At 33.2% G+C, this 71,122-nt stretch overlaps 8 protein-coding genes and 1 long non-coding RNA gene across 17 annotated transcripts in view; 6 read left to right on the top strand and 3 right to left on the bottom strand.

The window, feature by feature from the left end:
- Nucleotides 1-1,885, top strand: part of LOC112290787 (uncharacterized) — a 2,439-nt gene extending 554 nt beyond the window's left edge. Inside the window, exons 1-5 of the mRNA XM_024537465.3 lie at nucleotides 1-167; nucleotides 468-516; nucleotides 874-956; nucleotides 1,229-1,294; nucleotides 1,401-1,885. The exon at nucleotides 1-167 is cut by the window's left edge and continues 554 nt beyond it. Of these exons, the coding sequence (XP_024393233.1) occupies nucleotides 1-167; nucleotides 468-516; nucleotides 874-956; nucleotides 1,229-1,294; nucleotides 1,401-1,455 (420 nt within the window). The 3' untranslated portion in view covers nucleotides 1,456-1,885. The remainder of the gene's footprint in view (nucleotides 168-467; nucleotides 517-873; nucleotides 957-1,228; nucleotides 1,295-1,400) is intronic.
- Nucleotides 1,811-5,675, bottom strand: LOC112290785 (uncharacterized). The gene is made up of 8 exons (XM_024537464.3): nucleotides 5,072-5,675; nucleotides 4,409-4,536; nucleotides 4,007-4,111; nucleotides 3,482-3,574; nucleotides 3,283-3,357; nucleotides 3,025-3,087; nucleotides 2,621-2,730; nucleotides 1,811-2,481 (listed from the first exon to the last, which is right to left on the bottom strand). Exons 1-8 carry the CDS (start codon nucleotides 5,466-5,468, stop codon nucleotides 2,454-2,456), a joined length of 999 nt encoding a protein of 332 aa, XP_024393232.1. The 5' UTR covers nucleotides 5,469-5,675; the 3' UTR covers nucleotides 1,811-2,453.
- A 1,435-nt stretch (nucleotides 5,676-7,110) lies between these two features.
- On the bottom strand, nucleotides 7,111-12,880 carry LOC112290109 (histone-lysine N-methyltransferase ATXR2). 3 transcript variants are annotated; one of them, XR_016506160.1, is made up of 17 exons: nucleotides 12,577-12,880; nucleotides 12,384-12,462; nucleotides 11,645-11,730; nucleotides 11,346-11,445; nucleotides 10,800-11,076; nucleotides 10,547-10,659; nucleotides 10,167-10,198; nucleotides 9,905-10,017; nucleotides 9,667-9,754; nucleotides 9,388-9,436; nucleotides 9,120-9,174; nucleotides 8,741-8,810; nucleotides 8,410-8,479; nucleotides 8,118-8,194; nucleotides 7,913-7,969; nucleotides 7,629-7,795; nucleotides 7,111-7,288 (listed from the first exon to the last, which is right to left on the bottom strand). XR_016506160.1 is itself a non-coding variant. In XM_024536062.3 (16 exons), the coding sequence occupies exons 1-16, from the start codon at nucleotides 12,655-12,657 to the stop codon at nucleotides 7,688-7,690; spliced, it is 1,455 nt and encodes a 484-aa protein (XP_024391830.1). In that variant the 5' UTR covers nucleotides 12,658-12,880; the 3' UTR covers nucleotides 7,111-7,687. The 3 variants fall into 3 exon arrangements, 2 of the variants coding, with proteins under 2 accessions (XP_024391830.1, XP_024391831.1); XM_024536062.3 differs by having other exon boundaries at nucleotides 7,111-7,795; XM_024536063.3 differs by having other exon boundaries at nucleotides 7,111-7,795; nucleotides 10,800-11,073.
- Nucleotides 12,881-41,608: 28,728 nt separating this feature from the next.
- LOC112290622 (E3 ubiquitin-protein ligase RING1-like) lies at nucleotides 41,609-44,630 on the top strand. Its single transcript, XM_024537095.3, has one exon. The coding sequence runs from the start codon at nucleotides 42,405-42,407 to the stop codon at nucleotides 43,752-43,754; it is 1,350 nt and encodes a 449-aa protein (XP_024392863.1). The 5' UTR covers nucleotides 41,609-42,404; the 3' UTR covers nucleotides 43,755-44,630.
- An 8,109-nt stretch (nucleotides 44,631-52,739) lies between these two features.
- LOC112290224 (uncharacterized) lies at nucleotides 52,740-57,695 on the top strand. Of its 5 annotated transcripts, XR_012218758.2 has the most exons (5): nucleotides 52,853-52,945; nucleotides 53,438-53,590; nucleotides 53,844-54,052; nucleotides 54,223-55,116; nucleotides 56,170-57,695. XR_012218758.2 is itself a non-coding variant. In XM_024536304.3 (4 exons), the coding sequence occupies exons 2-4, from the start codon at nucleotides 53,495-53,497 to the stop codon at nucleotides 54,482-54,484; spliced, it is 567 nt and encodes a 188-aa protein (XP_024392072.1). In that variant the 5' UTR covers nucleotides 52,740-52,859; nucleotides 53,438-53,494; the 3' UTR covers nucleotides 54,485-54,709. The 5 variants fall into 5 exon arrangements, 4 of the variants coding, with proteins under 4 accessions (XP_024392072.1, XP_024392073.1, XP_024392074.1 ...); XM_024536304.3 differs by lacking the exon at nucleotides 56,170-57,695 and having other exon boundaries at nucleotides 52,740-52,859; nucleotides 54,223-54,709; XM_024536305.3 differs by lacking the exon at nucleotides 56,170-57,695 and having other exon boundaries at nucleotides 52,796-52,888; nucleotides 54,223-54,709.
- Nucleotides 54,512-56,800, bottom strand: LOC141046071 (uncharacterized). The gene has a single exon (XM_073538008.1). The coding sequence runs from the start codon at nucleotides 56,798-56,800 to the stop codon at nucleotides 56,177-56,179; it is 624 nt and encodes a 207-aa protein (XP_073394109.1). The 3' UTR covers nucleotides 54,512-56,176.
- Nucleotides 57,696-58,005: 310 nt separating the features above from the next.
- On the top strand, nucleotides 58,006-61,232 carry LOC149987981 (uncharacterized). 2 transcript variants are annotated; one of them, XR_016506159.1, is made up of 3 exons: nucleotides 58,006-59,225; nucleotides 59,614-59,725; nucleotides 60,260-61,232. It is a non-coding gene; the product is annotated as an uncharacterized LOC149987981 (long non-coding RNA). The 2 variants fall into 2 exon arrangements; XR_016506158.1 differs by lacking the exon at nucleotides 60,260-61,232 and having other exon boundaries at nucleotides 59,614-60,223.
- A 1,076-nt stretch (nucleotides 61,233-62,308) lies between these two features.
- LOC112290238 (uncharacterized) lies at nucleotides 62,309-64,277 on the top strand. 2 transcript variants are annotated; one of them, XR_016506157.1, is made up of 3 exons: nucleotides 62,309-62,550; nucleotides 63,162-63,298; nucleotides 63,460-64,277. XR_016506157.1 is itself a non-coding variant. In XM_090255468.1 (2 exons), the coding sequence occupies exons 1-2, from the start codon at nucleotides 62,419-62,421 to the stop codon at nucleotides 63,219-63,221; spliced, it is 192 nt and encodes a 63-aa protein (XP_090111594.1). In that variant the 5' UTR covers nucleotides 62,309-62,418; the 3' UTR covers nucleotides 63,222-63,433. The 2 variants fall into 2 exon arrangements, 1 of the variants encoding a protein (XP_090111594.1); XM_090255468.1 differs by lacking the exon at nucleotides 63,460-64,277 and having other exon boundaries at nucleotides 63,162-63,433.
- A 3,062-nt stretch (nucleotides 64,278-67,339) lies between these two features.
- LOC141046090 (uncharacterized) lies at nucleotides 67,340-70,374 on the top strand (the record flags this gene model as incomplete). Its single annotated transcript, XM_073538150.2, has 2 exons — nucleotides 67,340-67,600; nucleotides 67,871-70,374. Coding segments are annotated over 2 exons (1,374 nt in total), but the record flags the coding sequence as incomplete, so codon positions are not given.
- Between the last annotated feature and the right edge of the window lie 748 nt (nucleotides 70,375-71,122).

Raw genomic sequence — 71,122 nt, 5'->3', positions numbered from 1 at the left:
TCGGGATGCATTAAGATCATGAGCAACAGCATTATTAGGGCGAGCAATGGAGGTATCCAGATCTTGCCAGGGAAGGGTAAGAATGGGGGGTTGCAGATCTGCATGGCAAATGGAAGACCCAAGTGGCAATTGGGGGTGTCCAGCGATGGTCGCTATTGTAGCAACAGGTGCAGCCACCACGCCTTTCTTTTTACATAACGAGTTTGCCAGTAACAACGGGACTGGAACGATACTCGTAACATCTTCATGATGATATTTGAATTGCATGATATGTTTCATGATGCTCGCTGTTTGAGATATTCTTGCAGAAGCTCTCGGATAGCTTCACAATAAACTGCAGTCAATATGTCAATTGATTCATGTCCAAGCAAACCCGCTCTGTAATCTTTTGTTCGACTTGCACAGCTTGACTTCAAAACCTGATGTGGTTTGTTTTACTGATTTTTTTTCTTGTGATTGTGAATCAGAGGCGGAGAAGCGATCATCTCAAGCGATGATGGTGGAGATGAAATCCAGGTAACATTAATATCACTGTGCTGTCTTTAACTTCTTGTAGTCGTGATTATATGAAAAGTGTTTTTGGTGTTAATAACTAATTACATCTGTACATCGCATATTTTTACTTGTCCACAAGGGTTTTGCTTTAAAGAGCATCTACATTTGCAATGCACAAATACCTACATATTTATTTTTGGAACATGATTTGCGGTGATGGGCTGATTTTGGCTCATTCGATCCAAATCGTAGAATGAGAAACAGTCCCTATTCTTTCTACATTTCACATGAAGAATATCGTTTTGTTTTTATATGACTTGGTTCTCAACAATAACTGAGCTCTGACTAAGAGGTACTCGTTGTTTTTCCGCAATGCAGCTGAGTTCTGTGAAGGGAAAAAGCGGCAGCCCTTCAATTCAGTGCAGCCCATGTGGCTCTGGCAACTTTGAAGTCAAATGCGTGTAAATCACGTTCCTATTTCAGTATTTGTTTTTTTGTGTGATTGACACGATAGTATTTTTAAGATGAAGTTTTCTCCATTTTAATTGAACAGCGTTCATATCTAAGATTACGATCTGAAAATCGCATCTTGTCGGGTTTTATGCGTATCATCGTTTTCTAGCATGCTCTGCCTGTCGATAGAATGTGGCGTCGCGGGTATAGTGCACATTGATACATTTTGGAGAAGCATTTTGTGGGCTCGCTGAACTTATTTGTGTTTGGGCATTGCTAGGGCCCCGGCAAGAAAACTGGATATGAATCATTGCAAGCCAACAATCGCACATACAATCCACAGAAGGTGAGTGGCATTGACCTAATTTTTTTTTTTATCCTGGCCACAATCTGCTTTAAGAAACATGAGGCATTGCGACAGAACTAATGCAAACATCGACTGTTGCACACAGAATGGTTGAGTTGGAATCTGAAAGGCGGAAGGCCGTGTGTCCATATGAAGAGTAATAAATTGAAAAACTGTGTATGCCTCATACACGCTAGGAGGCAGCATGAAGCATGAACGAGGACTACACAACACGACAAGCGCTTCATATACTGCACTAGAAAGTAATCTCAAGAATGACACAATAATAGCAAGTCCTTGTACGTATATTTAAGTTGTACACCTCCAAATTTCACACCTCTAAATCATGTTTAGAAAACTTCCTTAATTCTGAACTCAGTTCTTAAAAGAACTAAAATGTTCACTCAACTCCCTTCCGAAAATCATCCCTGTTACTCGAGTAGCAATGGCCTATCTCTTACTCAATGGAAACCCCAGAACATCCGATGCAATGATAATTTTGATTTGAAAGGCCCATTCAAGAAGAAAAATCAAGAACTTTACTTAACTTTTCGACTGTGAATAAAAACACCTCACTCTTTTTCATTCCAACACACCTCAGCCTATGTAGATCACGGTACATATTGAGGATACAATGACCAGTATTTCTTGGATCGATACGGTAGTTGAGAACGCAGCGACCAACGATGATGTGTTGGGATGGATGCACACCCCACGGATGCTAACCTGTACCTTCAGGAGACTTGCTACGAACTTGTCACGTAAGCCACCAAGATCACAAAGACTCAACATTCGTATTCTGGGAAAAGTTTGGTAGCTCCCTCTTTCAACTCAGTCTAACACACCCTACATAGCTGCTTTTGTATGCCTGAAGTTCAGCAGGCACCTACCATTTCACCTGCAGTCCATTTGTCCAGCCAGAACTAGCAAGAGTGATTTGAAGCAGGACTCAAACCTAGGATGGTACTAAGCGCTTTTCATCTTGTCTTAAAGCGGAACTCTTGCATCAAACAAGTACCAGTAGATTCGAACGATTGTCCTTGGGAACCGGAAAAAAATGAATTCTTGTGATGGTGTGACATCTAATTCCATTTGATGGTACAAAGATCTGCTTTACTTCTACAAAAAACGTGATAGATCCAATCTACGTCGCAGAAGCTCAAGCTCGTGATAGTACTCCTTTAGAGCTGCAGGAACAAAGTTTCCAAAGTTAGATAATTTACGAGCTGAAAGAAACCAACTTCATCAGAGAAAATATCTGGACACTCTTAGATACGGGAACGGGGGGTTTAAAATACATAAAAAGAAAAAAAAATTAAGAATCACCTTGGTATGGTTCCCAAACGGCGAGCATCATATTCAGTTGCTTGACGCAGAGCTCTTGCAAAAGCCTTAAATGTGGCTTCTATAATGTGATGCGAGTTCTTCCCTGCAAGCTGCATCACAGAGTGATTCTTACACTATGTCAATACGCATCAAAATGTGAACTATAGCCATGACTGAAGAAGAACACCCAGGCTACTACAAAGGCTCAACGAAAGCGACAGAAAGCAATATTCTTCAAATTCATGAATGGACTCGTAGAATCAGTGAAGATGAAACCAATCGTCAAAACTAAAACTTACAAACACCAGGAGTTCATCCCATCTAGACAAGTTCGTCCCAAAGGCACTATTTCTGAAGAGTCGTAGTATATTTGATTCATAAGGCCAAGGGGGATCAATTCATACCTGTCGAATGTGGAGCGTCATTCCTGAAGTGTTCGCCATGGATTGGAAAAAGTGCTCAACCAACTGCGTAAAAATTCAAAACAAAAGTCCTTGGCAAAATTATTATAAGTAGGACAACGATTACTGACGTTCAATTTCCTCCCGTTGTTTCATTTTACAAATACTCTGACCATTCATTGATGTAAACTTCCAAATGCACCATATACAACTTCTTTGTCAAAAGTAACACTGACTTCGAGTGTAGGAAGAATCAGCTACCTGTGTGTCGTAGTTCCCTACTCGATCTGTGGGTATCTCAAGATCATAACCCAAATATGGCCGTCCCGACAAATCCTGGCATCAGGCGTATTACCGTCAGATTATTTCTACAATCAAGAAAAAAACCAGATGAGCAAAGTTTAGACCTGGTTGGAGAAGCGAAATCCCTGCAAACGATAAAAGTGGAGTAGGGACTAACCAACACTACGTGAACGAGAGCCTCATCCAGTGGAGCTGAAAAATCTCCGAAGCGCCTTATGCCCTTGCGGTCACCTAGAGCTTTTAGAAGCGCCTGAATTCACTCAAAATTCAAAAATCGATATCAATGTGATTTTGAAAGAAAAGGGAAAGAAAGAACAAGAAAAAGAAAAAGAAAAGGTCAAATGAGGTCATAATTTAAACCGTTTTTTACCTCCAAAACTACAATCCAAAATAAAAAACTTATTACGCTTTGTCCAAGATCTCTAATTACGACCACAGATAATATTATAATACAACAGAAGTATTATTCAAGGCAATAATAAATAAACTAATAAAACAAACTTTTAATTTTTTTGAAAGTCCAAAATGCGATGCAATCAAGGAGCCTCTGTAACTTCAGGTAGCTACATACAGCGGTCTAACATGTCTCACTGCCAGCCATGTTTACCAATTTCGACGAAGACCTCAGCATATTCCCTCTTCATCAATGAACAAGGGAGGAGAAAGAGGAAAGAACACATACAGTGCCCATAGCAAGGCCGACATCCTCATTCGTATGATGATCGTCAATGTGAGTGTCTCCTTTGGCCTTTACCCGCACGTCAAAGAGGCCATGCGACGCCAATTGCTGTTGTTGAGAGACAAATTCAAGCCATTACGAAGCTTTCAAACTCTAATGAAGTGACGAGGACAAAAAGTCCAATGAACCCAGAAAAGAAAATGTGACGACCAACTAAATATACTGAAGGTAGGACAAATGAAAGAGGAAGTCACTGCATTAAATGAGTGAAACTGACATGCATTGTCCATGACACCAAGATGTTACTACAACAGTAGATTCTTTCAGGATGAAATTTCAAACAAAAGAACTCAAAGCTCCAGTTCTGCACTACTGGCAAAAGCAATGGAAAAATTTGATACTTACATCAAGCATGTGATCCAGAAAGGGAATGCCAGTGTCGCAATCACATATTCCGGTTCCATCCAAATTGATGGTAACTTCAACACTCGTCTCTTTGGTTTCTCTCGAAACAGATCCTACACGTGCACTCTCTGCAAGCACAACCCGATGTAGTATATGAAAATGAACCTTTACAACAACTATCGTCTCTCGTTACTGAGTTTCTAGATTATGCTTTTCATCGCTCTAATTTCTACAGAAATTTCTCAGATTGATATCAATTCTGTTTCCTGGTAATTTCCCTCCCAAAAATGACTCGATACGAGAATTTCCAAAAATAGAGATGAGTTCCTGTTAGAACTCCAAAAATAAATCCCATACAGCGGATTTAACTTCACGGACCGGCTACTCCCAATCCTACTGAATTTAAACTACACCCCTTCAAAATGAAACACCATAGACACAGCGAAGTAACAGATTGAATTGACTAAAGTGCCACAGATGCCTTCCCAAATTTGAAAGATACATTGAAGAAAAAACAAAAAACAAAAAAAAAGGAGAACAATTCTACATCTTATCAAAGCACCTTAGAATCTCTACGCGGAATTCACCATTGCATTATCAAGCCATGCCTCCACAACAACTAGAGGGTCACAACGGAGAAATGAGATTTCAACCATCACGCACCTCCTTCGACAACATCAGCCGCAACGCCATTGGTAGTCGCGGTGGAACCCCGGACCACAACCCTACGCACTCCATGCCGCGAAGTAGTTAACCTCCGCTCACCCAATCGCGAAGCAAATGGCCCTGACACTTCCCTAAGTGACGAATATAGAGGGCAGCACGCGCCGACCTCGCCATCTCCTTCCTCGGCATCACCTTCCCTCTCCAGAATAGTTCTTGTTCTTCCGACAGCAGATGCCACCGCCAAACGGCTACGCCGCAGCTCTGTCTCCCCCGCAACGACGAGTTTGGCAGCTTGCAACGCCAACAAGCCTCGCAGAGCCCTGTTGCCCTGCGTGCTGGATCCTGCGCATGGCGGCGTCGCTTTGACGAACGACGACGCTCCCATTGCCGCCATCTCCGAACACCACCGCCCTGCCCTAACCTATACACCACGGAATAGCTCAAAATCTCGCGGAACTCCACAATTCTGTGCAACCGTGAAAAGAAGACGAAATTCGAAGCAGAGTATCGCAACAAATCGACAGAAGAACTCCGGAATCGTGACGCTGGGAATGAAACCGAGCTACTATTGTGGACAAGTCTACAACAACAACACCAATCTCACTCCGCAATTGAGCTCCAGAGCAAGCCAGCGCCTCACTCCACACTCTCCTCCAGACGATATCCGGTCAGGAATGTATACCCTGATCATCAAGATTTATACTCGTGTTTGACGCCTGACCTGGTCACACCCTGGTGAGTGACCTGGAGGGACATACCCGGGTGTGTCTCTGAGATCCGGTTTGGACCGGGAATCACGGTTTGCAAGAGGGTCATGGAGTAGGACCGTATCTAAATTATTCTCTGTGCAGCAGAATGGAATTTAAGGTGTAAAGATTATGAGGAGAATTAGAGTATTTTAAAAGGAACTAAATCTAAAAAGTGTTTTTATCTTTAAACATGCATTATTTTGAAATGTTTATTTTTAATATAGTATACTTGTACACTTATCATTGTTGATATACTAGAATGATTCATCATGACAAGTTTTGAAGTACAATATGTTCAAAATTCCTATTTTTGTGACACATTCTAGTTTTGAGTGTACCATTTCAAATCTAAAAAATATTTTTTTTAATTCAAATGTTCAGGATAAAATATACACACACACACACATATCTATATCTATATATATATATAGAAAGATTGTCATAGATTTTTTTAAAAAAACAGCCAAAGTCTTTATAGACTCAAAAAAAAAAATTTAATAAATATTTTAAGGTAGTTATGAGAGAAGCTGAAAGTAAGATTTAAAGTAAAGTATTTATTTATTTATTTGTTAACAATACATGTAATCACTATAGTTGATACTTTTTATGAATAAAAAAAATATATAACATAGTTATAACATATTTTAAGCAATAATAACAAATCTTATATTGGATTAGATGTATATATATATATATATATATATATATATATGTTGTAATTGTACCAATGTATGAAGTAATTAGACTTGGTTTATTATCTTTTTCAGTAAATACTTTTACCTGAAATTCATTATTAATCATAAAAACAAACCATACCAAAAATGCTAAAAAACAAATTTTCCTATGATTTTAAAGTTTTTTGATTACTAATGGTTAATAGATCAATTTTTAACAAATCTAATTCAATTTTATGTAGCACTAAACCATGAAAGTTATTCAATAAAGGCATGTGTTTTTAACTTCTTGATTTCACAATTAGAGCATATCCAATTCAAAAATCATGTTTGCCATTAAAACCAAAAAATCAGCAAAAAACAAACAAACAAACAAACATGTAAAATGTTTAATTATCTTATCAACTGATGATAAAGTATCTTAAGTATTGATATTATGTTTGAATATATTGTTTAAATAAGTACAAATGGAACAAACAAAAAATTTGACGATTATCTGCAAATTTTAAACAAAGATTTTAAAAAACTCAATGTAAATTGTGATCTTTAATTTCATATAATATCATGAGCGAATTGTGATAATAATGTTAACATACATGTGATAAGCTTGGACTCAAAAAACTAATTCTCAGATTATATTGAAAGTGATGAAATGTTACACAACTCTGTTACTTCTGATTGATATTCTAAAGCAGTTGTAGAACAATTATGAGCGCTGATGGAATCCTCTGAGCATGTGTCACCACTTGGAGAGTGCACAAGATTACTGTGTAGATCATCTCTTTGCACATCTGCGGAGACTCATCAGTGTCCAATACCATTAAAAACAAGCACATCTAAACACTGGTCATAAATTGCAAATCTCTACACAACGTTTTAAAGTGCCCTTCAACAAATTTGGTCTTTTGGTTTGTGGGACATGATGATGCACAAATTAAAAAAACTTCAACAATAATAACAATGCTAGACTTAGTTATATAGCTTGTGTTTCTGAAGAAAACTACGATTGTCAAGAGCGTTGGTAATTGGGCTATCTCAGTGGACACAGTCCGTCTAGACAATTGAAGGTAGTGACAGACATTCTGAAGTTGATGCAGACGATAACCTCATATGTACGAGAGTATTGCGTACCCATGGTCGAAGTAAAAATTGACCACGATTTTGCCTGTGGTCTGAGATTGCACAAGTTTTCAGCTCTCTTCCAAGCATCGAGAACACCTGCATAAAAAAGCGTAGTCTGCCAGTGCAGCTCTCCTCTCTTCCAAAGAGGCATCTTCATCAATGTATGAGATTGTCACCTGAAAATCAAAGATGCCCACAACCCACATCATAAGCTCCGTGTAGATTATTTATATCTGCTACAAGTAAATGAAAGCAGAATATGTGATGGCATTATATTAAGACTGTTGCCATACCTCTTCGCCCTTCTTGATGGGTCTGAGCGCAAGTAGCACCGCATGGCCATCTCGGTCCTGTTTTCATTACAAAAAATAAGTTGGTAATGAAACAAATCTCTATTAAGCAAGGACGTTTATCACATTAACCGATTGTAAGGATAAATCGTGAATAGAAAAATATGATGGATAAAGGAAAGCAGAGCTAGTAGCATTAGCTCCCCACCTCATCCCGCTTGAACGCTCTGGCATTGGGTCGGCAAGAGTGATTCATGCAACTTTGTAATGTGTAAAATGCTGACCCTGCACAGTAGAGAAAATAATAGCCAATTTTCATGAAAACATGTCATGGATGCTCGACTCACTTAAGTCTTCCGAAATGAGACGAGAAACAGAGAACAGCATAAGTATTATCGAAATAAATCGGACTAGTCATATTGTTTAAGATGACCACTTGCTAACCTTTCAATGAAATTCACAACAATGGTCAATAAGATAAAGAAGTGCACGTGACGCACCTTCACAGTAAGCGGCGTAGTCATCGCCTAGAGCTTCTAAGAATGGCTTCGTATATGCTTCAGCCTCTGCCTGTTGATCACCAATAAGCATACTAATCAGCAAACATTGCTCAAGTCATGTTCCCAAATCGTCAAAATTATTCCAAACCAGCACATCACAAAGAGTGCCTCAAACATCTCTGCCAGGAGAATGACACTATGAAATGCAATCTGACAACGTTATACGAACACTTTGAAACTACACTTGAGAGACCGCCGCTAATATCTGAACTTGTGATACGAACGAAAAATCCAATGACAAAAGGAAAGAAGGGTGAAAAGAGAACACGACCTTTGCAGCCGGAGGAAGATCGTCAATGTAAAGAAAATAGTCTTCAACAGGTGACGCTACAACAAGATCCCTGAAACAAAACACAAAAAAAAGAAGAAAAGGAAACTTTCAGTTGAAGAATAGTGCTCGACCCTTTCTTCCACATCCTTCACTTGTTAATCACGATAGAATGAAGAGCAATCTGAAGTTAGGAATTGTTCATTGACCCTCGACCTCATCGTGATGGCTCACTACAGGCACCGCACACAAAATTTTACGATGCATAAAAGTGAGGAAGTTGAAGCTACTACGATATCACAATCAATGCATGAACAGAAAGCCCTTGTGTGTGAACCTAAGAGAAGAAAGTTCGGATATCCAGAAGTAGAGAGTGACTCACAGATTGTTCAATTCGAACATGCCAATAATGCGCCCATACACATCCAAAGAAAATACTATTCACGTGCACAAGTTAGGGAAAAGCATTACGACAGAGTTTGGTTCAAATCCTAAAAAGGTTCTAAGCAGCTGGCAAACCTACTTCAAGAAGAATTAAAACGGATGCTTTCTTTTAACGTACAAAATTGCGACTAGAACAGCAAGCATTGCATTTATAAGAAATCTAATATATTTTCAGTTCCCGATTAACAACCCGAGAAAGAGGATACAAGGGTCATATTTATCCTCATAAATTGCCTTCTTCAGTAAAGTTAACGACTGCACCCGCAACATCATCATTCAGTCCACACATGCTTCCATTTTGTATATTCTACTTTGTTCGTGTATTGAGTACTCTCTGATAAAAATCACTAGGAACAACAGAAGCAAGGAAAAATATAACACTTCATAGACATATCTTCGTATGCTATAAAAAACACTCAAAACACTTTGTCGAGCTAGAATAGCGTCAGTCCATGAGACAAGCGTCGAACTAGCTGTGAAGATACCTGTGCAGCAATATCTTTCATTTGATCCCGAAATTGTCGCTCATCAGCAGGATCCACATCAGGTGGCAAGGCTACTGTTTCCCACCATCTGCACAATGATAAATGCTAAAAGTTTAAACCTCTAGAACCGTCATATGCTACAGCAAGGGCAACTCAAGATTTCGCCTTTGGCAAACCCACAACCTTAAGTCAACAGCAAAACTATCATGTTTGCGATTTGAATCGTAACCACGCTTACAAGAGTTTGAAGCCCATCGCAAAGGGTTCCCAGGCCTTTAGCAAAGCTGACTCATGCTTGCATTTGATTGAACCCTCAAGTTTCCGGGCTCTCAACACGGTTGCAGCAATGACCTGGTCACTCAAACAGTTCCAAGGTAAAATTTTCACACAACGTCGGTTTTCTAAAGAGTAATAGACATAGTATTGAACAACACTCGAAGTTGCACATTGCTGACATGAGGAGAAAGAAATATTGCCGACGAAAAGGTATTGAAAAGTACCTGAGCAGCAATGTGAAATATGTCGTTTGTTTCTGTTGTCCATTACGGCACAAGTGATTACAGTTATGAGACAAAACAATATGACGCAAATTCGTATTGAGACTTGCTCTACAAAAGGAAAAGCAACAAAACCTAGACCAAGAATCGGGATACCGTTACGTATCAGAATGTAATCCTGGACTTGAGAGGACAATTCATAAACCTCGTAATCCACAATACCAGAAACTTCGTCTACAGCAGGCATCCACTTTCAACTGACTTCGTCGGAACCAAAGACGTCACTACACTACATGGACAATATGGTAGAAGACTTCTAGTAAGCCTTCTACGAGCGGTGTTTATAATTAATCTAAAGCCAAAACGTAAATTATAAAATATACCATTTGTGAACTCCTTGAAGCTGACCAAAGCATCAATATTTTTGCAACGTGAAGAAGGGCCGGTGCATAGCAGACTGTGGTGATTTGTCCAAGCCGCCTCTGCACACTTATCACTGGCGTACAACCAGCAGATATTAATCATTCGGATGAAGGAAACAACTGAGGGCGAGGTCACACGATTCGAATACTTCGTCAGATCCCTCTTAACACCATAAATCCCCTTCTACAAATCATTTGAAACAAGACAACAAACCTGCAGTAAACATCATCAGAGCAACCACCCTTGCAAGGCACAACATCTGGCAATGGGAATCGATCACTGTAGGGAAGCTCAAGCGCTCCGCTCTCAAGAGCAGATCTTGCATCCGATGGAAGTGCTTTCTTCTTTTTCTTCGATTCTCCACTGCATCCACAATCATCATCAATGTCGTTTGTGTCTTCTGGTTCCATTTCATCTTGATCTTCATCGTTCATGGAAGTTGTCGATTCTCCATCAGCATCCATATCATCATGATTGGCATTATCATCTGCTGCGATATAATAGAATCATCAGAATCATTGTTGAATGTCCTTTTAATTGTAAATTGATCCTAAATGATGCACCCCGCTTAGTTATGGATAATTCACAAAAACCAATAACATTTTAAGCAATGCCTGCTGTGATAAACGCAGTTTCTTCTTTCTGAATTCAAGCTCATGTGTTTGCATGAGAGTTCCGTAAATGCAGAATACACCTGGGAGTGCGGTGACATGGTATAAAATGATAAGGCTAAAATAAAAATCGGGTATTGGGCAAAACCTTCTGACAAACTTCCATCGTCTAGGAGAAGACGCCGTGCTAACTGCAGCTCAATGGAGCCGACATACCGAAAGCAATTACTGCACACTATAGCATCTCTCTGCTCCCACTGAAATCTTAGTACAAGTTTTTTGAGTGCAGCTTTAAGATCTATCTTCGATAAAGACACTTAAATAATTACGCACCCAGAATTGCAATGACTTCAAGCACATATTTTTTCTTGAGAACAAGAAGTACATTGCTCGAGTTTCAGTTAAATTTGATAGGATTTTAAAGTTAGTGGACAGAAATTAACTAACCTTGTTGCGGGAGTGTTGAGCACCTACGAGCGGTGGTTCTCGCAAAACCAGCTCCTCAGCCTCAAAATCTTCATTCGCAAAGACACCTGCACCCGAGTTTACAAACAACCCAACCCAAACATTTGCACTTGGGATTATTCGCACTCCTTCGACAGCTTAGCTTACTTGTAGTAATCGTTAGTAAATTTAATTCCACGTGGTGTATGCAAGCCTTGAGCCCAGAGCAACAAAGTGACTTGTTTCAGACCCGCACTAGGAATACTAATTATACCCTCAATGACGATCTAAATCTCAATCTACTGCATCACTAGTCACTACCCTCCAAAATCAAGCCGCAGAAACTATCATACTCGACAAGATTTCCCGTAGGAACAATGACCTCCACCGATTTCAGCTTTAAAAAACCATAAAATCTTCCCCTGATTCACAATGGAAAATATACCAGTCATAAACCCTAAACCCTATGATTCGTCGGCACTCTTTCTTTACCCTGCAACAGCTAGCATTTGTTTGACATTTAACTTACCGATTAAAAATAAGATAATTAAGGAAAAAAAATTGAAAAGCCAACCATATAGACATTCGCAACAACCTCATTTCTCAACATAAAACTGCAACGCCAAGTTCGAAATTATTTTCCAAAAGCGCCGTCTAATACTCCACACTCTGCAACTCAGAGCAGCAGCAAGCCTTCAACCTAGGAAGTAGAAACACACACACACACACGCAAGATTCACACCTTTCCCCGTATCCCCATCCATGCGGCGCACTTGCAGGCCGGCTCCAGCGCCTTGTTTCGAGAGCTCAGCGTAGTAATTCTGCACACCCAGGTGCCATATTTTCCGAGTTTCAGCATGCTCGCCACCACACCCCTAGAAATCCAAACAATCCCATGCACCCGCACTCGTGCCTAGAAAAATAGGTTTGTCCACCTGCATGGATTGTGGCGAAGGCGGAGCCAGCAGCTTCTGTAGAATGCCATCGACGCCATCTCCATCCACCTCCATGGCCATGTCGGCACCTCTGCAGTTTGATCCACTGCACCACAAATACAGCTGCCGACTGATTCAGCAGCTGGGTTCCTTGGGATTCTCGGCGAAGCTCTGCACCAACTCTCAATTGAATGCTCAAAACTCCCTCGACACCAATACACGACAACAAACATGCTTGGTTTCGTGCTTCTTGTTGCCTAAAACTGGCAGTTATATGCATCAAGCATCCGATCTGATCCATCCATCTTATTGTGTTTCTTCACCCAACAAGTTTTTGCTTCTTTATTTATGTCGTTTTAGTCGGTTTTAACATCTTGGATTACCTTTGAAGGTCTACACGTCATTTTAATTCTTTGGTTTTTTTGTTTCCTCTTTCTGAAACAATATGGTGCCCTTGTCCTAGTTTGCATCAATGCTTGTGGGAATTTCAGAGTTGGGATTCAAATTTTCAACCTCACTGGTGTATGTTGCACTATACCATTCGGTTCCGTTTGTTATCATTTTGACAGAGTGTGGTTTTTTTGGAATTGAATGTTTCACAAGTTGATCAACAAAATGATGTTTAGCAATTGTATGAGACCAATTCTTGTGGACTATTTGGAACTTTTCTTCAGAGGATCATATTATCAAAACATGATTCAACACATATTCTAAATATATCTATTCAACTCAAAACTTGCCTTCTGATTTTTTTAGTACAGTTTCCAAATAATAAACTAGAACTTTAAAAAAAAAATTAATTGATTTTATTTTAAATATTTATAATTTTAATATAAAGTATTTAATAATAGAAACTGAATAGAATTTTTAAAAATTGACCGCTCTTAAATAGAATTTTAACTAAATAGAATTTTAAAAATTAACCTTTCTTAAAAACATATTGACAAAAAAATAAAAAAATAAAAAAATACATATAACAAGGAAATCATTTATGTTACTTCAAGATTATTGGCAAATTCAACTCTTGTTTACTATAACAATTTAAATAGCTAAGTTAATAGAATTTTAAAATAAATTATATTTATAGTGGTATTTTTGTCTTCATTATCTTTAGGATAAGAATCTTGATTATATTTAGAGAAGGTATTTTTAAGAATAAGGATAAGGATAGAATAGATTGCATGTGGTAGATTCTCATCTTAGAACCCTCTTGGTGATATTTTTAAGGTATCAAGGTAACTTCAAGATGTGAAGAGAGAGACATAAAATATGGTCATTATATCTTTTCTCTTGGTTAATAAAGATGGCAAATTTTGGGACTCAAATGGGAGTCTATTGTAATTGATTGGAGTCTTTTATTAGAGCAAGCTTTTAGGACAATAATGAAGACAAATGCATCAACATGTACACAAAGTTTGAGGGCAAAAACTAGGTCAAGGAGAAACAAAGTGCTAAAGCAAAGAGAGTCTCCTAAGTTTGTAAGTCAATGGCAACAATTTTGAGGGGTCATAATTTGGTGTCTATGAGAGCTATAGTTATGAGACTTAAAGTATAGTTGTTTTATTAAGTCAAGAATTCAATCACCAAGTTTTAAGGTATTATGTCATATGTTTTACAAGATATATACAAAAGATTAATTGGACATAGGATTGTGAGGAAAAAGTAGTAACCAAAAAATTAGATTAAGAGATTTTTCTTGCTATAAATGAAATTAAGTCAAAAATCACATTGGAAATTAGAATATAAGGAAGAAATGAAATATTTGATCTATTACAAAAGATTTCAAAACATTCCTTTAATTTTACATTGAACTATTGTCATAGACATATATATTTACATATATAAGAAGTATTAGGTAGAAGATAAATGTTGGTAGATTTGATATTATCTTGTGGCAAAGCTTCTTAGAAGCTTTATAGATGCATATTTTACTTTATATATATTTGTAGTTGATTGATAGGTTAGAAACTTGGCCAATAAGTTAACTACATGTCGCACATGTTACTAGCTTAAGTTACAATCTAATGATGTAGAACACATATAAGAAACTTACTTCGTAAGTTAAGACATATGTCTTGCAAATTGGACACACATTGGAGGTCCTATAGAACGTCGCAAGATAACTCATGATTAGATAGTATATATAGAAAAAAGAATGAAACCTTCTTCACTCTTGTCAACACTTTCTAATCTTTAGTTTTGTTTCAAGACTATCTAGTATTCTTGTCTTTGGCAATAGCCATTCTAGTTTAAAATTATACCAACTTTGAGTGATTTTCTAGTTATTTTGAGTGACATAAGAATGTACTGATCTTTTAGTCGTTTGAGATTCATATCTTTGGTAGTTTCACAAGAGTGCTAATTCATTATTCATGTTTTTTTTTTTTTATTATTTTATTTTAGAAACGAATAAATTATTCCACTTCTATTGTTGAATTTTGAAGATTAATGACTATCTACCTTTAAACTAATAGTTTAATTTTTCAACACTAATTTTTTTCTTGAAGAGAGCAAACTACCTTTTTCTATGGAAATTTTTATTTGATATTAGAGGTTGGAGATTACTTTCATTTAATTTGATTTGTGAGATTTTTTGAATTATAGATGCTGTTCTTAGTAGAAGTGAGAATAAATTTGTAACTATTGTAGATCTCTACAAGCTTGTTAATATTTTTAGGATTGATATCTCATGTATTTCATAAACCATAGAAGTATTATTCCTTCATTTATAGAAGAAGTCAAGAATGAGGTTTAGACTCTACGCCTAGAAGTTGTACAATTGTAAGAAGCAAGTAGATCAAGTTTACAATTGAATGTAAAAAGTCTTGTTTCTATAAGTATGGAAGAGCAAATAATAAGTATAGCAAATTTTTTTGACAAAACAAGATCAAACTTTTGAGGATTTTTATAACAATTAAAGCTCTATTTAAGGTTGCATTCATCTCACTATCTTTATGGATTTATTGTCAAGGATAAAAACATGATAAAGACAAATAAATAAGTGAGACTTCTTTTAAAGAAAGATGACAAAATAGAAATAACTTGATATATATATATATTACGAAAGAAACTTGAATGCCTATTGCCAAAAGACAAGAAAACTAGAGATCCTTGAAACTAGACTGGAAGCAAGAAAGGAATTGACAAGAGTGAAGAAGGCTTCACTCTTGTCTCTATATATACTATTTAACTAGGGGCTAACTCGCGACGTTTTATAAGACCTCTAATATGTGTTGACTTTATAGGACACATGCCTTGACTTACAAGGCAAGTTTTTCTACGTGTGGGCTACATAGTTAGCTTAGTCTTCAAGCTAACAACATGTATGGCATGTGGCCAACTTCTTGACTCCGTTTCTAATCCAAAAAGTCAATTAAAGACACCTATAAAGTCAAAACAGCATCTATGAAGCTTCTAGGAAGCTATTATATCAAATACTATAGAATTAACTTATTTTTATCTACTTTTACTTACTTCTATCTATTTATATATGTAATTACTGGCTTACATGAGTATGTTCGTGACATTACCTTCCCTTCTAGGGATGAGTTCCATGAGGAGCGGTCATCATATGTTGAAAAAATCTATAATACGACGAATTATATTCGCCACATACTCTGATCTTTGTTCTCTTCAAAGATGATTGATAGGGCCTCTCAATTATTGGTAGTATCTCATACCAGGGCGGAAAGACCATCCACTCATTTGATCATTGTTGAGGTCTTCATAACTTCCTTCGAATAAAATATTTGGAACACCGTGAGAAGTTGTTCCTATCACCAAACATAGGGAGTCTCTTCCAAGGTCATGATATCAAACGCGTTGTATTTTGCCATCTATTCGAAGAAGAATATGTCGTTTTTGAAGATCTTCATCTTGATTGCATCGTCTTGAAGGTTGAGACACCTATAATATCTCGTCCGGTAGGTCAGCAAACAAAGGCTCTTGAGTCAAATCTGCTGGTTGTTGGTTCTCCATCTCTTTAGCATTACAACTACAAAGAAGCTACAAACAAGGATTGAAAGTAGAATGATATTTTGTCTAGATCTTGTTTTTTTTTATAAAGAAGGTTTTCATCTTAATTTTGATAGATGTCGTCGATGAAAAGCCTCCATCGCCTTTGCTGCATTTATAAGATTCTTTACTGACTCCCATATACGTTCATTAATATCATATCCGTGCCAATAGACAAGATATTCTAATTTATTTCGGCACTACCTTGAATCTAAAACTTCTTCTACTTCAAACTCTTCATTATTATCCACTTCTATAAGAGGAGGTGGAGCTTGTCTTCTTCTTCATATGTCGACTATCTTGTATGGTTCAAGAAGAGACACGTGAAATATTGGATGGATTTTCATTGACTCCGGTAGATGTAAACGATATGCAACTGGATTGATTTGTACAAAAATAAAAAATGGTTCAAGCCTTTGATAGTCCAACTTATCACAAGGACGAGTGATCTTGATGTTGCAACAAAGTAACCATATCTTATCACCTATGTAGAATGGTGGTTATTCCTTTTGATAGACATCTGCATTAAGCTTTTGTTCTTCTTGAGCTTCTTTTAATTGCACCTTTATTGTTGCATGTAGCACTGATAAATGAATTGCTAAATCTTTTGTCGTAAGATTATCAACTTTTGAAAAGTCAAAAGTATCAAGTCGTGGATGATAACCATAATTGGCAAAAAAAGGTGTTTGTTTTATAGAAGAATGTACCATGTTATTGTAAGCAAACTCTGCCAATGGCAAAAGAGTTGTCCAATCATCTTATTGATAGTTAATGGTACATCTTAAATATTACTCCAAAATTTGATTAACATGCTCTATTTGTCTATTAGTTTGAGGATGGAATATCAAAGATAGTTTTATATCAACTTTTAGAATCTTGAAAAGAGTTTGCCAAAATCTTGATACAAATTGAGTTCCCGTATCTGATATAATATCCTTGGGTAATCCATGATAGCGATAGATATTGTCAAGAAAGAGCTTGGCTATTTCTTCACTTGTGATAGATTTTGTACATGGTACAAAATGTGCCATCTTGGTAAAATGATCTACTATCATGAATATAAAGTCATAAGAACCTGAAATTGGAAGATCCATGATGAAATCCATAGAAATAGAAGTCCATGGTTGTTTTGGAATGGATAATGGCTGAAGAAGTCTGTAAGGTCGATGATGAGGAGTTTTTGATCTTGAGCAAACATCACAAGATTGTACAAAATCTTTAACTACTTTCCACATTTGGGGCCACCAAAAGTCCTTAGATATTAGTTCCAAAGTTTTATTATATCAAAAATGTCCTACTACTAGAAAGTCATGATGAGCTTGAAGAACATATAATCGAGCTTTACCTTTTTGGAACATATAGGTGTCTCTCAAAATATAATAGATTCTTCTTGAATTCAAACTTGGAAGTATCATGAGACTTTGAAGGATTTCTTTTAATATCACGAATAAGACGATCAGAAGACATACTTGACTGAACTTGTTTAATGAAAGTTGAATCAATAATTAGTGTTGATTTTATTGCTCGAAGATGAAGATGCTATAGCTTCAAGAGAATTATCCGTTATTGACCAAAAGTAGCATTTCCTTCCTTTGGTGCAAGATAAGATCATCTAGAGAGTGCATTTGACAAACCTTGCTGTTTTTCTGGTCGATAAGTGATCTTGGATTCGAATCTTCACAAAGACATACTCCAACGAACTTGGCGACAATTCAAAACAAGTGTTGACATAAAATATTCAAGGTTCTTGTGATCCATATATATTGTGATTGAAGTAGAAGTACCTTCTAGATAATGGCACCATTCTTGAAACGAATCTATGATTGCAAGAAGTTCTTTGTCGTGGATTTTGTAGTTGATCTCGGCTACTAAAAATTTTCTGGAATGAAAAGCTATTGGATGAAGTTTATCATTTGTTCCCATTTGTGACAATACGGCACCCAAAGCAAAATCTGATGCGTTTATTTCCATAAAAAATGACTTTGAAAAATCGACGTGATACAAGATTGGTGTAGAAACAAAGGCTGACTTCAAAGCTTCAAATCCTACTTCTGCTTCTTGATTCCATTGAAGTTTGTCTTTGCAAGTCAAATGTGTAAGTGGAGCTGCAACTTGAGGGAAGTCTTTGATGAAGATCCAATAGTAGTTGGCAAATGCCAAAAAGCATTGGACATCTCTTACCATTTTTGGGATCTTCCAATCCATAATAGTTTAAACTTTCTAAAGATCCATCATAAGTCTATTATTTGAAATAATGTATCCTAAGAAGTCAACTTGAGTAGTGTGAAATATACAATTTTCTATCTTAGCATAGAGTCCTGCATCTGTTAGTTTTTGTAATACTTGGCAAATATAAAGTTCATGTTCTTCTAGATTCTTAGAATAGATTAAGATGTCATCTAGGTAACAGACAACAAAATCATCTAAAAACTCCTAAAAGACATCATTCATTAAATGTTGGAATGTTGTTGGTATATTTGTAAGTCCAAAAGGCGTGACGTTGTATTCGAAATGTCTATACCTTATTCAAAACGAAGTCTTCCATTTATCTCCTTCTTTGATGCGTACCAAATTGTATACTCCTCATAGATCTATTTTTGTATAGATCTTACTTTGATTCAATTAATCAAGAAGTCTAGATATCAAAGGTAGCGGATACCTATTTTTGATAGTAATTTTGTTGAGGCCTAAATAATCAACACACATCCGCAATGATCCATCTTTTTTTCTTTACGAATAAAATTGGAGCTCCCGTTGGAGATTTGGAATGGCCTATGAAGTTCTTGGCCAAATTCTCTTCAATATACTCCTTGAGTTCAGTCAACTCATTTTGAGATAAATTGTAGATTGGTCCAAATAGCGGTTATGTTCCTTCTTGAAGGTCAATCAAACAGTCATAGGAACGTTGTTTTGAAAGAGTATCCGCATTCTTTTTCTCAAATACATTTTAAAAATCTTGATATTGGCTTGGAATGCTACTTGAAGTCTTTCCACCAATAGAAACATGTATGGCATAAATGACACACAGTGATCCTTCTTTTGCATCATACAAGAAAGTACTTGCACTTACAAATATAGGTTTAATTATACTAGACTTATGACTTTCTACTTGATTAACTACACTCTTAGTTATACTTTCAGAAAAGTCAAGACTACGAGAAGTCCAATCTATTTTAGGATTATATTTTTCTATCCATGATAAATTTAAAATGATTTGATTAGAAAGAGATTTAATGATATTAAATATTATAAAGCCACTATGATCATTAATTGCTATTTCTATAGGAAGGATTTCATGAATAATATCTCCTAAAGACAATGCACGACCATCTATGACTTCTACATGAATAGGTTTAGTTTTCTTTACTAAAAATATGCTATGTCTTTTAGCAAATTTTTCATCTAAGAATCATGCTCAGGCTTTTGAATCTAATAAAGTAGAGGCTTTGAGATGTTTAGGTCCTAAAATAACATTTATCGTAAAATATGGAGAGGGTTGTGAGGAGAAGATAGGACCTTCATTAGGCATTGTACAAGGTTCCAGCCACACAGTCCCTATTGTAGATGGATAAGTTTGTTTTTGACATGCTATCTTCTTTGATCGCAGTACTCCTCATTTTATGGTTGCGTTGCTTCTTTGGACAATAATGAGTATTGTGCTTAGATTATCTACAATATAAGCACAATCTTTCTTAACGACGATAAGTCTTTTTTTGTTCAGTAAGAGGTTTGAAATGTACTGCATCAATTTACATATCCTCTACTTCTGAATGTATGTGTTGAAGAGGTGTTGGTGTTGCCATTGAATTATAGTAACGTTGAGGTCCACTTATACGGTTCTCAGATCGAAATTCAAAAAGGCGATTGTCGCACTTCATAGCAAAGTTAATTTCTTGACTCAATGTTTGAGGATCAGGTAAGTTGAGTATTAATTTTTTTACTTCATATTGTAATCCGTAGAGAAATTTGCTAATAAGTGCAGTATCATCACACTTGATATCAGTTGCAAGTCGTCAAAATTATGAAGTATACAACATTATTGATCGATTGCTTTGTCATAAAATACGGATCATATTTGTTGCAACACGAGTTCTCCATACATGGATCGAAACTCCACCAAAAAAGCCTCTAGATTATCTAATATTAGATCTCGTCGTTCAAGAAAAGATGAAAACCACGATAATATTGAATCTGAAAGAAGCGTACTAATGAATTTAACTTGCAATCCTGGAATTGGATAGCTTTGGAATTGAAGTTCAATCACAAGTTGTACTTGATTGATGAATCCTCAAAACTTGGATCTGGTGCCAACAAACTTCTCGGGTAGGATAATTCTTGGTTTTCTAACATTGAAAGGGCGTTCTACTATAAGAAAAGGGACTTGATTTGGTGCAGATGTTGAAGCAACTCCAATCATTTCTATATCTTCACTTCCTGTCAATATTATTGCTCCTTGTGGTGGTAAATTGAGTTGATACATCATAAGCATTAACTCCTTCAATTGCTCTTGTATTTGTGCCATTGCACTCTTCATTTCAGCAAGTTCTACCATGATAACACTTAGAAAAGAGAAGATGTCTAATATCACTGAAGACAAATAGAAAAGAAGACTTGAGAACAAAGAAAATACTAAGGACAATATCATTTTAAAAGAGGATAATCCGTAACTTCTAATATGCTTATGTCTTATCAAGAAAAAAGGGTAATCCACTTTTAATCAAGATTAGACAAAACTCTGATATTATAAGTCTACTCTTGTTAATCTATCAAAGACAAGAACATGATAAAGACAAATAAACAAGTGAGGCTTCTTTCAAAGAAAGATGACAAAATAGAAATAACTTGATATGTATATTAAAAAAAAAAAAAACTAGAATAGCTATTGCTAAAAGATAAGAAAACTAGAGATCCTTGAAACTAGACTAGAAGCAAGAAAGAAGTTGACAAGAGTGAAGAAAGCTTCACTCTTGTCTCTATATATACTATCTAACTAGAGGCTATGTGGTGATGTTCTATAGGACCTCCAATATGTATTGATTTTGTAGGATACATGCCTTAACTTAAAAGGCAAGTTTTTCTACGTATGAGCCACATAGTTAACTTGGTCTTCAAGCTAACAACATGTGTGGCACGTGGCCAACTTGTTAACCTCGTTTCTAATCCAAAAAGTCAATTAAAGACACCTATAAAGTCAAAACAACATCTATGAAGCTTCTAGGATGCTTTCATACCAAATACTATAAAATTAACTTATTTTTATTTACTTTTACTTACTTCTATCTATTTATATATGTAATTATTGGCTTACATGAGTATGTCCATGACATTTACTCAATTTAGATTTATAGGTACACTTCTATTTGAAAGTAGTCTTTCTTTATTTACATCTTTCATAAAAAAGGATTCATGATACCTTTATAATCTAAATTCATACTTACAAGTTTTTATGGCCACATTTAGAAATAGTGATTAAGAAAAGATAATAGAGACTAAATTCTTATCTTTACTACAACAATCATGTTCAACTACAATATATATTGTTGAATTTTAAAACCTTCTTTGTGATGTGGATTGAAACAACAATGCTTTTATTAATCAATTTTGATATGGATTAAAAGACAATGTTAAAGATTTATTGTTGATAATGTTGAGAGTAAATTCATTGAAACAATTTATTCCTCAAGCTATTATGTGTAACAATCGACTCTTAGAAAGATGCCAAGAACAAAGATTTGATTGGAGAGATATAAGTCAAATCATGACGATAACTTCTAAGTTTGTAGAAGCTTCTTTATCAAGACTAGAACCTATGTAAATTAATATGATACATTTCAAATTTCTTATTGAGGAAGAAAAGACTCAACATTATCAAAAAAGATTATACTTATAATGTAGAAAATCTAAGCACATTGCTCAACATTGTCCAAAGAAGCAACATAATTATAAAATGAAGAGCATAGTTGCCAAAAAAGACAATGTGTTGAAAAATGAGTTTCTTTACCTATAATAAGGACCATGTTGGTAGAATCTTAGATATCACCTAATAAAGGACTTAACTCCTCTTAAAATCCTTTACTTTATTTTACGATAGAAGTTTTTTTAGGACCAAAAAATCACAAAGTCTTTGCATTGTTAGATTCAAAAGTATCAAATTATTTTAAAGACAAAAACTTTGTTAGAAAGTAAGAAATATCTTTCATTAAGAAAAATAAATCTATGCATGTAAAAATCATAGATGGTTGTTTATTGTCCTTTGGAGACATTACCTACGAAATACTTATTTTATATGTGGCAATTAAAGATCATAATAGCTTAATAATATTTAATATCATTTAATCTGCCTCTAATTCAGTTATTTTAGGATTATTGTGGTTAGAGAAGTTTAATTCTCAAATAGACTAGATTTCTTGTAATTTTGATTTTTTTCATAGTTTAATTTAGGATTCTTCTAGTCAAGTAAAAATCCATAAGTCTAATACAACCAAACCTTATTGGTAGGTACAAGTACTTTTAAGCATATTGTAATAGAAGTGTCAACTTTTGCTATATATGCCATACCTATTTTTGATGAAAAAAAGACTTCAAGTCATATTTGAAGCTAGTATCAAGATTATTAAGACATTTTTAAGAAGAAAAATATAAATATTTTTTCAAATCATTGTCTTAATAATTATTCTATTGATCTTTAAGAAGGAGCTCAATCACCATTTGAACCAATCTATAACTTATTACAAAACAAGTTGGTTGCAATCAATGAATATATTGATGAGAACTTAGCTAAAAACTTTATATATCATTCTAAATTTCTAATATGACCTCCTATCTTATTTTTAAAGAAAAACGATAGATTTCTACAAATATGTAAAGACTATCAAGGATTCAAAAAGATGATTCTCTATCAAAGAAATGAATCAAAATAAGAAGAACTTCAAAACTTCTTATGTAACTCAAGAAGAATAAATATTTACTTTAAAAGTAGTATAGTATTAAGACTAAAATGGCTAGTGCCAAAGACAAAAAGAGTATAGACTCTTGAAACTAGACTAAGAATGCGAAAGATATTGATAAGAGTAAAGAAGGCTTTAATCTTGTATCTATATACTACCTATTTAAAAACTATATGGCAACGTTCTATAGGATCTTTGACATATGTTTAATTTGAAAGACACATATCTTAAATTCCACAAAAAATTTTATATGAGTCCGCCACATCTTTAGCTTGTAATACAAGCTACCAACATGTGTTATACATGGCTAACTTATTGACCAAATTTTCAACCTATTAGTACCTTTAGATATGTATAAAAATAAAATTCTATTTGTGAAGCTTCTAAGAAGCTTTTCAAGAAGATATTATGAAATTAATTTATTTTTATCTAATTCTATCTCATCATACTACCTATGCAATTATTAGAGTAAATGTATATTTGTGATACCATCAAAAATATGTTTCTTCTACCTTTCATTTTAGGACTTCATGATCAATTCAATTAAACAAAGATCTATATAAAAAAATAGATCTATAAAGAGCCTAAAATTTGGTACATATCAAAAAAGAAGATAAATGAAAAATTACATTTCAAACTAGATATGGAAATTTCAAATATAATGTCATGCCTTTTGAACTCACGAATACACTATCTATTTTTCAATTTCTAATGGATGGTGTCTTTTGTGAGTTTCTTGATGATTTTGATGTTTATTATCTAGAAAATATTTTAATCTACTCTAAGAATATAGAAAATCATAAATTTCATATTTGTCATATACTACAAAAACTAAAAGATGTAGAATTATATGCCAAGATAAAAAAAAATTGTATTTCATACTATTCAAGTTGACTTTTTAGGATACATCATTTCAAAAAATAGACTTATGATAGATCCTAAAAATATTCAAACTATCATGGATTAGAAGATTCTAAAAACTAACAAAGTTGTACAATATTTTTTAAGATTTGTAAATTATTAATAGATCTTCATCAAGCATTATTTTTAAATTATAATTCTTATAACACATCTGACATGTAAAGACAAACTTTAGTGGAGCAAAGAAGCTTGAACATCTTTTGAAGCTTTGAAGACAATATTTATTTCTATATCAATTTTATATCCCATTGACTTTTCTAAGGCATTTTTTTTTATAGAAATAGATGCATCAAACTTTGTTATAGTTGTGATTTCATAAATGGAAGCAAATAATAAACTCCATCTACTAGCTTTTTAATCCAAAATTTTTTTAGGAATCAAGTTTAATTATAAGATCTATAACAAAGATTTTTTTGCAATTGTCGATTCATTTTAAGAATGACATCATTATCTAGAAGGCACTTCCAATTCACTTACTGTATACATGAATTACAAGAACCTTGAATATTTTATGGCAATAAATATTTTGAATTATCATTAAGCTTTTTAGAGTATTTCTTTACTAAGATTTGATTTTGAGATGACATATTGAATTGAAAAATAACAAGATTTGTTACATTCCCTTTTTAAATATTCATAACTTGTATTCAAAGAAAAGATGTAGCCTTTGATTAACAAAGAATGATTTTCTTGAAGTTAGAGCATTTTTATTTTTGAGCAATGATATCAACATTGATTGTTGATTTAATCTTTCTCAAGCAAGTTCAATCAAGTATGTCATCTGATTCTTTTATTCATGATATCAAGAATAATTCTTCTAAGTCTCATGATAATTCTAAGTTCAATTTCAAGAATAATCTACTATATTGTGAAGAACAATTATATATTTTAGAAAAAAAAAGACAATTAGTCATTCTTCAAGCTCATCACGACTTTTTAATAATCAAATATTTTAGATACAATAAGACTTTAGATAAATATCTATAATTATTTAGTAATTTCAATTTTGGAAGGCAATCATGTAACATTTATTTAAGATCAAAAACTCCTTATTATTAATCTTATGGAATTTTTCAACTATTATCTATTTTAGAACAAATGTAGTCTTTTATTTCTATGGATTTAATGACAAACCTTTCAATCTCAAGTTCTTATGATTCTATATTTATGATAGTAGATCATTTTATAAAAATGGCATATTTTGTATCATTTAAAAAATCTATCACAAGTAAAGAAATAATTAAGTTTTTTTAAAAAATATCTATCACTATTATGGCTTATCTTTAGATATCATATCGAATAAAAAAACTCAATTCATATCAAGATTTTGGAGAATCCTTTTCAAGATTTTAAAACTCGACATAAAACTATCTTTGGATTTTTATCCTCAAATTGTTGGAAAAATAGAGCATATAAATCAAGTTTAAGAGTATTATTTGAGGTAAACTATCAACTACCAATAAGATGATTGGACAACTCTTTTATCATTAGCATGGTTTGCTTATAATAATACAATACATTATTCTATAGAATAAATATCTTATTTTGAAAATTATGGTTATCACCCAAGAGTTGATGCTTTTGACTTATCAAAAGTTGATAATCCTATAGCAAAAGATTTGACAAATTGCTTATTTCAGCTACATACAACAATGAAGGCACAACTAAAAGAAGCTCAAGAACAACAAAAGACTTACATGGATGTCTTTTGTAAGGACCAACCTCAATTCTATAATGGTGACAAGGTATGGCTACTTCATCACAATATTAAGTCTAACCACTCTTGTAATAAATTGGATTATTATAGGCTTAGACCATTTCTTATTTATAAATAAATTAATTCAATTGCTTATTGATTATTTTTATTAAAGAATATGAAGATTCATCTTATATTCCATATATCTCTTTTTGAATCATATAAGATAGTGAATATTTCAAAAAGAAGACAAATACCACCTTTCTATATAAAAGTGGATAATAATAAAAAATTTGAGATAGAAGAAGTCTTAAACTCAAGGTGGTACCAAAATAGGTTGAAATATTTTGTTTATTGGTGCAAATATGATATTAATCAATGTATATAGAAGATATCTAAGAATCTTGTAAATATAGCAAAGAAGATTGGTGCCTTTTATTGACGAGATCCATCAAAATTAAGATTAAAAATAACAAATCTTTGTTATAAAAGAAACATAATTTTAAAAAAATTATATTTTTGTTTGAAGTTTCTATGTATTTATGGCACTAAAGAGATGAAAAACCATTAACTAGCAGATTCAATTGAAAAGCTATTATTTATTGATTTATCAAATAAGATATTATAATTCTTAGAACCTTTAAGACAATGTAATAGAGATGAAGACTTTCAAGAATAATATATTTTTTCCTGAATAAATGACAAGATATAATACATTCGGTATTATAAGCTTAGAAAAAACTCTCAATATTTGATGATTTTATTGGAGGTAGGAATGACTCTTGATGGTATTCCAAATATTTTATTTGAAAGAAGTTATAAAGGCTTCAACAATGATCAAATAGTAGGCTAGTCTTCCTACCTATATATAAAACACTATCAATAGTTGAGAGGACCTATCAACCATATTCAAAAGAAACAAAGATCAAAATATGTGACAAATACAATTTGCCAAATCTTCAACTTTCTAAATACATGATGACTGCTCCTTATAGAACTCATTTCTAAAAGAAGGTATAATGTGATAGACATACATATTTACCTAAATAAGAAGTATTAGGTAGAAAATAAATATAGATAGATTTGATATTATCTTATGCCAAAGCTTCTTAGAAGCTTTATAGATACGTATTCAATTTTATACATGTTTATAGTTGATTAATAGGTTAAAAACTTGGTCAATAAATTAGCTGCATATTGCACGTATTGGTAGCTTGTAGTACAAGCTAATTATACAATGCACATATAAGAAACTTGCCTTGTAAATTAAGACACATGTCTTAAAAATTGGACATACATTAGAGGTCCTATAAAACATTGCCATATAGCTCATAATTAAATAATATATATAAAGGTAAGAATAAGATCTTGTTCATTCTTGCCAATTTCCTTTCTAGTCTTTAGTCTTCTTTCAAGACTTTTTTGTCTTCTTTTTTTGGGCAATAGCTATTTTAATTTAATATTATACCATTTTTGAGTGATTTTTTAGTCTTTTTGAGTGACACAAGAGTATATTGGTCTTTTAGTCATTTGAAATTCATATCCTTGATAATTATACAAGTTCAAAGTAAAGTAGGTAAATTTAGATATAAGTATGGATTTGGTTGATAACTTAATACAAATAAATAAAAAAAGTTGATAAAATATAACTAAGACATATACAAGCAACAAACTATTTAACGATGTAATAATCAAATGTGATTCATGGCAAAGTCTTTGATTTAGAGGAATATTTTGTAATAGTATAATTAAACATTCAACCTTGAACTCCAAATTAAATGATGGAAATCCACATAGATTTAATCTCTTCAATATTTTATTGCATAATAATTTCTATTGTCGAAACTATCTTCTATGATTGTTATATTTATAGTATAATAAATATGTAAAATTCTAAGAAATCTCTCTATAGCACACATGTTTCAATTATTAATATCATAATTTTGTATATGTAAAATTGACATATTAGTAAAATATTCATCTCAGACATTAATAAAAATTAGATAAAAATATAGCAATTAAATATCTAATTCTTATTTCATTCCAAATAGAAAAATTAAATTCAATCATTTGATATCAAATATAATTTTATATGTTTTGAAATAATTACTAAACTTCTCAATAGATCTATAATTATTGATTTATTTTTAATTTATAAATAGATTTTTTATAAAAAATATATTAAACATAAATATTGTATTATGAAAAAACTCTAAAAAATAACATGCTTATATAATACATACCTTTAAAAGCTTTCTAGCAAATAATTAATTTTTATTAAGTTCAGCTTTCAAATATATATTTTTGGTCAACTTATAAACTTTAATATGAGACTAAATCTTTGATCATTGCAAAAAAGTATTATTGATCTCCTTTCTTGAGTTTTTAACAATAATATGATGAATTTGCAAATAATCTCTACTAAAGGCTATAGTGATTTTGTCAAATAACTTATCAATGTCATTTATATCTTGAACAATTCTATCAACTACCTTCACAAAATTATAATTTTGTATTGGTATTTTATCCTAAGTAATCATAAATGCCTTTTTTAGTATATTTGCATATCATGTATTTTTTTTAATATTATAAAATAAATCTTTATTAAAATAGATGAGAATTTTAAATATAGAATGTATAATTTGTCCACCAATTAAAAATTGTGCTATAATTTTAGAAAAAGAAACATACATAAAAATATCTCTATCACTTTGCAACTTCATTGTTGATTTATTATATACAAATGTTTCCTTAATTCTTGCCAATCTTTCCAAAAAAAATGACTTTTCAAGGTTGTTATCCATTAAAGCAAGGACATTCAAAAAAACAATGTAATGTTCATTATTCAACTTTGATACATATTCTTCTATTATTTTTTTAGCTTGTTACAATTCTATGTTGTATGTTTTCTAAGTATTTGATTTATAGCATTTTCACTATTATTCCTTTCCTACTGTGACATTTGTAGAAAATGAACAAATATTTTGTTTGTTTCTTAAAGATTTTAATCAAGAAGAAATAGCCCATAATCTAATATCTTTTCATTTTTTGGCCTCATAATTCTATAATCTGAAGCCAATCAATAATCTACATCATCACAACTTTTTTTAAACTTATCCAATAGCTCTTTTAGATATGCATGAGAATATTAAAAAAGAATAATAACAAATAATATTCTTTATTATTTTTTTGTTTATACTATGGAGGTTTCTTCTAATATTGATTCTATTCTTTATCATTTAATAGTACCATTTTTAAGTATGTACTCTTAAAATTTAGTTGAAGTATTCTAATAATAATATGTAAATCTTCAAATGAGCATAGTTCATATAATATTAATAAAAAAAGCCAAAGATAAAAAACCTCTTATAGTAGGATTAAAAAAATATAATATTATACTTACAAATTTACATTGTCTTATTTTTTTTGCTTCTACAAGGTCTTATTTCACACAAAATGCTATGAAAACTCATAATACTTATATTATTGGACAATCTTCACTGTCAGGAAGGCAAGCTTCTTTAGGAGATCAAGGGGTCCTTGATCACCAGTAGATTATAAGAAGGCATAATTTTGACCCAAATGAAATCAAATATAAATGGCAGCCAAAGGCTTGGTATAATTTATAGATTAATTTCTTTCTTGTACTAGGATGTACCTAATTCTTAACTCTAATCTCAAATTCAAACCCCCTTTGACTAAAATATCTATAACTCATTTATTACTAACTCAATTAAGGAAAATTTTAGCTCATTGAGAATGAAAAAAAAGAAGAAAATCCAAAAATGGCATAGAAAATCCCAAGCTAATTTTGAAAATCTCTGCCCAAAAACTTCACCAACCTCTTCTTACAAATTTGCTTATATCTCCTTCGTTATAGCTCTATTTCTTACATGCAAAGACTTATTAGAAAGCTATAAACAAGATCTTGCTTTTCTCAAAATTTCAAAATAAAAAGATAAAAAGACAAGAAGTGGCATAGAAAATCCCGAACTAGTGTTGAATCTCATCTCTAGAAAATTCCAACGACCCCCTTTGTACAAATTCGCTTGGATCTCCCTCTTTATAGCTCCATTTCTTGTGTGCTATGACTTATTAGAAAGCTCAAAATCAGAACTAGCTTCTTTCCAAATATCAATATAAAAAAAATAAAAACACAATGAATGGCATAGAAAAATCCATATTAATGTTGAATCTCTCCTCTCGAAAATTCCAGCAACCTCCTTCTTATAATTTTGCTTAGATCTCCCTCTTCATAGCTCTACTTTTTGTGTGCTATGTCTTGTTGGAAATTTTACAATCAGATCTAGCTTCCTTCAAATATTAACATAAAAAATTAAAAACACGAGAAGTGGCATAGAAAAATCAGAACCACTATTGAATATCTCATCCCAAAAACTCTGGCATAGAAAAATCAGAACCACTATTGAATATCTCATCCCAAAAACTCTGGCATAGAAAAATCAGAACCACTATTGAATATCTCATCCCAAAAACTCCAGTGACTCCTTTCTTACAAACAATAAAAAAAAAAAAAAAAAAAAAAAAACTACTTGATTCCAAAATCCTTGCCCTAACCTTCTTCCAATATTCACTTTAAACTATTATAGAGTTGGATATCTACATTAAAAGACAATATTCTCAAGCTCAAATAATCCATATTAGCCAATAACCTCTTATTCTAAATTTCATTCAAATTTGTAAATATATTAGCATTATGTTCCTCTCTTCCTACAAATAAAATTAATTACCTTCTAAATAACTCTGATGCACTTAAATTAAGTGCATCACGACATTCATCTCTTCCAAAATTGCACATATCTTGGTATGTGCCAAAGAATTAGACCATAATACCTCCATCATCAAAATCAAAGTCATTGTAGGTTGTATCACTTTTGAACCATTGATCAAAATATTGAGGCTTAAAAGCCACTAAATCCTCCATATAATTCATCTCATTTCATTATTTAAAGATTTTAATTTATTTTTTTGTAATCTTAATCAAAAAAAATAAGTTGTATTATTATGTACTTCAACTACCACATAGGATTCAAACTAGCACCATAAAAACTTATAAAGAGAATAATATTGGTACATCAAATTACTATCATAAATCAAAATCCAATTACTTACTTTAATTGGATTAGGCTTTAATCAATGAATTTTATTAAATCTCTCTTTATTGTATAACCTTACTGCCTTGAGTTTCACTATAGTAACTTAATGATTCTCAAGCAAACTTTCTAGTTGGTGAATTTGAAGTTCCAACAATCTTTCTTTGTTAATACCATCTTTTCAAGACAAAAACAACCATGAAGGAATAAACTCTTTTATAGGCATTAAAGGCTTTTGTTCCAACATCAATTCCATTGATATAAAACCACTAATTGTATTATAAGTAGTCCTATCTACTAATAAAGCACATAGCAAAAGCTTAGGCTACAATCTTATTTGACTCTTATATTCCTTGATCAAAGCTTGAATGATTGGAAGGTGCCTCCTTTCACTCTTATGATTGCCTTCAAGGTTGAAGAGGTGGACAATTTCAATTATATTCCATACTTTGAGAAAAAATCATGTGCATCTACCACATCAAGTTCATATAGATCTGCTCTTATTCTACCAATGCTTCTATAGCAATATATAATATCTTTTAAAATAAATCAATACACTACCTCCATACACTTTGACCTCAATGTCCTCCCTTCTACATAGTTAAAGAATTCTTCTTTTGCCAAAACTAAATACTTCATGCCTCAAAGCTCCATTGGTATAGCAATCAAATCAATCACCCATTGAAAATGAATGGCAAGTGGATAGGTAGGGCATTAACCATCTCTATATTTGACCTTTGATTGCAATTGGCACTATTTATTAGAGCTCACAAACTCCTCCATATCCTTATATAAGTCCTTCCACCAATAGCACTCTTTGATCTTAGTATAGGTAATCCAAATTCTTCTATGTCCAGCCCACAATATATCATGAAATTCACCTAATACCTTGTATTTGGTCCCCAAATCATATACAACTCTCAATGACATACCATTTTTTCTTTTTTGGCCTCTTCCACAAGAATCCATCATATAAAAGATAGTTGTAAGATTGGTGCCTAATATTCTTAAAAGTCTTATTCAACCAACCTTTTTTTTTTTTTCTATTGTATTTGAATATAAGCCAATGTCTTTCAACCTTCCTTCATACAAATCAATTTTGAAGGATAAAATCTCATCACCTTGATTTCTTCTACTTGTAGTAAATATAAAGCCTTGAGTCAAGTTTCCATCTTCCTCTTGTGCAAGTATTTTTTTTTTCTCTTGAGTACCTAATTCTACACAACATATCCACCACTAGGTTATTTTTATCCATGATATGTATCAAAATAGGATTTAGAGACTTAATAAAAGTAATCCATCTAAGCATAGTAATATCCAATGTAGTACAATTGGAATCCATTTCAAGAAAAGACAAGAAATTAGTCTCTATCATGACATGAGCACCTATTAAGTAATACTTCTCAGCCTTCAATGTAATAAGTGCATCTCAGAGCTCCTTTTTTACTTGTGGATAAGCTCTTTGTCTCTCAATAAGAATCATTGCTTCAAACCTAATTACAAACTCGTTACTCTCCTTATCATCTTGTTCAATAGCCGATGTAATAGCAATAGAACTTGTATCAACTGTCATTATTATTGGTCTCCTACAATTATAGTCTATTTGCCTTAACACTGGTGATAATTTCAAAACCCTCTTTAATCCATCTATGGCCAAGTCTTGCTCTTCACTCTATACAAACTTCTTCTCTTTTCTCTATAATTAATTCAAAGGCTCCATAATATGAGCATAATAGAGAATTTATATATAATAAAATATACAAGGACTCAAAAATCTTCTTACCTTTGTGGTGCTTCTACATGCCTTCATCCTTGCTATGACATCTACTCTATCCGAGTTTGATTTTCTTCCATAACTTCTGCATAAATACCCAACAATCATAATTTTTTTAAATCCAAATGTAGACTTTTTAAGGGATTAAGTGAGATTTACTTTCTCTAGTCTTTTCAAAATGTGCTCTACATCTTGAATATGTTCTTTTGCAAATGTATAGCATCCATCTTTCTCCAAAGTCAAATCCTTAGTCTCATCCTTACAATCTTTTATTGAAACATCATCCAAAAAGAATATGGTCTTCTTTGGCATAAATTCTCTTAAAATTTGATTCATTGTATTTTGCATATAAACCATGGAATTAATTGCACCTTGTGGTAAGGCACACATACATATTAGATACAAAGAAATCTTTATAGTGGTTAGGTCCCTACTCTTCTGTGTTAATTGAAATTAATTAAAATTTGAGTATAAATCCTTATTAAATAAATGGCATGTGCTGCAAAAGCTTTTGTTACTTCATATACCACTAGTCTAGACTACATATTCTTAATAATCACTTTGCTGGGTAGTTGCATGTCTTGAATAAATCTAAGTGCTTCTAACTTCTTTAGCAAGGTGAACCATTAATTGGAATAAGGTACAATAAATAGTTCAAGAATGCCCATCTTGACCATTTTTTTCAATAAATCTATCAATTTAGAAAGTAAAGCCTTTAGTTTCAAAATAGGCTTCAAGTTTCAAGGTACATATAGAATGGTAAAAATAACCATATCTATCATTGTGTTAAGATCTATATAGCCAATTTCTTTAGGTACAAAATCAAAAACCTTATTATATTTGGAGAGCATCTCTAGAAACTTCTCCCTCTCCACCTTCGCCAAAAAATCACCCCCTCTAATCTTCAACTTTTTTGGATTTCAATGTAAAAGCTTAATCTCAATACAAAGTGCTTAGAAATACTATTTTTAATAACTTTAAGATATTATAAGCACAAATTCTTTTGTTATTTGTTAGTTTTTTTTTTATTTTTTTATTAGTATTATTTTTTATTTTATTTTATTTTTTTAATTTTAAAATTCTAATCCTAGACTGCGAGCTTCGATAAGCTATAATTCTCAATCTGACCGTCCGATTGTTGTAAAACTTTTATTACTAGTATCTTTGCAAGTCTTCTAATTGTTTAAGAAGTTTCAATCCAATCCAACTAATAGATTGCAAGAAAATGCCATAAATTCACACTGATGTCCCTTGACAGACGCCTAGAAAGTTGATAATAAACTTTGACTTACATTTTTTCTTTCTTCAACTGTTAATTCTCATTCAAAATTTGTGTGTAACTTTGCCTTTAAGTCCTTGACTTACCACGTCAAAATTCACCCTATTCAAGTAGTAGATCTCTAGATATTGCAGAAACCCTAAACAACCCCAATCTGCCAACTTTTGATACCTCTTTACACTAATGATCAAATATCCTCCATCCATACCATTTAATTAACACAAATTTTTACATACACTTGGCATACTTAACCATCTAGACACCTCTAAAATTTCAACCACAGATGTTTTTCGAATTTCACAAAACAGTCAAGAGTACTAGCCCTCACTTTATTGCAAAAAATCCAAATCACCAATACAAACATTGACTTTGAACAACGATTTCAAAGTCCTTTCAAATCTTATGAAACCAAGTCTTACATCTTTAGAAAGACCTTAAAGCTAGCTCTCTGACTCCAAATCTCGATCTCCGAATGTCCCCCTACTTTGCCCTAAGTGGCTGATTTAGTGGCTAGAGGTCTGATTTTGACACCGATCCACACATGGTCATCTCCCGGATATCAATCTTACTTATCCTAGAGGTTTTTCAGCACTTCCCTATCCTCAACTTCATCTTATTATCTACCATATCATTTTTTTACTTCATTTACCTTTTCTTTTAATAATTTATGGCCTTTCTAAAGTGATAAAATAGTTTTTACAATCTAGAAAGAAAATTTAATGACAAGCTTTTATCTACTAGCTATCAAGACAAGAAAATACTCTAAAAGCTTTTATAAAACCTTCCTAAATTGACTTAAGTTCTTATCAACCAAGATGACTAAATATTAATAAAATCTTTTTCATTTATATTTTTACCATATAGTCGTGTTACAACACGACAACAGTATTGTATTACGTGCTATCTTACTTGAATATGCACCGAGCATCTGGCTGTGGAAGATAAAACAATATTTTGCAAGTATCCAAGTAGGCTAATGGGTTTCAACCATCTAAATATAAACTATTTCGGATTTCAATGTAAAAACTTAATCTCAATACAAAGTGTTTAGAAACATTATTTTTAATAACTTCAAGATATTATAAGCACAAAGTCTTTTATTATTTGTTAGTTTTTATTTTTATTGTTATTATTAATTTATTTTAAAAATCCAAATCACCAATACAACACTGACTTTGAATAACGATTGTAAAAGTCCTCTCAAATCCTATGAAAATCTAGTCTTACACCTTTTGAAGGAACCTGAAGCTAGCTCTCCAACCCAAAAAATCCCCCATCTCTCGAATGCCCTCTTCTTTTTTATTCCCCTGAGTTTAACTATGTGTGGTCTGATTTTCTCCTACCCTGGACTTAGAATTGGAATAGCTGATGGTGCTTCCTTGGAATTCCTACCTCTAAAAGGATCTTTTTTTGGAAAGGACGTTTCCTTGGAACGGCATAGAAAATGGAACAGCTTGAGACAGAATCAAAGTCTCTATAATTGGGACCTCATTGGGTTGCCCAACCAAGTTAGGTCCCATATCGAGTAAGAGGCCTATAACAGGACCTAGATTGGATGTCTCGTAATTGGGTCAAATTTGCCCTTCGCATCACCCTCATCCAAATGTTGAATTGATCTTTTCTCATTTTTCTTACTCCTAGTAAGAACGGCTTGGTCATATTCCATCCATTTATTGGAGAATCTTGAGGACCTTGATTTGTCTCTTCAATTTTTCCTTGGCTTTGGATCTGTTGATCATGATTAATGAAATTGGATGAAGCATTACATTGCTGATAAGTATGCCCCGACTGCTTGTAATTCCCATACACTGGCATGTAATCGTCACTGGCTCTGAATATTGGCACTGAAATTGGCCATTGTTTCTAACATCCAAGATGACTAAATATTAATAAAATCTTTTTCATTTATATTTTTACCATATAGTCGTATTACAACATGACAATGTTGGGTTCACCACTTATATTATATTATATATTGTCTTATTCAAAATTATACCAAATATCTAGCTATAGAAGATGAAGTTGTGTTTTATAAGTATCCAAGAAACCAGATTGTGAAAAAACATACAAAAACCACATTGATGTTACTTGGTTGCCAACTTAAAAATTGATGTAGATGTTCTAGTAGTAATTTCTCCTTCTTAAACTATTAACTTCAGCTCAAAAATTATTATGTAGCTTGCTCTTCAAGTCCTCTAAGACTTCGCCATATTTCACCTTAATCCAATGAATAAATCTTTAGATATCATAGAAATCCTATCCGACCCCAAATTGCCAACTTTTAATACCTTCTTGCATCAAAAATCAAATATCTCTCAATTGTATCATTAGATTAATACAAAATTTTATGCATACTAAGTATACTTCATGAATTAAGTTTTATCAAATTTTTAACTATAGATGTGATACCAATTACACAAACTAGCCAAGGATGTTATCTCTAATTGTATTGTATAAATCGAAAGACACCAATACAAATCATGACTTTAAATAAAAATTATAAAGTCATCCAAAATCCTATGAAAACAATTCTTATGTTTTTAAAACAAGCATGAAGCTAGCTCTCCAATTTCTATCACCAATCTCCAAATGTCTTCATACTTTGCCTTAGGCGGCTGTTTTAATGGTTGAAGATCTCATTTCGACCTTGTCTTATAAATGGTCAACCCCTAAGTATCAATCCAATCTATTGTAGAGATTGTTTAGCCCATTTCTATCTTTAATTTAATTCTAGTATCAATTATATTAATTATTTACCTCTTCTATCCTATTTTTATCAAATTATGGCCTTTCTAAAGCAATAAAAGAATTTCTATAGCTTAGAAGGTAATATTACTAACCAACCTTTAATCTACTAGCTATTAAGATAAGAAAATAAACTAAGAGGCTTTCATAAAAGCCATGTTTAAATATCTTGAATTATTTTTGGACTAAGATGATTAGATATTAATTAGAAATTTATTTTTGATTATATTTTTACTATATAGTTGTATTATAATATAACAACTTATTTTTACCTCCATCTTTAGTAGCATTCATTTTTCTATGCCTCATTTGGTCATATTATTCATGTTCTCTACATAGAAAAAAAAAAAGAAAAAAAAATAATATAGTAGACTAATAAGTATGCATGATATCATTCATGAATTTATTGCAAAGCACTTCTTCTCTATTGGCCAATTATATCTCTCATCTCTTTTGCCTTTGTTCCATTGTCAAGCACAACAAGAACAACCTCATTAGAAGTTGGAAGATTATAACATCTTATATTGGCCTCTTTAATAAAGTAAAGATGTACATATATATCATTATAACTTTCTTTTCTTTTCTTTGCTTCAAAGAATATTTAATGAACTTGTATTTAAAGTGGAAAAATATGTGATGTTCTTCTAAACATTCTTTAAACTCTCACATTCATTATATTAATAAATTGGTATTATGTGCCATCCTTGCTTTATATGCAATATTGAAATTATAAATGTAAGTATGTATATAACTTGTTTCTATACCTTATTCTAATAAAAAAAATATTAATTTGATACCAAAACTTTTCAAATATGTGAAAGCTATATGAACCATATCTTTACAAGAAAATATTTTTGACTTTTGTACAAAGAGATGTAAATGTATGTGCTACATTATATTGTCAAATAGTCTTTCAAAATTCCTTGCTTTGTTCATCTTGTCCATCAAGTATCTCTCAAACTAATGATGGAAGATCTTCAAAAAAAAAAAAGCTTAACATTTCCATGAAAATAACTTGTACTAAATTATAGATGTAATTTTATCGATGGCATGGTTTATTTATCCATCTAATAAGATATTTTCTAATGTGGGTATTGAAAATTCATATTTTCAACATTATTACAATCTTCTATTATATATATATATATATATATATATATATATATTATTATTATCATGATATTCAAGAAGAAGTTGCTCTATTAGTTTATCAATTTCTCTTGCTTTTCTATGTTCTTTTGTTTCTTCTTTCTACTATGAATGTAGTATTGCTTCTTCTTATGTCTTTTGTCTTTACTGTCTATTCTCTTAATGATTCATAATCTAAGAAATGTCTCCAACACCATCATTTCTATTAACTGTAGTACCATATCCTTCCACTTCATGTTCATTTTTTTTTTATGTTTGTTCTTTAGTATGTTCAAGTGCCTTTTGTTGTAGTTATCCAATTACATGACAATTGCATATATATACAATATTTTTCAAATCATTTCTTTGTCTATTTAGGACATTTGATTCTCTTCTTGTTTGTTCTTCATCTACTTCCACAAGTTACTCCGCATATTCACATATTCTTTGTTTTTGTTGTCTAATAGTTAAATGATTGACAATTAATATGTTAGTTAATAAAAAAGCAAAAAACTCATATTTATTAATTATTGGATACTATCTTTTAATAATAACAATAGTAAATAATAAGTAGATTTTACTTGATGTCTAGGTTGTGTGTAATATCCACATTGTTGTAGTTATTTTTTGAAACTCATGCAATAATAATTACATAAATTTTACACCTAAATTTCTCTTTCCAAATGCCTTGCCAAAAATAAGGGAAGCTAAAAATTCAAAGAAATATAGGTAAAAGTATATAAAAAAATCAAAAATATAATTTAATAGTTTGGAGATAAAATTATATAAAAGATCAAAAATTAATAAGTTATTACTTATAGGATAGAAATACTTGAGTGTAAACAAAGTAAGAATAACTTCTACTATCAATAAATTATAATTAAAAAAGTTGCTATTCAAGAAATATGGATTTTCTTTTGAGGAGAGACCATTGGGCTTAAAAATATTCAAGAAGTTATAGTACTTTATCAATTCCATCATTTTTCTAGTTAAAAATTATATCAAATACCAAGGCATGAAGTAAAAAACAAAAATATAAAACATTGCGTCTACAAAGGATTTTATAATACAAGTCAATAAATAATATGACAAACAAAAAAAATTCCTTTGTCAAAAATGATTATATAAACTATTGCAGACATTACTAACAAAATCTCTTGTATTTCCATGAATATCTAAAACGCATACCTAAAAAGATGCAAAATAAAAGGTAAAAATAAAACATTTTAAAAATAATTAGAATTTTAAATTTTAAAATTATTATTAATTCTTTATGATTATTGAATGTTCCTTGCATACCTTTCTTCACATCCAATCATAAGATTACTTTGTCTCTTTGTATTTTACCGAAGTTGTCTTACATAATAAACTCTTCTACTTTAAAAATTAAATATTTTTATTATATTAAAAACATCAGTATCTATTGACATTATTTGTTTGTTTGTTTGTTTGTTTTGAATGGATAGGATTATTGAACATGTATATAGAAAATATGGTTGTATATAATAAAATGAAATAGTTTTTAATCTAATTTAATTTAAAATACATGTATGTATGTATGTATGTATATATATATATGTATGTATGTATGTATGTATATATGCAATTAAATATAAAAAACAAACAAATATTTTAAAAAGGCTACTTTAAACTTAAACTGATCCTGCCTTTGTTTTTTTTTGAGCAATTATTCTTATTAAAAATTTAAAATTCATAGTAGTTTTTGATAGATCCTTAATTTTTATTCATAAAATATTTTTTTTGTACTTTAGATAAATGCTTTAAATTAATGGATGATGTTTAAAAGTACAATTTTAAAATAATTAGAAGTTTGTTCAGATAGATAAAGACAAATTCTTCATGTTTTTTTAGTTTTATAGATTTAAAAAATAGAAATAAGTATCTCAAACTAATCAGTAAATATGGTTTTAGATGTCTTGTAGAATATCAGAAGTTCTAATGAGGATTCTAAAAAAGATTAAAAAGAGTTTTTATAACATACTTTTTTAACTTGTAGAATGTTTTAATAACTTATTTAGAAACTCTTTCAAAACTTAATTAACAATGATTTATTTTAAAAAGTTCTAAAGAAATGTTTGTTTGAAAGGTTTTCTTGGACACCAAACCTTTGTAGGAATCTTTCTTTGGATACTACACCTTATTAGATGCCTTCTTTTATGAAGCCTTCTTTAATACTATTTCTAACATATTATATAAATCTTTTATAATAAGTTTTTGGCCTTGTGACTAACATGAATAAACAATTAAATAAAAAAATTTAAGTAATTATAATTTTATTATAAATTTAAAGTATTTTTTATTTTTAAACTTGTAACCCTTTAAATATTTTAGTATAAGAATATGAATGTGGTAATTTGTTGTAGTAAAATTACTTAGTGTTTCTGTTACTTGGTCTTAATTAAACATAACTATCTAATTTTAAGACTTGATAATTATAATATTATTTTTAAAAATATACATAGAATTTATTATTTAGAAGTTTAATCTTAATAACTTCAACTAAAATCATTTCTGATTATTTTCTCATTTTTAATGAAAAAGCTATTAAAAACTAATTCATAATTTAAAGTAATTACATGCATCATTTTTTCAAATCATTTATTTGATATGTACTTTTTTTTTAAAATTAAATATATTAATTATTCAAAGCATCAAAATATTTTTGTTACACAAAAGAAATTATATTGTGTTAATTACATTATTCAAATACAAGTTTTTGGTGTACAATTCAAACTAACTTTCAGTTCCATCATTTATAGTGTTAACATAATAAATTATCCTACATTAATGTCAAAAACATGCATCCCAGCTTATCATAGAATTTTACAAGCATAGCATACAAGAAATCACATAAAATAACAATTTGTATATTTACTCATAATATCAGCATATGTACTTAAATATATTTTATAAAAAATACCTTGTTTTATACAAAAATGCCACAAATTACAAGACACAAGTCAAGTTCAAAATTTTAAAAAGTTACACTACAAATCATTAACAATGTCATACTATCAATATGGAAGAACCTGAAAAACTTCGTTCTTTTGAAGAAATCTTTTGTCTTTAAAAATTCCAAACAAAAAAGAAAAAAGAAGAAATTATCATCAAAGGAAAAATAAAGCTTGATTGCTATGATTAAGTCAAAACATAAACCACACAACATCGATCCACCAAAAGACGAAGTAAGAGTGGAATGGGTCAAAGAAGCGTTGACGGGCAGCCACGGGCGGCTCCAAAAACGAAGGGTGGTGCGAAAAAAGTCGGCGACCGAAAGACGGAAGCGACGTCGCCTTTCTCCCGCCAGACGGCGTCCGGAGGGGGCTGGGTCAAGGCCACCAGGAGCCCAGCGTCGTGGACGTCAGACAAGTGCCGTCTTGGGGAATTGCGCGGCCGGCGAAGCCTCGATTCTTCATGATTTCCGATTCATGTTGTTTTTTTTTTTTCTTTCTTTCTTTTTTTTTCTTTTTTTTGATGTGTGAGCGAGCCTTGTTCGATTAAGGCAATCTGCATTTCGACTCGTCTGCCGTAGATTGTTCCGGTAGTGTGAGAAATTGGGGTTGGGTTCGTGGTCCGCCACTGCGGATGCTGCAAAAGATGCTTTGTGGAGCTCGATGACGCGTGCGTCGTGAGAGAGTGAGAGGTGGGTGGGTTCGGAGAAGGCAGGTGGGACGAGAGCTGGGGGCGTGGACAGGCGGTGGTGGTGGTGGTTAGTTGATGGCAGGCGGTGAATTAGGGCTGCTGCTGCAAGGAGACAGGGAATTCATTGTGGGTCGTCACTCGGATTGATTCATCAGTACGTGACTTAGGGGCCATTTGCTTGCGCTCCTCCGGCGTTTTTAGGCGAAACGGGGAGCTGGCTGCCAGCTTCGAGCCCGTGACGAACATTGGGCGCTGGAGAGTTGAGTGCGATTGAAGGCACAGGGGACCTGAGTTGCGGTGTGTCGTGGAGTTTTAATCCAGACCGCAGGGGTTTGAAATTGAGGCGTTAGGGTTGCGAGGTTGGCGTTTTGGAAGTGGTGTTGGGTTCCGGACGTGCTAGAAATGCGGAACGGGGAGGTAGTTAGGTTTGTGGAGTAGCGGATTGTGAACAGCAGGGGGGGGGGTGAGAGTGTTCGGTGCTTTAGAGGAACTGATACTGTGTTTTACGGGGGGGAGGATTCTTTTCTTCCCGTTAGGCAGTGATCAGATGACGTCTTTGGGTGGTACATATTGGTGTCACCAGTGCAACCAGACCGTGAGGCCGACGAGCGGGGATGAGTTGATTTGCCCGACTTGTAACGAGGGTTTTTTGGAGGAGATCGACAACGCTGGGGGCGGTGGTGGTGGTGGGAGGAGTGATTTTCAGGGGCCCGGTGGCGTACATCAGATGTTCGGATTTGGAGGTGGCGATGTAGATTTGGGGGAGCGTGCAGATGCGCCAGGCGGGGTGGCGGCCGAGTTCCGGCGGTTCCAGGCGGAGCCCCGAGGGATACGATTTCCTGGGCGGATGAGCGGGCACCCCGCGGTGATACAGGTGCTGGAAGTGATGTCGCACATGCTACAGCAAATCCAGCCCTCTCAGGGCGGGCAGGAGTCCGGTGAAGCGGACACGACTGGTGATGAGTCGCGGGCGAGGGGGCGGGGCGGAGTTGCTGAGGACGGTCCGGGGGAGTTCAATCCGATGTTGATGTTGCAAGGGCAAATGCAGAATTTTCTGGGTGGAGGGGGCAACGTGGAGGTGTTTTTTGACAATGGGACAGGAATTCCTCGAAGGCTGCCTGGTAATTTCGGGGACTACTTTCTCGGACCTGGACTGGATCAGCTGATACAGCAGCTCGCAGAGAACGATCCCAGCAGGCACGGGGCGCCTCCGGCGTCGAAGAGTGCGGTGGAGGCGATGCCAACGATCCAGATATCACAGGAGCATCTGGGGACCGATGCCATGCAGTGTGCTGTGTGCAAAGACGAGTTTGAGCTGGGGGCGTCGGTGCGGCAGATGCCGTGCATGCACATGTACCACGCGGACTGCATACTGCCTTGGCTAGCACAGCACAATTCATGCCCTGTGTGTCGGTATGAGATGCCGACGGACGAACAGGTGTACGACCAGAGCCGGTCAAATTCAACGCCAGCTGCGAGCACGACCGCGAACCCGAATTCTGGTGGCAACGGTGCGGGGGTGGACGGAGGGGGCACGTCAGGGGGTTTCACATTCTGGGGTCCTCCGGCGAGTTTCGGGACATTCCCGAGCGAGCAGACGTCGAGTGGCGGCAGCCGAGATTCAGGATCCAGTGCACCGACGAGTGGGTCTGGGAGCGGGGTTCAGGCAAGTAGTGCTCCAGCACCAGCGCCTACTCCTGGGAGTGGCGGAGGCATCGGGAGACGGATGTCGTTCCACCTGCCGTGGTTCCGGTCGTCAACACACTCGCCAGCCACGGCCCCTGCATCAGGATCGTCCGGAGCGGGTGGAGATGGTGGTGGAGGCGGAAATCAGGGTTCTGGAAGCCGAAGGAATGCGGGAGACGGGCACATGGAGCCACACTCAGAGTTGGATTGAAGTTCACCTGCTCTCTCTGATGTTGAGTTTGTTAGTGAATTTTGCTGTCCCAGTCTCGTTCTTTTGTTTTATTTTTCTTTCCCCCTACCCTCCCCCTCGTATATATACACACACACACACACACTCACTCACACATATATATACATATATATAGATACAAATTTAGTTGAGGTGCTTCTTGTCTGGTCATAGCTGTTTTTAGTCTAAATGGTCTTGTGGTGATTTTCCGCTTATATTCTTTATATCCGCAGGCTGGGTTTTCGGGAGATACTACTGCTAGGTGGTTTGTTACGCCGAAGGCTCGTAGATTGCTGTCAAAGATTGTTTGATGTGTTCCTGGTGAGGGAAGGTTGCAACTTCTGCTTCGGGTGTCGGACGTTCTTTTTTCTTTTTTCTTTTTTCTTCCTCCTCCCTCTTCTTCTTCTTCTTCTATACTCTGAATCACGAAAATGAGAATGAAGTGGCAGCCCAAGTTGGTGTGGCTGTCGTTATGCGGAGGGTGTAGTAACTCTCTGCTCTGCATGTCTTTTTCGTTGTGTGCGGACGCAGACGTGCATTAATGGCGAGCATCGAACTCAGCTTGGTGCTGTTTGTATTTCTTTTCTTCGCGTTTGTATTTGTGCACTTATGGGGACACTTATCGTTTGGTTTCCAACTCAGCCCTTCTACGAGCCTTGAGTTAGTCTTTTTACGCCGCGGAAGGATTCCTGAAATACATTTCGTAGTTTCCTATGGCAGACGCACTCTCGAACCTCTGCTGTGTAAATAGTAGGATTTTTCGTATGAGTTTGCACCTTTACTTCAGGTACTTCCTGAAGCTCAGTGTAATTATTAGTAGCTTGGATAGCTTTGGTAAAGCTTATTCACTTCATTTGACATGCAGTAGCGTATTATGTTTTTTTTCGCATGCATTCATGGGCTTAGTGCAGGTTCGTGTGTGCTATTGCATAGGAAGGCGTTTCGAGGAGGGAAATTTTTGTTTGTTTTGTTTTGTTTTGTTTCGTGTTGTTTTTTTATTTTAGTGATTTAATGATCAGAGTGGGATTGGTAATATGAATATATTTTGTTTTATTGGACTGTTCTCCCTTAAATAAGAAGTATTGTTACAGGAATTGGAGTTAATTTTTGGTGAGAAATGTTCAAAGCTCATCTTGATGGGTTGTGCTCGAATAACGTGTAGGAGAGACATAATGGGGCTCATCGACGTTAGTTGGTGCAATTGTCAGAAGTTTACTCTTGGACACAACTGGAAGTCACTGATTGTCGACCTGATGTTAGCTTTTAATCATTAGTGCCGTTCATCACTGAACATAATTTGCGCAGTCTCTATTAAGTCTTCTTTGACATATTGCATTGTGCGTCTTTTGCAACCAACTGGAGCATGGAATCTTTTGTTCGGGTTGATTTAAGCTCCTGGTAAGTTTGGACATGCTTTTATTGGCGTATCTTTAGGATGAATCTTCCTCTGTCGACTGTTCTGGAGTTGTGTGGTTCTTTGTTTGGTGTATGATACATGTGCCATGCTTTATGATTTAAGGCATGGTGTTGAGCTATGGAATTGAAACCATTCTGGTCTATGGATATTAAGATCTCATACTCTAAACGTCTCTAATTTTGGTTTTTTAATTTTTTAAATCTAATAGTTTATCATTATGGAACAAACCAATAAACCCTCCGAATATGCAGTAAGTGAACAGATGTTGGTAGAATATGCTGAATGCGGAGTTGAGATTCCTCCAGTGCCTTGTCGAGGGTCCCCTGTGCTGTGCATTTTGTTTCCAAAGTTCTGATTTTGTGTCTGATTCCCCCAAGCCCAGATAAAGTCACTGTGAGGGACTGCGTATGACGAAATGCACCTTCCTCTACCGACCATTCTGCTCAAGGTGGCTCTAATTTATTTCTTCCTACTCCAATTGTACTTGCTCTCTGCTTGTTTAATAATAGTAGCCAATTTCTTCTTTATGCTTACGGTTGTAGTTCACGTTAACAATGCTGACTGTAGGTGTATATAGGAAATTGTTCTTGGAGATCTCATGGGGATTACTTGGAATAGTACAAGCTCTAAAGTGTCAAAATAACTTCCCGAAAGATGGTATAATATTGACTTTAAAGACAAATGTGGCATGATTTCTTGAAGTCTTTCAAATCTATAGAGACATGGTTTTTAATTTATTTTGAATAACTTTCAAGTGCACATTCATATTTGTGCAACTTATAATTGACCACAGAGTGGTCATGCAAATATAAAAAAATTGATCCAAGAAAATCTAAGATATTTATACTTTGTATACATTGATTTAAAAGAAAATAAAACTTATATATCTCTCTTTGGTATTTTAAAATCTAAAAAATATTACTAAAAAATAAATATATGCTAAGATATTTTAAAAGTTGATTATAACTATTTTATTTTTTAAAAAATATTAATAGTAAGAATAGTTTAGATTATTCAAAACAAAAGAAATATACTTTATATATGTCTTAGATTATACAAAAGTTTACGTGTATTACAATTAAATTCTTTGATTCATCACATCACTTCAAAATCTTTCAATTAGTAAAGACAATATTATACAACAAAATTTGATTTATATTTGATTTTCTATATTAATTCTTAAAGATATATAATATGTCTTTGAATATCATTTTATAATCTCTAAGTTGATTCAAACAACATTCTATAAATATTATAGACTTTTATGTTTTGCATATAAATGGAACTAAAGTAAAATAAATTTGATTGATTACATATTCTATATGAAATATTGTGGAAGATTCTTTGGATTCAATTTAGATATACAAGGGTCTTTCTATATATCTTATATCAATACAATGTTTTTTGATTTTTTTTATTAAAGTCTTTAAAGTTACTCTTGAATCATTCCATAACTTTGACATTTATTCTTCAAAACTTTTTGTATTCAAGAAGCTTTCACGTGGTCTTTTTATTAATTAGTATATCTAGGAGTAAAATAAATGTCAACCTCTGTTTTATTAATGTATTTTTTTAATATTATAGTCTTTAATAATATAATGATATAAAAATACCAATACAATATTAAATAAAGGAATCTTATAGCTCAATCAAAAATTTAAAAATACCTATGAAAAAAATGAGCTCAAAGTACCTCATTGTTTGTGCTTCTAGAACTTTATAAAACATTGATGCATGGTATTAGAGCCAGAGGTGCAATCAATGGCATTAATATTAATTAAGTAAGATCTACAAAAAAAAAATCGTATAAGAAAGGATTCTATTACAATTGTGCTTTGATTGCTTTTGACCTAATTCTAAGTTTACTTGCACCTCCTTTGTATTATTTATTTGACTAGTGTATTTTTGCATTAAATTCTTTAATTTTCTATTTGCAACCCACATGATCTAATTATGTTAGCTAGATAACGTAGAATTTTGGTATTAAAATTGTTTGATAAACAAAACTATGGACCTTGAGGAATATGATTTGTAGATGGATTTTGTAGCAAGGACAAATATTTTGATGTATTCCATAAGTTGAAAATAGATATAAACATAAGCAATCAACTCTCCTCATTTATTCTTATTATACTTACATTGCACCATTAACAATGCATCCAACATAATTTTCAAATATTACAATTGTATAGCAATGATAAAAGAATGCGCATAATTATAACTAAATCAACTAGTATAAAATGCTATACAACATCTTTCTTGGCATCAACAACCATAGGAAAAAATATCCTAGTTGTTAGCTTTTTTGTCTACAATGGTAAGTGCAAGACATTTATTTTGGTTTTTTAATGCTTCTTTAAAGCCAAAACACTTGTATCAATGGATATGCTCACAAATTAAGACCAATAGATGGAAGATGATATATAAGTGGCATATTTTAATACTAAGCTCAGATTTTGATGTGATAAATTATTCAAAAAATTTCATTCTGATTTAGTTCTACCATTGGTTCCAACATTAATGAATTTCTTATACAATTCGACATCATTGTGTACAAAAAAAAATCCATTTTTATTTAAAGATACTTAAAATATTATTGTATCTTAATTTGATATAGAGACTAATCAAAGGATTATTAATTTCTTTACTTTCAAGGCCTTCTATTATTGTGTGTATTTAAGAAATATATTTTTTGTAGATTTGAGAAGTACTCAATGCTTAAAAAATATCTATAACTTCTTTAACAAAATTTTAGATACAAGCACAATATTTACCTAGTTTGTTACTAAGTTCAAAGAAGCCTTAGAGTCTTGTAGTTGGAAAGAGATCTAGCATCAAATGTAGCAAGAGTACTTCAATGTGAGTCTACAAATACATTTTTTTTCTTAAAAATGAGGTAATATTACAACTTATATTGTATGGCTTTAAAAAAATGCACGAACAAATTCAATTAAGCTATGAATACATATAAACAAGTTTGTAATAGATATGGCTTCAATAATAGTTTATTCATGATAATCAAAGATATGTATTCTAATATTACTCTTATTATATGAAGATCCAACAAGTGAACTATTATTTATTAGACTACAATATTTCATGCAACTATTGTATATTTTTATATAATTGAGATACTTTGTAAATATGCATATAATGTATTATCTTTGAAGGATGTCATAATGCCGCTTTTTCAATATTTTCTTGATTTTTGGCAAATTCATGAAAAGAAAATTATGCTATTCAACCTACTTTCTTGTAATCTACTAAGAAGTAACTTAATATGGACAAGTTTAACTTAAGAACCTTGCTAAGATCATATTTGGTATGTAAACTTACTATACTATAGTTGTAAACTTGTTTGCTAAGATTTTGAACATATAAATGTCTATTATAGAGATTAACTTAAGATAGTTCTATTAAAAAATTAAAAGTCTTAAAGAATTATAATCATAAGATCAATTGCTTTAATTTGGAGAAAAACAACCTTCTACAAATCTAAAAAATACTAATTGACAAGAAAATATGACTTATAAGAGTCTAAAAGAAGTTAAATATGGTATTGGATCAACTCATGTATTAAGCACCATTCAATAATAAAGAAGATTGATTATATACTTACTTCCAATAATATCTATGAAAATATATTTCTACAACATTAAAAATATATATTGACAAAGGTGGAATAAAATAAGAAGTATTTAGATGGAATTAAGGCATTGTTATGTGATAGATAACAAGGTTGGTTATATGAAGTATAACTCACGTATGATCCATTCTTTTTAAAATATTTTTTATTAATATCCATATCAAGTTTAAATTAGATGGATGAAAAAAATACTATTGATTAAGTTGGAGATAAAAAAAAATAATGAGATCCAACTACAATTTCCATTAGATCTAAAGAGTCTTAAAGTATTTAATAATAGAATGTTCCAAAATTTAAGAACAATCAACATTTAAAGGATTATAAATTAAAAGTTTGATAAATAAGGTAGAGTAGTAAAAGAGAAGTTAAAAGATAGTTGAAAAAAATATTCAAAGCAACCAAAGTCTAAAGTATAAAGAGACAATTGGCACAAATGAAGTTGAAAAAGATCAATCATCTCAACCAATAAGACAATGTTGAAAAGATGGAGTTGCAAAAAGATTTAATTGCACTCTAGCATAGATACTTATACAATTTGATGTGGTGGTTCAAAGATGAAGTAATAGCATGGGAACTAGTAGTTGTAGTTGGCATTGACAATACAATTTCAGAGAATCTAAATGAGTGAGATTTTTGATTTATTATGAAAACCTACTACTTAAAGAATGAAAGGAACAACTAGCTCTTTTAATGAAATATGATAATCTTAAAGATAATAGCCATACATGCATCCAATTTATATGATACTAAAAAGATATATCAATTCAATGGTGTATGACTCGTAAGATACAAAAAAAACATTTAAATTCTTTTTAGTGATCTTTAACTCCAATTATTCTAAGAAGATCAATCAGACATTAACAATCATATTAGCTAAGTTAATTATTGGATTTTGTACCTCAAACTAGGCTAAATTATTTTAAAATGTCATGCATTATCTACAATTAAAACATGTAATAAATAGATTTTTTTGTTGTCATTTTTATTTTTATTTTTATTTTTTTAATATCATTTATATCAAGTTAAATGATTATTTATTTTCTAAAAAGATAGGATGAATGAATTTGATAGAAGATAATGTGGCAATTCTAAAAAATAGAGCTATCAAAAGAAAAAGATGACATATTTGAAGTAAATAAAGAAGATAGTGGGATTTTAAAATGATAAGATCATCATTTCAAAAGATTGTATTTTTTTCATTGTTATAGTATTAAAAGCATTGGAGGTCTTTAAGCAAGTGATGGCATTAATAGAACAAGTGAAGGAGCTCAAAGAGAAATTATTACAATTTAGAAAAGAAGCATAATTGGCCAATCTATAATTCATTATAAAGACATCTTAAATCAAGGAATTAAGAGAATTTTGATTAATAGATCTGAAGTCAATGGCTACAGTCTAATATTAGAATAAAATAATTAAAAAATAGAAATCAAATTAAATGATTAAATGATTAAGACAACAACCAATTTTATATTAAGGTGGTCAAAATACAAAAGATCATGCATAGAATTGGCTAAAAGAGTAGTACAAGCTAGTTGCATGGCTTAGAAACAACAATAATACAAGACTAAAAAGATCCAAAAGACTTTATTTAAAAGTATTCAAAAGTTATTATTATTTTATTAAAAAATAATTATTTTAATATAGAAGTAAGTACAAATAATAAATTAGGGACCAAAAATAAAACCAAGGCAATAATTTCTATCCCATACAATAATGAAAATATCTTTTTTTTTGAAATTGTATCAATTTCTAATAACTGACTACATTGCATATCAAAAATACAAGATCTTATCACCATAAAACCTACTACTATTGATTTGAAAGGTCATGGAGTTACCAAATCCATTGATGAAGAACTTGTTGAGAAAGTACATATAGAAGAAAAAGACAAGTCATTTGAGCAATAAAGATTTAGCATAAGAGTAAATAAAAGAGCCAAATGGCCTAACACTCTATTGCTGGATTAGGTTAAAATTAGTGTTGATCAAAATTAAGAACTTTCATCCTTAATAATCTAATTGGCATAACTTAGATAAGACTATAGATATTAGAAAAAGAGGCCAAGAAATACTTCTTAAGATAGAATCACTTTAAGTTAAATATGAAAGAATAATCTTTTAAAAAGAGATATAATACTATATTTTACATTCTGTCAAATCAAAATTATATTTGGACTTCTTTATTAACTTTTGATGTCATTAAAGTAATACCTTGTATATGCTTAAGAGATAGAACTTATGTCCACTCTATCAAATTGCTTAGCATGATAAAACTATTTTGTGAGTATTATTAAGCAAGATACTAGCATAGATATAACCGTATATAAGGTGAAGATAGAATTCTTGGTAGTCTTGACAATGTAGAGTACTTTTAAAGCTAACTAAATTTAACATCTTGCAATTGGATAGAGTTCTTGAAGTAGAACAATTATTTAGTCTAAATTGCACAAAACCAAGAAGAAGCTTGAAACTTAACTTGTATTAATAATCATTTGATTAGATGGCAATGTTTGGTATTTGACAAGCAAAATATTATAAAGTGAAGCTAGGAGTACCATTTGTAAGATTTGGGTTGTTTGAAATTTAATAAGAGTATCTTGAAACTATTTTAGATAGAGTAAGAAGAGTTGGTAGGATTAGACAAAATGCCATAATACCATCTTTATTTTTGAAGGACTATTAGCAAGAAAAGTAACACTATTTAAGTCTTTTAGAATAGAAAAAATTATTATTTGGTCTCTTTAATCAATCCAAATGCCACAACTTTTGAAAGGCTATTATTAGATATAAAAATATCTTAGATTTATATCTCATACTTATCTCAATTAAACTTCAAAAATTATCAATTAGAATACTATTATTGTTGTAGTACCAAGACTAGATCCAAATGCTTTATTCAACTTGTTAGTATAGAATGGAGTTAGAATATCTCTCTTCCTCCAAAGTTGTGAAGGCAATTTGGAATTTTTTCTATTTTATTATAGAATCCAAAAAAAAAAAAAATTCAAAATAAGAAAAGATTATGAGACACAAAAAGAAATAAGGTTTGGAAAGTAGATTGTTTGCCACTACAACTGAAGGCCAATATAAGGTGGATTAGAATTTTTTGAGTTTAGTCCTTCAAAAATTAATTAATTAATTCATCAAATGTTTGATTATTTGTGTTTGGATCAACAAATAATGAAGATTTTGGACATTGGATGAAATGCTTATGAGATAGAATTAGAAAGGAGTAATAACCCAAAGGACAATTTCTTAATGCTAGATTGTCCATGGATGTATGTTTAAAGGAACTACAAAATGAAAAAGAAAATTGATGAAGAAGGGAAAAGAACTCTTTTTTCCAATTATAGAGTTTTGTTCATAGATCATAAATGGAAAGAACACTATATCATTCCTAGGTATTTTAGCACCTTGCTGTGGCATTCAATAAGTTTTAAAATAGAATTAATTATAATCTATAGCTAAAAGCATCACAAAAAAGAAATAAAAATAAAATAAAAAAATACTAGAAGATATAATATTTAAAAAAAAATGTAATTGAATGAAAGATTTACATATAAAATATCAATAGAAGATACAACCTACAAGACAATAAAGAAGCAATTTATTCACCAAACTAAATAATGACACCATTAGAAAAGTAAAAACATACTACAAAATATGAAAACCTTTGTTGCTAGCACCTTCATTCTTATATACTTTAAAATTTCACATTTGAACTTCTTGTTTAATACATCACCTAGATTTTTGATCAATTTTCTCCTTCTCCATCAAACATCTCCAATAGTTTTACATAAAAAATTATAAAAAAATCAATAATGTTCATCCACTTCAGCCATGTGGCATGTAACCCGAAAGGGAACTGATTGGGGGAGTTGCTTTTCACACTGATTCACATGAAAAAGCTTCAGCATGAATGCCCACTAAGATGCCTCCAATCATGCCATGAAGCCCTCATTCAATGCATTGGCTGCACTGTTCCTCCTTTGCATTGTTGTTGCATTCAGATCCTGCTGATGGTATGTTTTCCACACAGTTTCTTAATCAGGTTTGCTGCATGTGCTCTTTCCTTGTTTCTGTGCCGGTCTACTGGCGAGTGTCACAGGTTGCAAATCCCACGCCGCTCAATCAGCATAACACTGTCTCCGCAAATCTGCCATTACATGGAGAGTTCTTTAGGGTTTGCCTCGTTTTTGCAGCTTTGCAACATCAACTAACATTTCATGGAATTAGCCTGTCGCCGTTGAAATTTCTACATGCCTGAAGTGGTGCAACGTGAATGCTATAGTTTTCGTACAGCTAGCTGCCGGTAGTACTGTGATGACGAGTGATGATGTTCAAGTGGGTCCGAGGTTGAGGTGATTTATAGCCTGCGTTGAGATGATTTGAGGACTGGGTTGTGTCTATGCTCTTGAGTAAGGTGGAAGCTGGAGTTGGGTGTTAGGGTACAAAATTGCATAGATCGATTCTAAATTCTTCCACTTCCATGGATTGATCATCTTGACACACTCGTTTGGTTTTGCTTCGGTCCTGGCATCAAGACCTCAGCTGGCTAAGTCTCTTTCCTGGGATAAGTTGTGTGCGTTTGCTGATGCAGTGTGATTGAAGAATCCCGAACCAGCAAGACCTACGCTTTATCCATACACTGATCAAGATGGGTTCCCCCAAAAAAATTGTGATCGGTATCAGCGTTGTGTCCTATCTCATTGCTTTTGGTCACGCTCTTGGAGCAATGACAAGACGGAGCCGGGTTGGTACCTCTTCCCCCTTAGACGGCTTTCTCCACATCTAACAAATCTCAACACTGTCCTGCATTTAACACAATCGCCCTAAGGGATTCAATGTCTCGTGTTAGTTCCTGCAACTTATCACTCCGAGCACTACTGCTTGAGTCTAAAATTTCCTGCAATCGTCTTTCCCTTTTTCACCGATGTCTTAGGTTGTCAGTGCTTCGATTTCCGTTACCTGAAACTATCCTTGATTGCGGGTTGATCTGCTCGCAGGGAGATCTCGTAGTAGTAGATGAGGATTCGGGAACCTTGCGGTGCCAGTACACCACAGACATTTCAACTAGACTCGCTGCTACCGCTTTTTCTTTTCTTGTGCTCGGCCAGACGTTGATCATGATTGACACACGGTGCCTGTGCTGCGGGGGTGGCTACAAGCCTGGTGGCGCCCGCACTGTGGGTATCATAGTGCTACTCTTATCATGGTGAACTATTACTACAACCTCTCCCAGCTCGATTTGTTCAATTATCTCGCTTTAAATGATACATGATGAAGCATTGAGTTCATTGTTTGCTAAAACAGGTAGTGTCGAAAGTGGAGAATGGAAGAATCAACCAGTTCCTTGATTGACGTGAACCTTTGCTCTTTGCGCAGGATCTGTTTCATAATTGCGTCAGCAGCTCTGTTTGTAGGTGCAGGCCAGAACAAGATCCGAACCAAAGGATTGCTGTATCGAAGCGATAGAAACGTGTCCTGCAAGGAAGTGCGAAGGAGTTTATTTGCAGCGGCAGCTGCTTTCACTTTCATCACAATGTTAATGACAGAGATTTACTATATCCTCATCTCAAGAGCTCGAGAGCAAGACGTAGCCTGGCAGTCGTATGGCCCATCGGTAGGCATGTCTGCGTACACATGAAATTTTTCTTGTAGAGCTCCACAATAATTAGGCCGCGGATCCTTTAGAAAATTTATTATTTTTCCTCCATTTCAATAGCTTCTAGAGAAGCAAGAATTTGTAGTTGAACTGTGGACAAACGGAAGTACCCTAGCTCGTTTCCAGCGCTGCAGTAAATGAAAGTGTACCTCATGCATTCATGAAGCAACTGAATTTCAATCTAAACACTTTTCTATTTCAAGGCTAGACTGCTGCTGTCCCTGTCGCTTGAGTTTTGTGCATCCTCGCATTGGACTTGCACCCTGATTGGATTCGGGTCGTCTCACAAATTATACTGGTCCACGGTGCACCTGTCAACTGAAGAGAATTGCATGATCCAGCTCTTTAAGACCCAAACGATGCGTCCGTTGAAGTAGCTCGGGCATCGCATAGAAGGCGTGTGTCGTTTGGTTGTAATCGTTGTATATTTCTGAATTCCTGCCCTAGCCTGTTGTGACTCGCACAGTGCGGGAGTGCTCGCACCAGTGTGCAGTTTGGCCTCGCGAAGGATCAACTGGTCTGGAGCTTGGAGTGTAGGTGCTGGACGAATTATCCACTACGCTCGTATCCAACGGTGAAATTTTCTAGATTGTATCGCTGCGATCGAATTACAGGTATTCCTTCTCAAGCAATCTCTTTCTGGTAAGCTCTTGACCCTGATCTCAATCCTTCACCCTATCCTGTGAGGATGTCGCAACGCGAGGATGAGCTCCACCCTTTGTCGGAAAAGCTGTTCAATTCTAGGGATCCAGTGTACAAAGACCCGTCAAAGCCCAGGACGGCCGATTTCTACGACTCCGAGGTCGCAATTGATTGGTCAAAGTGCGATAGGCCGCAACCGGATGATACCGAAACTTTTGCGAATAATCCGCAGTGGATCAGAGACCACGATCGCCGAGACTACCGGAATCGCCGAATCCAACAGATTCTTCAAGACGTCTGCGTTAGAAACAGGGACGAACCATTTGATGTTTTTATAGAAAGGGCGTACTGTCAGGCTCAAGCGACGCTCAGTGCGCATGGCAAAGGGGAGCATGGCAATGACTATCCAACACTCTTAGACCGCTGGGTGTACCGCTTCGTGCTAGGCTTTAAGTTCATCTCTAGACTGAGTGGGAAGAAATGGGACCCCGCGGACGAGAAGATGTTGACGAAATTAATCCGGGAGGAGTGCGAGATTCTCTCGAAGAAGGATGAGATGTTTTCCGATCCACACGAGGTGTGCAGGAAAGTGAAACGAGCGTGGGAGCCTGTCCAGGAGGACTTGTACGTGGGAGCCAGTACCAAGTCAGGTTTTAGGAATTACGCTCAGAGATCTTAGAATGCTGTGCACGGAGGCAGCTAAATGGAGCTGGCGGATAAGAGAATCGATGTGTCTTCTATAATTTTTTCCTACACCTGCTCCATTGTTGATGCTGCCTCAAATTCCCCTTGCTTATTTAGGATTCGCATGGGCTGGTTAACTTGTTGACTGTGCCAGAAGTTACGTAGTTGCATGCAGGCTCTTAACATGGAGAAGGGGGCTGTTCATTAGGCGCCGCTAGGAATTGCTTGTTTTCTTCAGCAGGCAATGAGGACGGAATGCAGTGCAGCCAGTGGAGAAGGAATCACAGCGTTTCTCGAGACAGATTTTGATGCAGAGCAATTTTTTTCTTCTCGTGATGCAGGCATGGTTCAAGAAAATGGCTGGAAGTAGAGATGAACGAATAGTTGCGAGATGTGACCCACTCCTTTGTAACACCAGAGTTTGCTCTGCCAAACAATTGGAGATGTGGACTGCAAAGGCAATTGCCGCTTCGAACAACACGAGTCCGAAGTTAAGCAAGCGCTGGAGTTGATTGAGACAGCTGTGTTCCAGTATTCCTGGAGCTGAACCAGTTTGCCTTCCTTGACTGTCCATATGTGCACCCACGCAACCTCTTGGCAAACACTTTCGCCCCCAACAATCACAATATTGCGAGTAGCAAGAATGCTCGACGGAATCAGGGTAACAGATCGAAATGAGAAAATTCCTGTCAGCAGCTTGCTCATGTGTTGGTGGAAGGGTGGCCCGCGGAACCAGAGATCCAGGTCTTTGGCCAGCAGAGAATTCACTAGGACTGTATTTCCGCTGGCAAGGGCATTGTAGAAGCAGCGCAATATGCGTTCGTTGTCCTGCATGTCAGCTGAAAGAGTGGCTGCAGTATTTTCGTCCTGGGTAACAAAATCTTCAGATCCCGCAGCAGCACTGGAATGGTCAGATATTTCCTCCGAGAAGTTGCTACCATCAGAAGAATTGCAAGAGTATTCGGGCCTCATTATAGCTTCTGATAATGTCCCTCCACAGTGATCCACATTCACTCCTACTTCCTCTCGGAGTTGAAGGGCTTGTCGGCGTGGAATTCCTGCACATCGCGCATAAGAAATAATTCAAAGTGGTGAACGACGTTCTTAGGATCCACAATGAAGCATCTTATCCCGAAGCTGGTTCGTCCTCCATCGCTCAAGTGGGTAATCTTCTTGACCCGGGCTTTATCTTCCTCTCCTTCTAGTTTACTGATGCCGCGATTGAACGTGCTGCTTGAGGTTGGAGACGCATCACAGGGAAATATTCATCCAGCACAGTGAATTTATTTGAGCATACTCACGAGACATCATCTATATCGAAACAAGGAATTCAACCTAAACGGGAGACCGGAAAGGCAAAAAGACTAAACTTTGAACAATTGTTCTGTGCATCTCACGAAGTAAAGCCCTCTTTTATAATTTCCTGCCAGCGGCTCTACATTAGACGGGACTTTGCACAATCCGTGGAAAGACCTTAGGGCTGAATCAAAGCATGACGGCAATTCTCCGATTCAGCATGTCTGTGGCATGCGTCTCGCTCCCTGCCTAACACCAGCGCGAGTGGCCATCGTTACAGCCGTGCTGATTTATTTATTTTTGGTTTCTGTTGAGGAAAATGGTCCTTCCAGCTTCGGAAACCTGCTCAGACATGCCCTGCATCCGACTCGTTGTTGTACACACACACACTCAACAACTTTGCTGTGATAGGACCAAGTGGTGCAGTAACATGTTTGGGGCAAGTCGACCGTGACTCCCTGCGTGAGGAAGCATGTGTCTGTGGTGGAATCTGCATCATGCGTCTCTTGAGTACAACATTGATACGAACCCTTCAGATTTGTGGAACAGGATTTGAGCCTCTCACATCGCACCCTACTTGCATTTGAGTTTTCTTTTCCTTCGGATGTACATGTCATTATATTCATGCTTATCATATTATATTGTATGTTATGTCTTTTTAGGTTGAAAATTCAATTCACTTGTTTTTTTTGTAATGTTCAACATATATAATATGGAATTTTTGTCTCAACTCATGAAGTATTGAAGTTGCTGAGGTAAAACATAAGATTATGTAGGAAAACAAAGAGTGTGTTAAAAGGTTAATAGAATTCATGTAATCGAATAGAATTTGTTTATTTTGTGTATGTTTGTCCATGAATTTGTATAAAACTTGCTCATGTATGATACAGAATTTCACCTTTGGCAAAATGTGCTTGGATGAAAGAATGATATAATAGCTTCTTACCATATCTTGTCATATGTATAACAGTATTTAAAGTCTTTATAAAAAACTAAATTAAGAACAACTTAAAAGTGCAACAACAATAAAGACTTTAAAAATCTTGGTTTAAAGAATTCAAGATCAAAAAAATAAGACTTGTATATTGCAAATAAAGATTTTTTTAAAATTTCTTTATTTGTTACAACTTGATAACAAGTTACAAAGACTCTTAGTTATATTATGTATAATCTTTTAGTTAATTATAATTTTAAATTATCCAAAATTTTAAATCTTGAGTTCTGAAAAATTTGTAATAAATTTACAATAAAGTTCATTTTATTAAAAAAATGATTACAGCTTTCAATACATTTTAAAATCACAAAATTCAATTTTTTTAAAAAAAGAACACCATAAAAATTTAGAGCATAGTAGAAAGCTTTTGACAAGTACTATTATAGTTTTTTAAAATAAATTTTGTAATAAAACAATGCACAAATTTTTAATTTTTTTTATAATATATATTTTATTTAATTAAAATAGTATATAGATAAGAATAATAATAATAAAGAACTTTATTGAATTATTATAATAAAGTTGTATTATGACCTACCTATATAATTAAACAGCTCGGGTATAAGACAATGGGACAAAGAAACCTTCTTATTGGTTGTAAAGAAGGAAATATGGAAACATACATGATGGGTTGAAATGCTATGCAGTTTAACAGATGTTTGCAATAAATGAGTGAAGGGGCAAATATAAATATCAAGATCCAAGAGAGACTTGGCAGTGCTAACATAACAACAATGGAATCAATATCACATGATGATGATCACATCACTCACTCACTTACTCACAGGTGTGTATAAATGAGGGTGGAAACATCAGTCTTGCTGCACCTCCCCACCTAAGTCTATTTGTCATGTGGCACTGACAACTTCCATTCAAGGTGCCTCACCCTCCTCCTCTCTCCCTCTCCTTCTTCTCACCTACCTTGGTAACCCCCCCTCACCACTACGTGTTGCAAAAACCTCTCTATTCAATCCACTCTGCCATTATGGGCTATCCGATCATAGATGCCGCTCAAATGCAATCACAATCGCTGATCAGATTTCTGGGAACGGAGGGAGGGAATGTAGAGGAACTAGGGGACGGGCAGGCAAGTTGGAAGGCAGGGAGGTTGGGAACTCAAAAGCCATTCCTTATTAGGCCCCCATTTAGTAATGTAAATTAGTTGATTAACTCACTGGTGTGTATTAATACAAAAAGTATACATGTGGTGCTTTAAAACACTAGTTTAGGGAGTTAATGTAGGAATTGTGATATAAATAGCATCTAATAGAATGTTAGTTGCAAGAATGGGTCTCTTGTAGAATTTCGGCGGTAGTGCCATTCTGTCCAGAATTTTGACCGGCGGCGGAGGCTCAGTCTGGAAATGATGCACTTGCGTGCTTGAGTGCGAACTTAATTACTCACCTTGTTGGGTTCTCCGTGCCAACTTTGTGTTATTGTGGTGATAGAAAAGAAGAGTACTTAAATTCTGAAGCGCAGCGGTTGGTGTTTGCAGTCTTGGACTTGGTATTAGCTCAGATATGCACGCAACAGGTGTGCGACGTCGCGGCTGAAAGTTCAGAATGGATGCTATATGAGTCCGTGGAGCATCTGTCTACTATGACCCGGTGATTTGGCTAGACCCTCCTTTTGATTGATCAAAAATGCTAAGATTAGTAGCATAGGCTACTATGTGAAGTTCCGGTTCACATCCATCATCGACTAGCGTTGCTGCAATGAAGCTCTTTCGATCAAGTGGCCGAAGTGCTGAAAACATTGAAACTACGTGCTTAGCAGGCGTGGTTGATTGACGGCATGTGAGCATTAGATAGGAGGCAGCCTTTTGTGTTAGATTAGTTGTATAGAGATTGGACTGTACGAGACACTTGTTTTCCTTTCGAACTCTGTTGTGCTAGCAAGTAGTAGGGCCGCATGGTTAAGGTTGAGATGTGCACCCTGGACAGAGATGCAGTACCTACTAGAGTTTGAATCGACTCGTGAAGAGACGGTGTTGTGGTTAGACTTAAGGGAGAATTATTATTTGGTGTGCAGAGTGGTGAGGGCTAGTAAAAAGGTGTGTTTTATTTTAACAATAAAAAATAAAAAATAAAAGTAAGAAGAACCCAGCTAATGTTGTTGGTCTGTTCTATTCGAACAAGTAGCTGTGGCAGTTCTCATCAGCAGCGGAGTTGGATCTAGAATCTCCAATTCATAGTCTAGTGGAAATCGGTTGGACGTCCAGGATGACGACGTAGCAGGTTGCGGCTCATCAGCGGCCTGGAGCAACAGTTGGCCTTTGAGTGGGCTGGAATCAGAAGCCGTATGCAGGATTCGCCATCCCTCGAACATACCAAGGTGATTTTGTTAAGAGTTAAAATAGGAATAAAATTACATTGGAGTAAATCCATTTGGTGGATTAGGTCAACTCGGATAAAGTTAGGTTTGGATTTTGGATGAGTCAATCTTTGGATAAATTTTGGTGGATGAAAGGTTATTCATGGATGAATTATCATATAAGATTAAACAAAATTAATAATAATAATAACATAAAATAAAAATAATATATAAAAAAAATAACTAAAAGAAAAAAAATAGGCATTAAATTTTTGAGTGATTTATTATCGTGAATGTGAGTTAATGGTAGAATTTTGGATTGATTGCTTGGATTATTTAAGAAGAGTAAAGAGGGATTTAATTAGGATTTAAGTAATAGCTATAATTTCTAAAATTCACATAGATAATTCACTTGTTGTGAATTAGAATAAACTTCCAACTAATGGAAGTTAATTTTTGCTCACATTATTTTAAATTTTAAATTTACAATAAAATAAATTTTGTAAATTATTATCAAAATAAAACTAAAAAATAACTTAAATATATCTCACAACTTCAATTACATTATCTTTTCTAATACAATTATATATGTGTGGAAGAAATTGCATATGTTTTTAAAAGATACAAAGATAATAACATAAAAGATACCATGAAGGTTTTTATGTTACTCTTAATTATTTTAATTATTGATTTATCTAAAATATAGTTTTTTTAATAATATTATTCTAATCAATATATATTACTAAACTAATGATGTTTCAATATGTTTTTTGTATTAGGCTTTCTATCTATTTTACTATTATAAATATATTTTATTATATTAATTTAAATATAGTATTTATATAAAAGAAAAAATCTAACCTAATTTTTCTATATATATATATATATTATTTTTTAATTTAATTTCGAATATAAAATGCATAAAAAACTACTATTATTAAAAACATACATCTTGTCATCTTATATATATATATATATTCCTTGAAAAAAATTCCATTAAATGCAATTTAGAAACTTCTTTAATTTATATTATTTGTATATACAAACAAAAAATCTTATTTTTTCTTCAATTGTATTATTTTATTTACTTCTTTTGAGATTATTTAATTTATATATATCGTTATTTAATTTTATTAGTTTTAATGTTGAGTAAAATTCTTATAATGCTTCAAAACAAGTTTGTAACTTAGATCTTTTTCCAATTTCTAATGTTTAATATAAATTTAATTTTACATTTTTTCAGCACCTCTGCTATTTCAACTATTTGTAATAATATTTTAATTAGAACTTATTTTAATTAGAGCTTTTACTTCTAAAAAAATCAAAAATAGTTATAATAAGATTAAACAACTAGTAAACTGGCTAATTATCTAACATGTCATCTTAATTTTATATAATTCTATATATTCTTAGAAGTAAAGTTTACTATGTGTATGGTATATCTAGCTTTAAAATACCTTTTTTATATACTCTTATATAAATTCTAATACTACCTAAATTTTTTATTAGTTGTAAAACTTCTTCTTAGAAAAAAAAGGATCATGTACATTGAGTGTTGTGTATGAAACAAAAAAAAAAAAAAAAAAAAAAAAAAAAATGTTTGAAGCATGAGTGATGATTGAAAAAGTGGGATTGAGAGGCAGCCCTTGAACAAAATTCAGCACACCATGTATGTCAATGTGGATCAGTGCGGGGGCACAATAAGAAATGGCTTCTGAATTCCAAACCTGCCCGCCCCCTGGTTCCCCTACGTTCCTTCCCTCCGTTCCTAGAAATCCGATCAGCGGTTGCGATTGTATCTGAGCAGCATCTGCGATCCGACGGCCCACAATGGCGGAGTCAGTCGATTGCATAGAGAGGTTTCTGCGACACAATTCTACGAGAATACCCCCCTCCCTAACCCACTCTAACCCTAACCCTGCTCTCCTCTGCTCTGCACTGCCCTCCTCCTCGTCCTCTTGCGCTCCTTGCCCTCCCTTCCTTCCTCATGCCATGCCTGCAATCTAACGAACGCATCACTGCCATCTCCACCACCACCACTACCACGTCACTTGCACTGGAACCTACCTGCCCCCCTTCCCTCCATCGCCTTCCGTTTCTCTCCCTGCCCCCCTCCCAGGTATGTATGTATGCTCTTCTCACCTTCTCTTCTCTTGCTCTTTCGATCTTTGTTTCTGCACAGTCCTCCCTCCTCCCTCCAGTGCGCTGAACCGGATCTCACAATTCCCTTCGAAACCTGCTCTCTCATTCCTCCTCATATTCCTCGTCTGTTAACTCCTTCACACTCCACTTGCCTGATTTCATGACGTTCTGGGGATCTCTTGGCAGCCCCGGGTTGGTGTGCCGCATGCTTCTCAATTTTGATTGTTCCCAATTCTTAGGTCCAACTTTGCACATGCATATTCCTAGGTCCAGTTGAAACTTAACTTACCGTAGGCTGATATGTTATGACATCAGCACTTCGTTTCTAGTTAGGAGGGTCTGCATGCAATTTTGTTTTATTTTTGACGAGTGTACTTTTTATTGGGAACGAGGGTCTATCGATCTGTACCGTATCACTTTCGTTGCTGTGGGTAGCTGTATGTTTGTCAACTACATACCTACCTAGCTTAAAAGCAGTCACAGATCATTTCAGGTTATCCCTGCAGTAGGATATCTGCTTCGACATCATTCTTATTCTTCCAGCAATTAGTAGAATATTCTGACGGGTCATTCATGTCATGTTCCCAGTCCAGTATGAATTACTTTCGGAGGACGGCCTTGGAGATTCTTCAGCTGAAGGCGACGTAGTCATCCAAACTTCAATCTAGTGTACATGTCAATTAAACTTAACAGTAACGTTGGTTGGCTTCTTTGAAACTGAAAAGGTGAGGAATATGGTTGGCTTCATGTAGTTCGGAGCAGTGGCTATCGCATCAGATTATGCAATGCTTGTGGTTTCAGATTTTGCATTTGGTTCTTCAAGTACAAAACATTTCTTTTCCATTGGCATGTGGGTGCTATCTCATTGTGTTTATTTGTACTGCAGAGTTCTGTGCGTTCAGATTGAGAGTGGTTTGTATTTCTATAATCAATTATTTGAGCCAACTCTTTCGTGAGCCGCCTTTAGTGACATAAGGCACTGTTGCCAGAAACTTGAAATACAAACATCTTCAGAGGAGTATTATTCAGTAATCGTCCACTTTGACGAGATTACATTCCGTTTTATTTTTCTGCTTTCCGATTGCCTCATGATTCGGCCAATGCAACTACCTACAGACTTTTGACGATGTTATTCCAGGTCTCCGACGTTTCAGAGCATCTACATACACCAATTCGGCATGTTCTAGGCCTGCAACCCTCTGGCAGTAAATATCTGTTGGGATTTTGAATTTTTGATGGTAGGGATGGCTCTGATGGTACGATTTGTGCAACCCTGTGGAACATGCACGGGACATATTTTTCCTGAGCAGAACGTGTTGTATGCCGCTTCACCTTTACACTGTGATAGTATTCCTTTGATAGTATTCCTTTGATGTGCTTTTCTGGAATCGAAAACATGTTGACGGGATGGAGCTAAAATTATAGTTAAATCTCCTTGTTTCGCTTCTCTAGCTAGTGTGAATGACCATTCCGCTAAACAATACCACCAGAAAAAGGAGCGTTCGTGTTACAATACATAGCTGTCCTTTCATGCATTGTAGCTAATCGATTGATTGATACCTTTGTTGTTCAATGAACTTGAGGAATAGGAGATGTTGTAGCCGGCGTATGTGAGGGTGTTCAATTTTTTTAGAGCTGAATTTGAAGTAAAATATACTTTGTGTGCCGTTTTATTGATTTTTAAGAATACGAGTATTTAAACAATATGGTATTATTTGATTTTATTTTGTGCAGGATTAGTGGTGTTACTTTACAAGAACCAACTAGTCTTAAATATATTCTCTTAAGTAGGTGAGCATAAATTTTTATATGTGATTGTTCAACAAATAATTAATAATGAATTTAATTATGCCTAAGTTTTTTATCAATGTTGAATTTAATATCAATATTTTTATCAACTATTAGGATTACTTAAGATTGATTGTTTAGCTTTAGTATCATAGATTCAATTTGGAAGATAGAAAATTGTATAACTTGAGTAATGTGGTTAAAAGAGTGTTTAGTAAATATTCTTGAAATATCAAACAAATCTATAATATAATTTTCTACAAGTGGCGAGAAGGTGAAATTGAATTTTTTTATATTAATTCATCATGGAATATTTGTTGAAATTATTCAAGTACTATATAATCATGGTTTGGAGGTTTTTACGTGGTTCTTTCGTATCAAGATCTTCAAGCACCATAGAAATATCAAGTATATAAGGTATTTTTGGAGATACTTGGAAAGGATCTGAATTCTACATTAGAGCATTCAAAGTTTTATTTAAAAAAAAAAAAATTGTTGAATAGAAACCAATGTACACATTTGTGTAAGAAAATTGAACATGTTATAAAGATTTTTGACCACCTACTCCAATGCACCAATGGAGTTTGGGCTTTTATTGAATGAGTTATTTTTCATCTTAAATAAATCTTATTTTTTAGTAGAAAGTTGTGGAAAACCAAATTGGTGTGAAGAAGCCATCTTCCAATTGAATAACAAAGAAACTTTTAGGGAATTACTTTTGGATTTAAAATGTTGTTGTGATGTAGCAAGTGATTTGTTTTTAAATTATTGTCCCAATAAATTTGAAGACATCACATTTGCTACATTTGATGTTGTAACATGTGATGAAATAAAAGGTGATGTTAAATTTCTACATGAGAGGTTGATCCAAGCAAGTGAAGAAGAAGATTTTGAATATTGTGGTCTAGCAATGCATTTATTAGAAGACCTACTTTGTATAGAAGATGAAGAATGGGATGATTCAAAACTATCATCAAATATGAAGAGTGTTGAAACCATAAAATGCATAAGTAATGGAAATTATGGGGTAGTTTATAAATCAAAGTGGTTTGGAGTTTTGTGTGCAATCAAAAAGATATTTGGATATTGCACTTAATAAGTTTTCTGAAAGAGAAGTGACTATTTTAGCCAATTTATGCCATCCTAATTTGATTACATATTATTTTGCAATGAAAGGTAATGCCAATGAAAGTGGTGAATCTTTTGAGACAAAAGTTGAAAAAGACTATTTGTATATAGGAATGGAATTGATGCAAACAAATTTAAATGACATATTGAAAAAAGAAGAACAATTATCTTACATTTTTCTTATTGATATTATATATCAAATTGCAAAAGGGATGTGTTACTTACATGACATGCATATTGCACATCATGATCTAAAACCTCAAAATATTTTAGTTAATGTTATGAAGACAAAAATTATGAATAAGATTGTTTTACATGCTATTGTAAAAGTGATAGATTTTGGAATATCTAAGAGTGAAGTTGGAAGCAATCCAAATACCACAAAGAATAAATTTCTTTATGGTACTATTGCATACATGGCTCCTGAGGTTTTAAAATCCAAATTTGAAACAATAATTATATGCCCTTTTGAAGCTGATGTTTATTCATTTGCAATAGTATGCTCCAAGATTCTTACAAAGAAAGATCCAATTTGATGGTGTTCGTGGGATGAAAGAAATATTAGAAAGAATTGAAAAAGGTGAAAGACCAAACTTACCATCAAATTGTGAAGTTTTGATTGAGCTTATCCAAGAGTGTTGGAGGTTGAATCCTTTGGATCGACCAAAGTTTGCAAATATTTGTAAAAGATTAAAGTTACTAAAGAAAAAGTTTTTAGTTAGAATTGAAGTAGCAAATGCACCATATTTTGAGGAATCAAATAAGAATTGTCATAAAAATCCAAGATTTCAGCAAATACATAATAGAATGCCATTGGTAAGACTTGTGCTAGAAACTATAATAAGTATCCATATATATATATATATATATACATATAATTATATGTATTGATTGTATTGGTAATTTCTTTGATACTCTTCTATGATTTAATGATGTTTAGATGTCTTCGTATGAGCTCAACTTAGTATGACTAGGTTGAAATGTAGTATATGCATCATTCTAATTTTTTTGTTAATTTGTGGTTATATTTTCTACTTATAGGTTGATTTACCTGAAGAAGAAATATTTGGTAGAATACAATATTTATTACAAATAAGAAAACTATGTGCAAATAAAGTGAAGGTTTTATATCTTGTTGGAATGGGTGGAATAGGCAAGACCACAATTGCAAAGGTTATATTGAATGATGTAAAAGCCACATATGATGCTTCATGCTTTATTGAGTGCATTGAAAGTGGTGGTGATTATTTTTCAACTTCATGCAGTATCTTAGAACAATTTCAAGTCAAAGAAAAACCAATGGATGTAAAAGAAGCTCATAAAATGCTAAAAGCATTCTTATTAGAAAACAAAACCATCTTGGTCTTTGACAATGTAAAGGATCAAAGACAAATTGAAGATGTTGTGCCTATGGATGACATATTAGCTAGCAATAGTAGTACATTAATTGCAACAACTCGAGATTTAAAAGCAATAAAGCATTGTAATAAAGAAGTTTGTGAAATAAATATTGAAGAACTTGATGAAGAAACAAGTATGAAGTTGTTTATTGCTCATTCATGTAGCCAAGAAAGTCTACTTAATGAACTTATTGAAGTTGGCAAAAAAATTGTAAGAGCTTGTAATGGCCTACCATCGAGTCTAAAAGTCATGGGAGCATTTTTAAGAGAGAAGAAGAGATTGAGATGTTGGGAGCGAGCTTTACAAAAGTTGAAAAGTGGAAGAGAATTAGATGGAGATGAAAACAATAGTAACTACAAGATTTGGAAGATATTAAGAGTAAGCTTTGACAATTTGAAAGATGATGAGAAGAAAATGTTTTTAGATATATGTTATTTTTTTTGTAATGATGTCTATCCACAAGGCATGTCAAAAAAAGAGCATTGCGAATATGGGCTAATAGTCATAAAAACATATTGGAACATGATGTGGAATGTATATTAAATACATTGATTTACCAATCATTGATAAAAATAAACAAAGATGGAATTATCAGAGTGCATGATCAACTACAAGACATGGGTAGGAACATTGTTGAAAAAGAAATAAAATATAAATATAGAAGAATATGGAACTTGAATGAAGATCCATTTTGTGGAATATCAAACAAGGTAATTTTACTAGACTATTATCTAGATGGCATTTAAAGAATTAATAATAATAAGAAAGAATCATTTTTTTAAAAGTTGGAATTTTTAGTTTTTACATTAAGTAATTTTTATTGTATTTCTTAGATATATACTAATGTAAATTTATTATGTTAAAATATAAATCTTCTATTGTAATTATATATATATATATATATATATATATATATATTATGTGTACTACTAATGTAGAATTTCTAATCTTTTTGTGTATTGAATTTTGGTGGAATATAGTTGGAGGGATTATTTTATAAAAATATAAACAACAAAAGTATTATTAAAGTAAGAAGTGCTTCTTTTTCATCACTTCAATTTTTAAGTTGTAATATTGGAGTTTTTGCTCCCAAAGTTGTAGTAAGCATATTAAAAATATTTTTTGTGTTAATAAAGCATTTTCTTAGATTAAGATGTTTTCTTCTAGATATGTCATTGGAATATGAATTAAAAAATGAAGAAGGAGACATAGCATTGCAAATGCTACATGATAAAGATGTTTGGAAAAAGTTTGAGAGTTTAAATATCTTACAATTGAAAAATTGTTCTTTTATAGAAACATTCCCAAACTCATTTTTTGAAATTACTACATTATTGAAACTTGACTTGGAAAGCTGCTCAAACTTAACCATGCTACCAAATGAATTGAAAAATATGACTTCTTTGAAGATACTTAATTTACAATATTGTAGTAGATTAAGATTATTACCAACATCAATAGGAAGTCTTCTAGCTTTAAAAGTCTTTAATATTGAGGATTGCAATAGCTTGATATCATTGCCAAATGAATTGGGCAACCTCACATCTTTGACTTTCTTATATATAGGAGGGTGCTTTAGGTTGACATTATTGCCAAATGAATTGGGCAATCTCACATCTTTAACTACCTTAATTATGAGAAGGTGCTCAAGCTTGATATCATTGCCATATGAATTGGGCAACCTCACATCTTTAATTACCTTAGATATGCATGGATGCACAAGCTTGATATTATTGCCAAATAAATTGGGCAATCTTACATCTTTGACTACCTTAATTATAGGGAGGTGCTCAAGTTTGACAACATTGCCAAATGAATTGGGCAACCTCACATCTTTGACTACTTTAATTTTGGGGATGTGCTCAAGTTTAACATCATTACCAAATAAATTAGGCAACCTCACATCTTTGACTACCTTTAATATACGTAAGTGCTATGACTTGACATTATTGCCAAATGAATTAGGCAACCTCACATCTTTGACTACCTTATATATGGGAGGGTGCTCTAGGTTGATATTATTACCAAATGAATTGGGCAACCTCATATCTTTGACTACCTTTGAAATGTGGGGGTGCTCAAGCTTGACATAATTGCCAAATGAATTGGGCAACCTCACATCTTTGACTACCTTTAATATACGTAAGTGCTCAAGATTGACATCATTATCAAATGAATTGGGCAACCTTACATCTTTGACCATCTTTGAAATAGTAAGGTGCTCAAGCTTAACATCATTGCCAAATGAATTGGACAACCTCACATCTTTGACTATCTTACATATAAGGGGGTGCTTTAGGTTGACATCATTGCGAAATGAATTAGACAATCTCACATCTTTGACTACCTTAAATATAAGCGAGTGTTCAAACTTGACATCTTTGTCAAATAAATTAGGTAACCTCACATCTTTGACTATCTTAGATATACATGGGTGCTCAAGTTTGACATCATTACCAAATGAATTGGGCAACCTCACATCTTTGACTATCTTATATATAAGGGGTTGCTTTAGATTGACATCATTGCCAAATAAATTAGGCAATCTCACATTTTGACTATCTTTAATATAAGTGAGTACTCAAGTTTGACATCATTGCCAAATAACTTAGGCAACCTTACATCTTTGACTACCTTTATTTTGTACAAGTGCTCTAGCTTGACATCATTGCCAAATGAATTAGGCAACCTCACATCTTTGATTACCTTAGATATACATGGGTGCTCAAGTTTGATGTCATTGCCAAATGCATTCGGCAATCTCACATCTTTGACTACCTTATATATAGGAGGGTGTTTTAGCTTGACATCATTGCCAAATGAATTGAGCAACCTCACATCTTTGACAATCTTTGATACATGGTGGTAAGGAAGCTTGACATTATTGCTCAATGAATTGGGTAACCTCACATCTTTGACTATCTTACATATAGGGGGTTGCTTTAGGTTGATATCATTGCTAAATGAATTGAGCAACCTCACATCTTTGACAATCTTTGATACGTGGTGGTAAGGAAGCTTGACATTATTGCTTAATGAGTTGGGTAACCTCACATCTTTGACTACCATTTATATAAAGAATTTTTCAAGGTTGACATTATTGCCAAAGAAATTGAGCAACCTCACATTTTTGACTACCTTAAATATGCAGTGGTGTTCAAGCTTGACATCATTGCCAAATTATTTAGGTAACTTCACATTTTTGACTACTTGAAATTTAAAGAATTGTTCAAGCTTGATATCATTATCAAAAATAATGGTGAATGCATTCTTAAAATGATTTCCTTTAAAATAGATTTTTTTATTAATAGATAGTATTTTAAAGATATGACAAAGAACAATATTTGAAATAGAATTTAGAATTTAGAATATAGTACTTAAATCTTTTAAATCATAATGGTTTAGATAAAATCATTTATATGTTCTTTGAATTTTGCAATAGTATGTAAAAGAAGGCCATCTAAAGTAATAAAATTATAAGTTACAAAAACTAATCTTGTACATATAATTTCTAATATTTTAGAGAATCTACACTTCAATTTTTTTAATTAAAATTAATTTGGATTAGTTTTTTTCTAATATATTTATGAAATTTATTGAAATTTCTTTAATTAAATCTTAATAAATTATATGTAATAAATATTTGAGATTGTTTTCTAACATTTAAAACATAAATATAATTCAACATAAGACATATTTTTTATTATTTTATTTAAAATAAATAAGTAAATTATTTTTAATATTATTAAGATTTTGTTACATTTAAATAAAGTAATATGCAATGCATGTGTATATTAAGCTAATCTTGAATATATAATTTCTAATCTAAACTTTTAATCTTTTTTTAAAAAAATTAATAATATAAAATTTTATTTTATTTAAATATTTGAAACTATTGTTCATTACATGTTTGTTTCTTTAAAATTTAAACATATTTTTAGGTAAAATATTATCTTCATATAAAAGTCACATTACATAAAATTTAAGAATTACTAGGTTTTAAAATTTAAGAGTTATAGTCAATCAACTATTAATATCTAATAATATTAGGTTGCAATTGTTGTTTTATTTGATTTTAATAAAAGTTGTCATATAGAACTAAATACAAAATTATGACTAAATCTATGTAATTTTAATATGTTAGAAAAAAATGATATTTCTATTACTTATGTATTTTTTAAAATAGAAACTATTATCTTATATCTTGATTATTCAATAATAATACAATAATT

Source organism: Physcomitrium patens, chromosome 13, assembly GCF_059467195.1.
Source record: "Physcomitrium patens ecotype Gransden chromosome 13, ASM5946719v1, whole genome shotgun sequence".
Taxonomy (NCBI): Eukaryota; Viridiplantae; Streptophyta; class Bryopsida; order Funariales; family Funariaceae; genus Physcomitrium; species Physcomitrium patens.
This window is presented reverse-complemented; position numbering and strand designations above follow the sequence as displayed.

Coding starts and splice junctions, on each gene's coding strand:
- LOC112290785 (XM_024537464.3), bottom strand. CDS start 5,468: ATGGCGGCAATGGGAGCGTCGTCGTTCGTCAAAGCGACGCCGCCATGC. Junction 4,112..4,408: donor TTCTGGATCACATGCTTGAT/GTAAGTATCAAA, acceptor TCTCAACAACAG/CAATTGGCGTCGCATGGCCT. Junction 3,088..3,282: donor TAGGGAACTACGACACACAG/GTAGCTGATTCT, acceptor ATTTTTACGCAG/TTGGTTGAGCACTTTTTCCA.
- LOC112290109 (XM_024536062.3), bottom strand. CDS start 12,657: ATGGCCATGGAGGTGGATGGAGATGGCGTCGATGGCATTCTACAGAAG. Junction 11,731..12,383: donor GGATGGGGATACGGGGAAAG/GTGTGAATCTTG, acceptor ACTCGGGTGCAG/GTGTCTTTGCGAATGAAGAT. Junction 8,195..8,409: donor CTACGCCGCTTACTGTGAAG/GTGCGTCACGTG, acceptor TCTACTGTGCAG/GGTCAGCATTTTACACATTA.
- LOC112290622 (XM_024537095.3), top strand. CDS start 42,405: ATGACGTCTTTGGGTGGTACATATTGGTGTCACCAGTGCAACCAGACC.
- LOC112290224 (XM_024536304.3), top strand. CDS start 53,495: ATGGGTTCCCCCAAAAAAATTGTGATCGGTATCAGCGTTGTGTCCTAT. Junction 53,591..53,843: donor CAATGACAAGACGGAGCCGG/GTTGGTACCTCT, acceptor ATCTGCTCGCAG/GGAGATCTCGTAGTAGTAGA. Junction 54,053..54,222: donor ATAGTGCTACTCTTATCATG/GTGAACTATTAC, acceptor CTCTTTGCGCAG/GATCTGTTTCATAATTGCGT.
- LOC141046071 (XM_073538008.1), bottom strand. CDS start 56,800: ATGAGGCCCGAATACTCTTGCAATTCTTCTGATGGTAGCAACTTCTCG.
- LOC112290238 (XM_090255468.1), top strand. CDS start 62,419: ATGCCATGCCTGCAATCTAACGAACGCATCACTGCCATCTCCACCACC. Junction 62,551..63,161: donor TCTCCCTGCCCCCCTCCCAG/GTATGTATGTAT, acceptor TCATGTTCCCAG/TCCAGTATGAATTACTTTCG.